Raw genomic sequence first — 72,089 nt, 5'->3', positions numbered from 1 at the left:
AAAATGTAATTTGCACAAGGACAGAGGCTAAGTCTTACTTGTTTATCATTATTCTCCTGTTGTCCAGCCCAGTGCTTCAGCCCAGGCCCAGCCCCAAAATCTATGGTACACAAAATAATGCGGGGTTCCTTGTTCAAATAGCAGAAGAGTGCTATTAAAATTACTGAAATATATGGGGCCGGCACTGTGGCATTGCGGGATAAGCCACCGCCTGCAGTGCCGGCATCCCTTATGGGCGCCAGTTCTAGTCCTGGCTGCTCCACTTCCAATCCAGCTCTCTGCTATGGCCTGGTAAAGCAGTTGAAGATGGCCTAAGTTCTTGGACCCCTGCACTGCATGGGAGACCCAGAAGAAGTTCCTGGCTCCTGGCTTCAGATCGGTGCAGCTCCGGCCGTTGCGGCTAATTGGGGAGTGAACCATCAGATGGAAGACCTCTCTCTCTCTCTCTCTCTCTCTCTCTCTCTCATGTGTGTGTGTAACTCTGACTTTCAACTAAATAAATATTTTAAAAAATTACTGAAATGTAAAGTGCTTTCTACCTTCTCTCTTTTTCAATTTATGATATTTTTATTTGCTACTATATTGTTCTAAGAGAATTTAAACTGTAAATAATTGACATGATTGTTTACCTCTCATCTTTATTTTGTATATGCCAGCCTTAAATGCAAATTTAAGTGTATTTAATTCATGTGGAATCATCAAATTACAGTTTGAATTTTGCCACTCACATATGAATATGTATATTCTTACCAGAATGGTAGAAGTGATACATACAACTAATTCAACTATTTTAGTTCATTTTTTTTAAGATTTATTTATTTGAAAGGAGAGAGGGAAAGGGAGAGGGAGGAAGAGAGAGAGAGAGAGAGAAAGAGAGAGAGAGAGAGATCTTTCATCCTCTGGTTCACTCCCTAAGTGGCCACAACAGCCAGGGCTGGACTAGGCTGAAGCCAGGAGACAGGAATTCCATCCAGGTCTCCAATGTGCGTAGAAGAGACTCAACTACTTGATTCATCATCCACTGGCACAACAGGGAACTGGCTTGTAAGAAGAGCAGCTGGAACTTAAACCAGCACACTGATGTGGGATGTGGGATGTGGGATGTGGGATGTGGGATGTGGGATGTGGGATGTGGGATGTGGGATGTGGGATGTAGGTGAAACAAGTGGTAGCTTAATTCACTGCACCACAATACCTACCCTTTTAGTTCATTGCTTCATATATGCTCTTCCTAGCAATGCTATTTCTTCTCATTTTACTAATTAGTACTGAACAATTGAAAGGGGGGAGGGGACTCATTGTCATCATTTGCCATGTAACAAAACTAACAAAGGATATGTTTTCTTAGGACGTCTAACAAAGTTTTGATTTGAAGGGAAAAAAGTGTGTCATATGGAACTGTCACTCCCCCTGAATACTTAATCCTAAACTGAATGGGCTCCATTGGTACTCAGTTTGAGTCTCACTGAGTTCTCATGCATTTGTACTCATGGGCATCACATATGCTCCATGGAAATGGAGCAGTGGGGAATGAGGTGGACACACACACATGCTGTTCATATCTCCTCTGCCCAGGCACATGAACATTGTGCCATTGGACTTCACCTACAAAAATGGCTTGATGTCAAGTTATGAAGAACTCCAAGATGTGACAGCATCTCGCCTGCCATCTCTCTGCTCACCTGAACAATCTTATGAAGGGACCCTTTCATCATGGGATACAGAAGGAGGCAGAAAGGGAGCCTTCTTCTCACCCATCATGCAATGCATGTGCATGGGAAACCTGGCACTAAATCATGCATAGATGACCCATGCCATGGTTTCCTCCTTCACTGCGGTCTAATGAATGCCAGCTCTCAACAGAAGGTTTGTAAAAAAACAAAGAAGAAAGAAAATAAAAAAAAAAAACAATAAAAGGAATAAAAGGAAAAAGAAAGAAAAGAAAAGAAAAAGAAAAAAGGGGACAATAACAAAGTATTAAACCAAGCATGGGGCCCTTCTGAGCATAGAACCTTCTATGATTACACAAGTCACACGTCCATGAAGCTGGGTTTGTTTGAACCCATCTAGGTATTCAATACATATTTCATATATGAATACATGAATATGTTTATTTGGTCTATTTTCTGATAACTTCCATACATTTCTGACATTTCCTCAGAATGAACTGCTCAGGTTATTAAAGCCTTTTGCAAATCATTATACTAAGTTCCGATGGAAAGCATACACAATCTTAGCAGTTTAAGAATCCAGAGATGACCTGGAGGAAGGGTGAAATGTTGGAAGAGTGGACCAAAGAGAATGTCTCTGGCCCTCAGGAATCAACAGTCTAAAGTACAGGATCAAAAGAAATGTAATGTATTAGTCAGGGTTCACTGGAGAAGCAGGGAATATACTCATTTTTATATATGAAGATTTATAATGGAAATTGACTCATACCATTCTGGAAGTTGAGAGTGTGACAGTCTGCCATCAGCAAGCTGCAGAATCAGGAAAATTAGTTGTATAATTCAGTCTGAGTCCAAAGACCTGAGAACCAGGGGGGCAAATGGTGTATCTCCCAGTTAAGAAAATTGCGGATTTGTGTGTGGGGAGGGGACAGATAGAAGGGAACAAGGAGTAGTGAATCATTCAATCATTAATGTAAGCCCCAGAATTTCAATGACTAAAAACCAGGAGGTCTGATGTCCAAGAATAGAAGATAATGTCGCAGCGCCCAGGTTGGCGATGTGGTACAGTGGATTAAGCCTCTGCTTGAGATGCTGGCATCCTCTATCAGAGTGCTCTGTTTCCAATCCACCTCCCTGCTAACGCACTTCAGAAAGCGGTGGAAGACGTCCCAAGTGCTTGTGTCTCTGCCACCCTTGTGGGAGACCCAGAAGGGGTTCTGGGCTCCTAGGTTTAGCCTGATCCAGCCCTGGACATTGCAGCCATTTGGGGAATGAACCAGGGGATGGAAGATTCCCCCTCTCTCTTTCTCTGACTCTTTTTCTGTCTCTCTCCCTGTCACTCTGCCTTTCAAATAAATAATTAAATGTGTTTTTCTTTAAAAAAAAAAAAAAAGAGAGAGAAAAATTTTCCCTTAGCCTTTTTGTTCTATTTGTTCCCTCAACAAATTGGATACTGGCCACCCACGTTGGTGAGGGTGATCTTTACTTAGTTCACTGATTCAAATGCTATTCTCTTCTGGAAACACCCCCTCTGACATACCCAGAAATAATATCTGGTACCAGCTATCTGGGCAGCCCTTATCCCAGTCAAGTTGACAAATAAATGAATTGTCACACTTGGCTTGGAGCATCTGTGGGGTTTTGGTCTCAGCACAATAGAAGACCCAAAGTGGAGCCAACCAGCTGCCCACCTTGGTGTCCACTGTGTCAATCACTGTGTGCAGAGTGCTCCCTGTGGTTGTGAGACAGTGGCCTGAGCTGGGCAGGGTGGTCTATGATCAGAACTGCAGAACTGACAGAGGACAAACAAAAATCTAACAAGCCTGGACACCAGCCAAGTGGGATAATGCTTAAGGTAGAGCTCCAATGCATCCCCAAATCTAAATATAAGGTTCAGGGGTCACTGTACAGCGATGACTCAGTAGGGACACAGATAGTACCTATAAAGCTACATATAGGGTCGGCGCCACGGCTCCATAGGCCAATCCTCCGCTTGCGACGCCGACACCCCGGGTTCTAGTCCCGGTTGGGGCGTCAGTTCTGTCCTGGTTGCTCCTCTTCCAGTCCAGCTCTCTGCTGTGGCCCGGGAGGGCAGTGGAGGATGGCCCAGGTCCTTGGGCCCTGCACCCGCATGGGAGACCAGGAGAGGACCTGGCTCCTGGCTTCGGATTGGCGCGGTGTGCCAGCTGTAGTGCACTGGCCAAAGCGGCCATTGCGGGGGTGAACCAATAGCAAAGGAAGACCTTTCTCTCTGTCTCTCTCTCACTGTCCACTCTGCCTGTCCAAAAAAAAAAAAAAAAAAAGTCTACATACTAACAAAAGAAGCGGTAGGTGTGTAAGTTCCTAACATTACATCCAGAGCAATCTGATCTTCTAGACAAGACTTCAAACTTCTCAAGGGCAAGAGATATTCTGTTCTGGCTTTTCAGACAGAGCCAGCTAGCTTTTCACACTGGATTTCCTATGCTGTCTTAGACAAGCCTTTCTTTTTATGCATAAAATATGAACCTACAAAATTAATATAATAGCTAAACGTGCCCACATATAATTCTCACAAAAATCAGTGTCCGTTATCATTACTTTAGTTTTCCAATTCTTTAAAACAGCTGTTGGCTTGGTCATTTCAGAAGCCTGTATTATGAAACACTTAGAGAAACATTATGCCAGAATATGTGTTTAGATATACAAGGGAAACAGTAAAGGCCATTACCTTTTTTTTTTTTTCTTTTCAAAAACTTCTAACTGTACCAAATTTTTGCAAAATTCAATTCTTGCCTTGGCTTTCGAGCCAACAGCAATATTGCTCAATTTATCTTCATATGCTTTCTTCCTAAGAGGGCTTGAGATGCATCACCCGTGCTCAGGGCTTCCTGCCATTGATTACATGACCTAAGTGTGTAAATTTCTCCCATTCACCGATTTCTAAGTGCTCTGTGATATCATCTTTACCTATATCTGCCTGTAATCCCTACACCTGCAATGAATCACTTTTGCCTTCCCAATTCTATATAGAAGATTTAAAAACATGTTCACTGTTTCAGTGGTTAAAACTGCATTTATTTGAAAGATAGAGGTGGGGAGCATCCCATCTCTATCTTTCCTAGTTCACTCCCCAAATATTCCCAAAAGCCAGTGCTGGGCCAGGCCAAACCCGGAGGCCTGAAACTAAATCTGGGTTTGCCATATGGGTGACAGGGACCCAAATACTTGAGCCATTATCTGTTGCTTCCAGGGTGCACATCTCAGGAAGCCGGAATCAGAAGCAGAGCCAGGATTGAAACCCAGACATTCTGATGTGGGATGCAGACATCTCAGGCAGCATCTACACTGCTGTTTCAAATATCTTCCCCACATGCTCACATGTTCATTTCTAAAAATCAGTAAGTTGGATTTTTAAGTGTCTTTTCCCAGGACTTGGATTGAATATTCCCCTAAGCATCTCTTTGTGAAAATATCTTCTTTTATTTTTAAGTCTCTGTAATTCTGCATTAATCTTTTAAAAGTGTTAGAATCTTTTATTCTTTATGTTTTCTGAATAAAAAAATTACTTTAGACTATGAATATCCAAGGCTCACCTCTGAAGTACAACACTCACAAGGCATATTTTGACTTCAGTATGTTTAGAATCAACAAACTCCAAATTTGAAAAGGAGTAACTAATTTCCACAAAAAATCCCTGATAATTGGCTAAAAGAGATCAAGCAGTATTTCGAACTTCTAAGTATTTCACAAAAGCTACCTTTCGATATGTTTTCCAAACACTGAATTTCATTGCATGCAGCTTTAAGCATACATATTCCTAATTTCCTGATTTAAAAAGAAATTATTGTGACTGCAAGTTTCTTAGAAGAGTAGTCTCTGGTCCTGACCTCCTCTTCCACATACCCACCCTACTCTGAACCTCCTTCTGCCCACACCACAACTCAGAGACCCTTTTACTATGATTTCCTTATTGTTGACTCCATCGGCCACTTCTCTGTGCTCTTTCAGTTGCCATCTACCAAGTTGATTGCTACACAACCTTCTTGATTTATCTCCTCTTGATGACATCAAGCCAGTATTATCCATTTCCATTTGTCCCTTCTGCTACATCCCTGGCGCCAGCCACCATTTCTCTTCATTTGGGTTTAGATCAGCAAGTTCCCTAGTAGCCTTTCTTCTTCCATCCTTGTACCTTGTTCTCCCAGGAAATGTTCTCCAGAATATTTTCTTTTAACAATGTGTTAGAAATGTCCTGCAAATCACATCAGAGCAACACAGATTCAAGTTCTCTCTGACTCCTGACTCCCACTTCCTCCTCATGTGTGCCCTGGGAGGCAGCAGCGTAGATCAAGGGATTGGTTCCCTGACACTCACATGGGAGACCTGGATTGAGTTCTCAGCTCTCAGCTTCAGCCCTAGCTCTGCCTTGGCAGATTTGGAGAGGGAACCAGCAGATGGGAGTTTCTCCCTTTCTCTTTCTCTCTCCATCTCCAAAAAATAAAAATTTTAATATGTGATCTTTTAAAAGTATATACCAGATCAAATCACTCCTAAACCTTATCCTACCTGAAAATCTTTGAGTAGCTTTCAATTATAGTCAAATAATAAAACCTGAACTCTTAACACTCATGTGCAATGCCCTCCAAAATTCGGCCTCCACTCAAACCATAGAAATAACCCTCAAGCACAGTGAGATTATTCCAACCTATGTGCCTTTGCACTAGCTATTCCCCTGCCTGGAATATTCTTACAATTGCTTTTTGCATAACCATGTATTACTTGTCACTTAACTCTCACCTTGAAATTTACCTCTTCCAGGTAAATTTACCTCTGCTGACCACTCAGTCTAAAGTAGCTCCTGCCCACAAATATCTTTCCATCTCATCACCCTGATACTTACATACCCAACGCGTCTTGCTTTTCATTCCTTCCTTCTTCTCTTTCATCCTTTCTCTCTCTGTATTCATTTTTTTTTTTTTTGGACAGGCAGAGTGGACAGTGAGAGAGAGAGAGAGAAAGGTCTTCCTTGGCCATTGGTTCACCCTCCAATGGCCGCCACGGCTGGCGCACCATGCTGATCCGATGGCAGCATGGTGCTTATCCTGGTCTCCCATGGGGTGCAGGGCCCAAGGACTTGGGCCATCCTCCACTGCACTCCCTGGCCACAGCAGAGAGCTGGCCTGGAAGAGGGGCAACCGGGACAGAATCTGGCGCCCCGACTGGGACTAGAACCCGGTGTCCTGGCGCTGCAAGGCGGAGGATTAGCCTAGTGAGCTGTGGCGCCAGCCTTCTCTGTATTCATTTTCTATGCTCTTAAATCCTGCCTCAGAACACAAGTTCCATGTAAATGCAACATTTGTCTGTCTTAATCACTGTTATATATGTGGCTGCTAAACTGTCCTGGTCACTCAGCAGAAAGTCAGTAATAGTACACTTATGCCCTTTTATGTGCACACACTTGTGCAAGCGTGTGCAGACACACACACACTCACACACTCGCTGTCCTGGACTATTGTGGTACCCATGATTCATGATTTGGCTATTGTGGGGGAGGAACAGACAAGTAAAATGCAAGCCTGTAGTAAGCAGCCTGATGGGCAAGCACCCTGAGCCATGCTATGTTCAAGTGGAACCCAGCAAGGGAAAGAAACACAATAATCTTCAGTCTTCAGGAATGTAGTGGGATGCTTCTTACCCAAACAGCCCCAGGGACTACCTTCCAAAGAAAGCAGGAAGTCCTCACAGTAAGGACATTCCACTCACTGGGTGGTGAGGCAAGTGTCTGAATTTCGCCTCCACCACTCCCCACCCCACCCAGGGCCTGCTTCTTCCCATGTTTTAAAGTCCACAGCTCTGACCACTGTCAACCTGCCTTGCATTCTTCCTTCTCCTCATGACTGTTTCTTCAACCACACATCAATAGAGCCATACAAAAGAAAAGGGATGTATTCCCAGTCAAGCAATGCCTGGAAAGAATCCAGAAATACCAAGAGACAAGTAGGCAGGCCATGGTAGCAAACATAAAACCAGGAAAAATGATGGAGGGAAATGTATTCACTCTGGATACAGATTTTTTCTTTTTAACTACTTCATACTGCATTAAACCTTAATTTTTTTTTTATAAAAACCTTCTCTTAGACTTGACCAGTATTGGAAGGACATCAATCAAATCTCTTTAACTCCTGAAGCAAAGAAACACATGGCTTCTATTAAAATAATCATTCAGGTTAAGGATTGAAATCTTTCAGAAAATATTAAGATGAGCCTCAGATCAGCATTTTTTTTTTATTCCAAATGACTCAGGGGGAAATTTCTGAAAAATTTCAATTATGCCACTTACTAAATACTCCAGGCAGGAAAAACAGACCCACATTAAACAGTATTAAATATTTGAAAACTAATTAAGTAATCTTGCCAGCTTCTCAATGTTTTTAAATTGATAAATAGAAAAATAAAAGCAACTACGAATATGTAAAATGTTATTTTCTGTAGTTGTTCTCTCATATAAAATGTACCCTGTCATTTTATTTGTATCTTCCCCATTAATTCATTGACTTAAAAATATGCTTATAGAAGCGGAGGAGGCAAGATGCCGGAATAGGAAGGGAGCACACTGATAGTCCGGGGAGAGATAGTTTAATAAAAGTGGAGATACTGCAGGTTCAAGGAAGAGTAGGGGAGGAAACAGCAGAAGAAACTCTTCCGGAACGCGTGATTCACAGCGGACCTGCGTGGAGAGCGTGGGAGCCCACGGTTCGGGACACCAGCGGCAGACTCAACACACCAGCCTGGAACGCGAGGTGAGCAGAACCTCAATAGCCCGAGACACCGGCAGGCAAGCGGAGAGAGGAGACTAGAGGGAACGACCCCCCCGGGGGGGGGGGGGAGTTCACCAGGCTAACTGGAAGAGAGAGAGAGAGAAAAAAAAAAAGGTGACTGGTACGGACACGGGTTTCTCTCTCTCCGCTCACCTCTCAAGGGCGAGCAAGACAAAGAGCAGGCGCCATCTTGGACATACGTCATAAGCAGAGCGACCTCAGGTCTGCACCGGCCCTGAGCCTAGCAGAAAAACCTGACTCTGGGCAGGGCGAATTAACAGGAGATTAGGACCTAGTAAATTTGTGGTGCTACTGAACTGAGACTGTGAAAAAAGAGACGGTGGCGGAGAGAACTCATGGAATTCACGTGAGCACTCTCCAGAGACGCTACAATTCCGTAACTTTGGCAACCCAGTGGGAGACTGAAGGAGAATTTGAGCCCACTCTGAGGGTAGAACAGATTCCCTGTGTGGTCCTTGGGAAAGAGCTTCTGATCTCTGGTTCCTGTGGGTATATCATTTGCCTGCTAACTACCTCCAACTTCGTTCAGCTGTGCAGAATTACTTCCCTTTTGAATCAAAAAAAAAGAAAGAGAGAGGGAGAGAGGTTTACCACGCCTAACCTGGGAGTGTCACCTTTGGCACACCAAACAGAGCTCTCAGGCCACACCCATCTCAAGCTCTAAGGCTCCATCAAAAACAGATAGCCCACTTAATCTACAGTCATAGTATAACAAGAAAAAGCACCACAGTGAAGAAACCAAATATCTCCAATATGCCAAATAACAAATGCAAAAACCGAGGTAATAAAAACAAGGAAGTCACCATGACGCCCTCAAATGAAAAAGACACCCCAATTCAAGATTATGAAGATGATGACATAGAAGAAATGCAAGAAGCAGATCTCAAAAAATTGATAAGAACATTAAGAAGTTCTCAAAACAAATTCTTGAACTACAGAAATCCTTAATGGACAAGATAGAAAATCTCTCTCATGAAAATGAAGTATTAAGGAGGAATCAAAATGAAACGAAACAACTAGTACAACAGGAAACTGGGATAGTGACTGAAGTGAAGAATTCAATAGATCAAATGAAAAACACAATAGAGAGCCTTACAAACAGAATGGGTGAAGCAGAAGAGAGAATATCGGACTTAGAAGACAGAGAACAGGAAAGGATACAGTCAGACCAAAGAAAAGAAGAGGAAATTAGAAATCTAAAACATATTGTCGGGAATCTTCAGGATACTATTAAAAAACCCAACATTCGGGTTCTAGGAGTTCCTGAAGGCATGGAGAGGGAGAAAGGATTAGAAGGCCTTTTTAGTGAGATATTAGCAGAAAATTTCCCAGGTTTGGAGAAGGACAGAGAAATCCTAGTACAGGAAGCTCACAGAACCCCTAATAAACACGACCAAAAGAGATCCTCACCACGACACGTTGTAATTAAACTCTCCACAGTGAAACATAAAGAAAAGATCCTAAAATGTGCAAGAGAGAAATGTCAGATTACTCTCAGAGGATCTCCAATCAGACTCACAGCTGACTTCTCATCAGAAACCCTACAAGCTAGGAGGGAATGGCGAGCTATAGCCCAGGTACTAAGAGAGAACAACTGCCAGCCCCGAATATTATATCCTGCAAAGCTACCATTTGTGAGTGAAGGTGAAATAAAGACTTTTCATAGCAAACAGAAATTGAAAGAATTTGTTGCCACTCGTCCAGCCCTGCAAAAGATGCTTAAAGATGTGTTACACACAGAAACACAGAAACACGGTCATCAATATGAAAGAAGGTAAAGGAAGGAAACCAAGGAAGGAAACATCACAGCAAAAGATCACAGGGAATTCAAAGCATATATTAGAACTTATCTTTGGCAAATGGCAGGGCAAAGTTACCACTTATCATTAGTCACATTGAACGTGAATGGCCTGAACTGTCCAGTTAAAAGACACCGATTGGCTGATTGGGTTAAGGAACAAAACCCATCTATTTGCTGCCTACAAGAAACACATCTTTCCAACAAAGATCCATACAGACTGAAAGTGAAAGGCTGGAAAAAGATATACCATGCCAACAGAAATGAAAAAAGAGCGGGCGTAGCCATCTTAATATCAGACACCATAAACTTTACCACAAAAACCATTAAGAGAGACAAAGAGGGACACTACATAATGATTAAGGGATCAATTCAACAGGAAGATATAACAATTATCAATGTATATGCACCTAACTACAGGGCACCGGTTTATCTAAAAGATTTGTTAATGGACTTAAAGGGAGACTTAGACCCCAATACAATAGTATTGGGGGACTTCAATACTCCACTCTCAGAAATAGACAGATCAACAGGACAGAAGATCAACAAGGATACAGTAGATTTAAACGACACTATAGCCCAAATGGATCTAACAGATATATACAGAACTTTCAATCCTACAGCTAAAGATTTTACATTCTTCTCAGCAGTACATGGAACCTTCTCTAGGATTGACCACATACTAGGCCATAAAGCAAGTCTCAGCAAATTCAAAAGAATTAGAATCATACCATGCAGCTTCTCAGACCATAAAGGAATGAAGTTGGAAATTAGCAACTCAGGAATCCCTAGAGCATATGCAAACACATGGAGATTGAACAACATGCTCCTGAATGAACAATGGGTCATAGAAGAAATTAAAAGAGAAATCAAAAACTTTCTGGAAGTAAATGAGGATAACAGCACAACATACCAAAACTTATGGGATGCAGCAAAAGCAGTGTTAAGAGGAAAGTTTATATCAATAGGTGCCTACATCAAGAAATTGGAAAGGCACCAAATAGATGAGCTTTCAATTCACCTCAAGGATCTAGAAAACCTACAGCAAACTAGACCCAAATCTAGTAGGAGAAGAGAAATAATTAAAATCGGAGAAGAAATCAACAGGATTGAATCAAGAAAAACATTCCAAAAAATCAGCCAAACGAGGAGCTGGTTTTTTGAAAAAATAAACAAAATTGACACCCCATTGGCCCAACTAACTAAAAAAAGAAGAGAAAAGACCCAAATCAATAAAATCAGAGATGAAAAAGGAAATGTAACAACAGACACCACAGAAATAAAAAGAATCATCAGAAATTACTACAAGGACTTGTATGCCAGCAAACAGGGAAACCTCTCAGAAATGGATAGATTCCTGGACACATGCAACCTACCTAAATTGAACCAGGAAGACATAGAAAACCTAAACAGACCCATAACTGAGACAGAAATTGAAACAGTAATAAAGGCCCTCCCAACAAAGAAAAGCCCAGGACCAGATGGATTCACTGCTGAATTCTACCAGACATTTAAAGAAGAACTAACTCCAATTCTTCTCAAACTATTCAGAACAATCGAAGAAGAGGGAATCCTCCCAAATTCTTTCTATGAAGCCAGCATCACCTTAATTCCTAAGCCGGAAAAAGATGCAGCACTGAAAGAGAATTACAGACCAATATCCCAGATGAACATAGATGCAAAAATCCTCAATAAAATTCTCACCAATAGAATGCAACAACACATCAGAAAGATCATCCACCCAGACCAAGTGGGATTTATCCCTGGTATGCAAGGATGGTTTAATGTGCGCAAAACAATCAATGTGATACACCACATTAACAGACTGCAGAAGAAAAACCATATGATTGTCTCAATAGATGCCGAGAAAGCATTTGATAAAATACAACACCCGTTCATGATGAAAACTCTAAGCAAACTGGGATTGGAAGGAACATTCCTCAATACAATCAAAGCAATCTATGAAAAACCCACAGCCAACATCCTATTGAATGGGGAAAAGTTGGAAGCATTTCCACTGAGATCTGGTACCAGACAGGGATGCCCACTCTCACCACTGCTATTCAATATAGTTCTGGAGGTTCTAGCCAGAGCTATTAGGCAAGAAAAAGAAATTAAAGGGATACAAATTGGGAAGGAAGAACTCAAACTATCCCTCTTTGCAGATGACATGATTCTTTATTTAGGGGACCCAAAGAACTCTACTAAGAGACTATTGGAACTCATAGAAGAGTTTGGCAAAGTAGCAGGGTATAAAATCAATGCACAAAAATCAACAGCCTTTGTATACACAGACAATGCCATGGCTGAGGAAGAACTTCTAAGATCAATCCCATTCACAATAGCTAGAAAAACAATCAAATACCTTGGAATAAACTTAACCAAGGACGTTAAAGATCTCTACGATGAAAATTACAAAACCTTAAAGAAAGAAATAGAAGAGGATACCAAGAAATGGAAAAATCTTCATTGCTCATGGATTGGAAGAATCAATATCATCAAAATGTCCATTCTCCCAAAAGCAATTTATAAATTCAATGCAATACCAATCAAGATACCGAAGACCTTCTTCTCAGATCTGGAAAAAATGGTGCTGAAATTCATATGGAGGCACAAGAGACCTCGAATAGCTAAAGCAATCTTGTACAACAAAAACAAAGCCGGAGGCATCACAATACCAGATTTCAGGACATACTACAGGGCAGTTGTAATCAAAACAGCATGGTACTGGTACAGAAACAGATGGATAGACCAATGGAACAGAACTGAAACACCAGAAATCAACCCAAACATCTACAGCCAACTTATATTTGATCAAGGATCTAAAACTAATTCCTGGAGCAAGGACAGTCTATTCAATAAATGGTGCTGGGAAAATTGGATTTCCACGTGCAGAATCATGAAGCAAGACCCCTACCTTACACCTTACACAAAAATCCACTCAACATGGATTAAAGACCTAAATCTATGACCTGACACCATCAAGTTACTAGAGAACATTGGAGAAACCCTTCAAGATATTGGCACAGGCAAAGAATTTCTGGAAAAGACCTGGGAGGCACAGGCAGTCAAAGCCAAAATCAACTATTGGGATTGCATCAAATTGAGAAGTTTCTGTACTGCAAAAGAAACAGTCAGGAGAGTGAAGAGACAACCGACAGAATGGGAAAGAATATTTGCAAACTATGCAACAGATAAAGGGTTAATAACCAGAATCTACAAAGAGATCAAGAAACTCCACAAAAACAAAACCAACAACCCACTTAAGAGATGGGCCAAGGACCTCAATAGACATTTTTCAAAAGAGGAAATCCAAATGGCCAACAGGCACATGAAAAAATGTTCAAGGTCATTAGCAATCAGGGAAATGCAAATCAAAACCACAATGAGGTTTCACCTCACCCCGGTTAGAATGGCTCACATGCAGAAATCTACCAACAACAGATGCTGGCGAGGATGTGGGGAAAAAGGGACACTAACCCACTGTTGGTGGGAATGCAAACTGGTCAAGCCACTATGGAAGTCAGTCTGGAGATTCCTCAGAAACCTGAAGATAACCCTACCATTCTACCCAGCCATCCCACTCCTTGGAATTTACCCAAAGGAATTTAAATTGGCAAACAAAAAAGCGGTCTGCAGCCTAATGTTTATTGCAGCTCAATTCACAATAGCTAAGACCTGGAACCAACCTAAATGCCCATCAACGGTAGACTGGATAAAGAAATTATGGGATATGTACTCTTTAGAATACTATACCGCAGTAAGAAACAACGAAATCCAGTCATTTGCAACAAAATGGAGGAATCTGGAACACATCATGCTGAGTGAAATAAGCCAGTCCCAAAGGGACAAATACCATATGTTCTCCCTGATCGGTGACAACTGACTAAACACCAAAAAGGAAACCTGTTGAAGTGAAATGGACACTATGGGAAACGGTGACTTGATCAGCATAGCCCTGACTGTTAATGAACAACTTAATACATTATCCCTCTTAGTAGTTTTTTTGTCTGTTCTACTTAATATGACTGGTTTAATTCTGTAATTAATACACAGTTATTCTTAAGTGTTGAAAATTAACTGAAATGTGATCCCTGTTAAACATAAGAGTGGGAATAAGAGAGGGAAGAGATGTATAATTTGGGACATGCTCAAGCTGACTTGCCCCAAATGGTAGAGTTAGAAACATACCAGGGGATTCCAATTCAATCCCATCAAGGTGGCATGTACCAATGCCATCTCACTATTCCAAGTGATCAATTTCAGTTCACAATTGATCATAATGAAAGGACTAAGAGTCAAAGGGAGCACATAAACAAGTCTAGTACCTGCTAACACTAACTGATAGAATAAATAAAGGGGAGAGTGATCCAACATGGGAAGTGAGATACTCAGCAGACTCATAGAATGGCAGATGTCCTAAATAGCACTCTGGCCTCAGAATCAGCCCTAAAGGCATTCGGATCTGGCTGAAAAGCCCATGAGAGTATTTCAGGCATGGAAAGCCAAGACACTCTGGCAAAAGATCTCTGTGAGTGAGATCCCAGTGGAAAGAACAGGTCATCAAAGAGGGAGGTACCTTTCTCTGAAGGGAGGAGAGAACCTCCACTTTGACTATGACCGTGTCTAAACAAGATAAGAATCGGAAAACTCAGAGGGCTTCCATAGCCTTGGAAACTCATGACTGGAGCATAGGGAGATTACTGATGCCATAGACAGGAGTGTCAATTGGTAAAGTCAACAACAGGAGTCACTGTGCACTTACTCCTCATGTAGGATCTCTGTCCTTAATGTGCTGTGCATTGAGATTTAATGCTATAACGAGTACTCAAACAATATATTTCACTTTGTGTTTCTATGGGGGTGCAAACTGTTGAAATCTTTACTTAATGCATACTAAACTGATCCTCTGTAAAAAAAAAAAAAAAAAAAAAAAAAAAAAAAAAAAAAAAAACAAGAAATTATCAACTCCCAACTTGACTCTCACTGGGATTAAACATGACAATAGGTCTGATCTGATTTCATCATCATTTAAAAAAAATCATCTATTATTTTTCACTTTATGTTTCTGTGTGGGAGCAAACTGTTGAAATCCTTACTTAATGTATACTAAGCTGATCTTCTGTATATTAAGATAATCGAAAATGAATCTTGATGTGAATGGAAGGGGAGAGGGAGTGGGAAAGGGGAGGGTTGTGGGTGGGAGGGACGGTATTGGGGGGAAGCCATTGTAATCCATAAATCGTACTTTGGAAATTTATATTCATTAAATAAAAGTTAAAAAAATATGCTTATAGAAAAAGATAGCATTTTATCAAAATGAGCAATAATAAAAACAATGTAGTATATTTATGGGTACACTTCTAAATTCCCATCCTCTGCAATTTAAGAGTCATTAAAATACACCACTAACATGAGAAATGGTGTTCAACTGCTTCACAAAAAGCACAAAAAAATCTCCATCGGTGGTACTAAACAGTCAGTTTGACAACAAGATTTCTCAGCACCTACTCACTGTGCTACATGGCTGTTCCTCTTGTAGCATTTATCTAAATTTCCATGATCTCTAATTAGATAACGGTGCCTCCTGTGGAAAGAAAGGCCAAATGGTTGAGTGGCAATATTAATATAATCATTATTTTGCCCAGAATGCTCACTATTCAAAATCTTAATTAGCAAAGTTACACTCTCCAAGGACAGAAAGAAATTTTTTTTGAAAAATTCTTATTTTTTTCTGTTTATTTTATGACAGTGATTTTTAACACAGATGGAATAAAAACAAGATTGCTGTTTATTAAAGATCATCTGCTCCTGGTTTATCTTCCTCACCTTTAAAGCACCATCCAATGTTGTGGCATCACAGCTTATTATTGTGGAAATATGAGTTCTGACGCAATCTCCTGCAACCATGCAACACTACACTTCCTGCTGCACTCACTATGTGAGTGTCCTAGGGTCCTATTTTAATCACCGTCTCCAGAATCTCTCAAGCATGTCCTATTGAGTGATCTGTAATCTTGCCCAGTTGGTAGCCAACACTGTTATCAGCATATAGCAAACAGAAAAGCTCACTATTAAAATTCCTAGCAAGTATTGTTCCTAAATTATTTTAGCCTCTATGCTTATCATTTACTAACACCAGTCTATTTCCTCACCTCTCTGTGAGTCAAAGCCAAGAGAATATTTTTCAACTATTCCCCCAAAGGGCAGGGATGTCATAATGACCAAGCCAAAAGTTAGAAAGGAAAATCAGAATGGTTTACACAGTTTTCACTTTAATTTTAGAATACTTTTGGATTTTCAGACAAGTTGCAAAGATAGTACAGAGTTCCTGTATAACTCACATCCAGTTTCCCCCGTTGTCAACATCCCTCATTAGGAAGGTATATTTGTCACAGCTAATAAGCCAGGATCAGTATACTACTGTTAAGTCAAGGCCATCCTTTATTCAGACTTCCTGAGTCCACCTAGTATATCACATTGTGTTCAGTCACTGTGTCTCTTTACGCTCCTCATGACGATTTCTCACTTTATTTTTAATGACCTTGACAGTTCTGAGCTGTTCTGGGTAAGCATTTTGGAAACCGTTCCTTTATTTGTATTCAGCAAATATTTTTTGTCATGACTAAACAGGGCTTATGGCTTTTCAGGAGAAAGACCACAGAGGTGAAATGTTATTTTCATCCCATCAGGTCAAGAAAACATTTCACCACCATGACTTCTGAGTGCAGAGGTCGGCACTGAATCACTGGCTGAGGTTTCCCCACTGGAAAGCTACCTTCACCCCCTCCTTTCCACATCACAGCTGTGCAGTGTACACTCCCTGAAGAGGAAGTCATCCTCTACCTCTCTGGGGGTTAATATCAACATAAATAGTTTGGCATTTTTCTACATAGGAGAGTTGTCTATTTTTACCTATAGTTATTCCATATTCAATGATTTATTCATATCATTATGGACTCAAAGGTATTTCTTTTATGCTTTGGGTTATCATCCAAAGCTATGTTATTTATTCTGCTCAAATTGACCCAATTATGTGCCTGATAACTCTTCTTGTTGGGTCCTATAGTCCTTTGATAGAATCCTCACTTTGTTTTTTGAGCAATTACTGGTGCTTCTACATGTTCCAGGTTCATGTTTTTTATTTCTTGCTTCAGTCCTAAAGTCAGCTGTTTCTCCAAGGAGCCCTGGTTCTTAGGTTTTAATAGAAAATTATACTAGAACCAAATTTTAAAGCAACCCAAAGCTTGATTTATTTTCAACAAACCTTGGGCAGAAGAATTGAATTCTATTTTTGTGGTTTATTAAGACTCATAAATCCCTAGATTAAATGCTAAACATTTGGACCTGGCTAAAACTATAAGGTCAAATTTGTTTTCAATCCTCAGTCTTCCTTCTCCCCTCTCAATATGGTATCCCATTCTTCCCCCACACCTTTTCTTTAATGTACTTTTTCTAAGAAATTCCTAATCCCACCTTCCACATCCAAAACTTTCCTAACATAACACTTCTGGCCCCTTTCTCATCCACACACATGACAAAGCCCTAGAGGGCTCCATGCATGTCCTCAGCTGTGCATCCCATCCGCTGTCTCTCAGAGCACTGGGAGCTAGGCAGGTATATGCTTAAGCAAAACAAAGCACATCCAAGTTTAGACGGTGAAGATTCCTGAGCAGAAAGAGAAAATTTGAGAGTCAAATATGCTAAAATCACAACACAGAGTAGTCAGTTTCTATCTACTGGACCACTCCTGTGAGTAAGGCGAAAGCATGAAGTCAAGAGTTATATTGGCCACTCTATAAACTGCTGCTCCTGAGGCCTCTGGTAGGGCAGCTTCAAGGGCATAGGACCTTTGCAACTATATAGGGTCCTATGCTTAGAAGTGCTTTGCACTTGATTTAATGCTTTAGAGCTGCTGTCTTGAAATTTTTCATAATTTTTTAGCAAAGGATCCATATTTTCATTTTGTACTTGGCCCAGCAAATTACATAGCTGGCTCTGGTCTCTGGTCACATTAGCCTTGGGTGCCTCATCACCCTGAGATCTTAGAGCTAGTCTTCAGGACAATAAGATATACTCAGATTCCACATGCAGTTCTGAAATTCACACCCTTCTGACTATGTGTTTATACCTATAACAGCATCAGTGATTACTCATGCAGTGCTTACTGGGTACCAACCACTGAACTGGGTGCCATGGTGGACCAAATTATATTCTTCCACTGATTCACTCTGCTCAGCTTGCTTCTGGGCCTTTGCCTGCTTCTCCAATAGAGAGCTCAGTCTCATACATTGACACAGCAAGCTGCCAACTTCCCCTGGCATAACACAGCACTGACATGACAATGGCAGCTCCAATGGCAGGATACAACATAACCACATCTGTGGAAGTGATGGCCTCATATTCCCCCCCGGGCTCAGAAAGTTCAGCAGAAGGCAGGGAATCTGGCTTGTCCAAGAGAAGCCGAGAGGAATCTGGTGGCACAATGTGAAATGTGGAGTTAACCCTTCATGGATTGGAGAGTAACTAATGAGAGGCAGAAGACCGGGGCATCAGTAAGTAAATCTCTCTCCCTTCCTTCCACTGATGGCCAGCTCTGCCCACCTTTAGACTCCCCACACAATCAGCTGTGTTGTTCTCTCAGTGTTCTGGCCAGATGGGTAACATACCACTTATATTCACTTGCCCTACTTTCCTCCCCCCTCTTTTCCTTTTCCGTACTTTGTCTGCCTAGGAATTGCATCACCCAACAAAATGTTAATATATAAGCTTTGTCTCAGCCTCTAATTTATAGGGAATTCAGGTAAGTACTTTATATATAAATTATTCTTTCTAATATGCATGTCCACCCTGGGAGGATAATACTATTATCCTCTGTCCTCAATGAGGAAATAGTCTCTAAGAGGAATTGTGGTTGACCAAATTCATGCAACTAGCAATGAAAGGTTGGAATGTGAATCCAGGTATTTCTGATTCCAAAGACTACGCTTATAACCATGGCATGCTCCTTGTTATGAGTGTCGGAAGTAGGTTTGTGGTTAGTAAGGGGAATCAGAATCCTGAAGGCCAAGTAATTAAACAGAATTATAATGGATAATAATTTCTAAACGCCTACAATGCATCAGATGTTATTCCAAAGTACCTCTGTGCACTGACTCATTGAGTCTTCACATTCATCCCAGGAAGGAATTATGATTATAGCTGCATTACACATGAAGCACAGAGAGGCTCCAGAAGTTGCCAAGGTTCTTTCAGTCCCCAAGTGAGATACCCAGGACTGCTCTCGGTCTGTCCACAGGGTCCCTGCTCGAGCCACTAGTCTATCATGTGCTCCACCAGAAAGAGTGAAGGGAGTTACAATGGCACATGGACAGCCACCTACTGAACGCACCCTTGCTTCTACCCCTGAACATTCTAGGACATGGGATAGCATTGCCACATTGGCTACTTAGATGGATGCCTAGGTGGATTTGTACAAGTAGTATGTAGCAGTAAGTGTTTTTGAAGAGTTCACCATGAATATAAGAAGGTTTGAGGGAAGAAAAGATTAATTTTGGAAGGAGAGGCATTATATCGATCCTGGTAAAAGGACAGAAGAGTGTCAAGCATTTGGTCTAGTAGTTAAGATGCCATTTGTGACACTTCACCCCATATCAGAGTGCATGGGTTCAAGCCTTGGCTCCACTCCTGATTCCAACTTCCTGCTGATGCATACTCTGGGATACAGCAGGTGATGACTCAAGTATTTGGTTCTTTCCCACACATATGGGAGACCCACCTGAGTTCCCAGCTCCTAGCTTTGGCCAGGCCCAGCTTCAGCTGCTGTGGGCATTTGGGAAGTGAACCAGTAGATGGGAGATCTCTGCTCTGCCTGTCTTTCTGTATCTCCATCTCTCTTTGTTTGTCTCTCTCTTTCTGTCTTTGTGTAGCTTTGTCTTATAAATAGATAAATATTAAAAGGAAAGAAAACATTGTAGATAGAAAAACGGTGCATGTAAGGTTGAGTTGTGTAAATCATTTGGAGAATACCATAAATTGTGCTAGATAAGAACTATGGAATCATAGGACAGACACATAAGAGCAGCATTAGGCATTAACTTATGGGGAGTTAATTGTAGACAATTCCAAACTAATTTTTGTTTTTAAAATAATTTCATGGAAAAGTTTCTCAAAAAGAAAGGGATCAAAAGGCTTTTTCAACACAAGAAAGTGTGGCGCTCTAAAATGTCAGGTACTGCAGAGCTGGAATAGACCATGGGAGTGAGTCACAGAAACTGCCAGGACGGTAGGTAAGGGTCCGTGCCCCGGCCTCAATTCAGAGAGGCTACATTTCAATCAGTATCCAACAATCTAAGCTCTGTGAACTCACCCAAAGTATTTGTCTCTCTTTCAGTCTCTTGTTCCTCTTTATATAAATGGCTAATTATACCTGTAACATAGGTAAAGTGTGTCATGTTTATAACATGCTCTGCAATACTGCCATCCAATAGGTATAGTCCAAAAATTTTAATTAATATTTAGCCATAAATGAAGGATATGAAGCCCAAAGGGAACATGAAATTTATCCAAGTTAGTGGTTAAAATTCAGGCTTGGGCCGGCGCTGCGGCTTAATAGGCTAATCCTCCGTCTTGCGGCGCCGGCAAACCGGGTTCTAGTCCTGGTCGGGGCGCCGGATTCTGTCCTGGTTGCCCCTCTTCCAGTCCAGCTCTCTGCTGTGGCTCAGGAGTACAGTGCATGGCCCAAGTCCTTGGGCCCTGCACCCCATGGAAGACCAGGAGAAGTACCTGGCTCCTGCCATCGGATCAGCGCGGTGTGCTGGCCGCAGCGCACCGGCAGCGGCGGCCATTGGAGGGTGAACCAACGGCAAAGGAAGACCTTTCTCTCTGTCTCTCCCTCTCTCACTGTCCACTCTGCCTGTCAAAAAAAAAAAAAAATTCAGGCTTGGATTCTGGGTTTTCATTTCTAGACTGTGGATATACAAAGAGGCATTAAGACATAGTCCATGATCTTAAAGAGCTGGAGAATGAGTATAATATATGGGGAAAAGGAAAGAATTTTGCTATAGAAACTAGGTTAAAAATTCCAGAACCGTTCCTTATGGCTATCTGATCTGGGCCAGGTATTTAGACTTCTTTTTTTTAATAGTTTCTTTATTCAGAAGTTCCCTTCAAAAGGTTGCTCTTATCTCATGTATATGTAATGCCAGGCACAGGGCAACTCTTCAGTAAGTGGTTTATATGAAGGAAAAAATAAAATTTGAGTTCAGGTGATGATAGTCATTTCTCATCCCTTCTCTGCCAAAAGGGGATGAAAGGAGAGTACTGTAAGACATAGGGCATGTTTAAAAAAGTAAGGTTAATTACATCTTGTTTGGAGACTATTTTGCAGGAGTGGGTAGCCCCTTGAAGTAACAAGAAGTACCCCCAGATATCACAAAAGCATGAGTGGAACACGCTGATCTCATACAAGAAAGCCTTTCTCAGTTAAAGGCAAGGGAAGCCAGCCTAGTGTGCTGAACAAACATTGCCTGGTAAGTAGTCACACTTTGGCACACCTACCTCGAAGAGCCTTTTATCATGAGCTTGACACAAATGGCAACAACTACATTTTAAGAAATCAGGGGCCGGCGCCGCGGCTCACTAGGCTAATCCTCTGCCTAGCGGCGCCGGCACACTGGGTTCTAGTCCCGGTCGGGGCGCCGGATTCTGTCCCAGTTGCCCCTCTTCCAGGCCAGCTCTCTGCTGTGGCCAGGGAGTGCAGTGGAGGATGGCCCAGGTGCTTGGGCCCTGCACCCCATGGGAGACCAGGAGAAGCACCTGGCTCCTGGCTCCTGCCATCGGATCAGCGCGGTGCGCCGGCCGCAGCGCGCCGGCCGCGGCGGCCATTGGAGGGTGAACCAATGGCAAAGGAAGACCTTTCTCTCTGTCTCTCTCTCTCACTGTCCACTCTGCCTGTCAAAAAATTAAAAAAAAAAAAATCAGGTAGCAAATAGCTTTTACACATAGACATTCAAATATAAAATCTGAAAGTATTATCTAATGATGTTCCGCTAGTTTGCAATTACCCCTGGAAATTGGGAAAACACCTTGACAAAAGATATTCAGAGATAATTGCAGAAACTTTATTTTAGTTGTTATTTCTGCCTTCTCCCCAAACATTTGTAAGTGCTTTCAACTAGTATTGAAATGGACTACTTTTGACGTCCTCCTCTGTATACTTCTGCTTCTTTCCTCTTATGAAATGTTCATAAGCAAAACAGCAGCTGCACCCAACAGGAAATAACAAAACATGAAACAGAGCTTGAGTAGCCAGACCATAGACCTAGAAACCAGAAAAACGTGCTGTGGACAGCAACACCAAGAGCTCAGTGATGCTAACGTTGTAGGGGTCAACTGTCCTTGACATTTTCACTCATGGAGCATGTGTGGCCTCTCTCCCCTCTCTCCATCTCTTTCTCTCTCCCTCCCCTCTATGCCTTCTGAGGGACTTCTTAGAGCTACCTATCACATGATTCTCCTTATTGTCATAATAGTAGCCCAGAAAAACTGAAAAAAAAAAAATCCAACCATAGTTGCTTTTCTAGCAATTCTGATGAGCTCACCCTTTAACCATCTGTCTCTAGTTCTCACCGGGAAGAGAATTAAACCAATGCCTGTGGCACTTGACCCATTTCCTATTATTATTTGAAGGACATTTCCAACCACTTCTTCATCTCCACAAAAACAATCTCCATTTCTAACATACCTGACTGGGAACTATTTCTTTAACCTCTTAGCAAGTCTGTCTCTTGATATGCCTGATACTCACCCCCAAAGCAATTTTTAATTTACTAAGAGAAAGATTTCCAAAAAGAGGAAGACACTTTGTGAAAGGGAACTCATAAAACCATGGGACAAGTCACAAGTGACATGCTGGCTTTCTTGGACATCAGGTCATCAAAGACACTGAAAACCAGTGACCCCTACCACATGATGTGTGACTGACAGTGGAGTGAACCTCAAAGCCCTTTCAGTTGGAAACAGCTGATGGACATGGTTTCTAGGGTTTTTTTTGGTGGATTTAGAATTCTAGTGTGTGTGTGTGTGTGTGTGTGTGAGTGGTGTGTCTGTGTGTATGTGTCCTTGAATTCTATATGTGTCATTTGTGATGGATTATTCTAAAATTGCAGAGTCTTTATCTTTGAAAAGTAAGTATAGCCAGAGGCTTAACAAGCAAAGGCTTTTAATTTATAGTACTTTTTTTAAAAGAAGTGTGTGTAAAGTAGGTTATTTTGGGAACACAGTCTGAGCAATCTTAATGACTAAGTTGTGCCAATGAAAAAAATCATGTGAAAAAATGTAAAGTTACTATTTCCTATTTTTAAATATTCTCTGGTTTTTTAACTTCAACCATTACTTTTAACGTGTATCTTCATGCTAACAAAACCATCTCTAAGGATCATATTGCTTTGTTTTCCCAACACAATAAATTTATATAATTATGCAGGTGTGCACACACGTTTGTGTGTGTGTTGACATATAAATAGTAGTCCTTCCTACACTAAACTTGAGTTTGTTTCCCTAAATGTTACACCTGTCCATAGGATCCTGAAAGGTACGAATGCTCTCCGTTTCTTCTTTTAGATCTTCCTGCCGGCACTATTATCATTGTTGGATAAATGTTTTCTGAAATAATGAAAGCTGAGCAAGTGATGAAAAGTCTATAGATGTCCATGACTTTGAGAGATCTACTTTTGCATGTTGCCTTCACTTACAGAGAAACTTCCTGCTTCCAGCAGATAAAAAAAGTTACCATGTTTGTCAGGATGCTGTTTTCCAGGTGTGATCAACTGGATTGTCTTGCTTCAAGCTGTATCTCACTGAATGTCTAGATTTCATCTTAAAATTATTTCTCTCCTTGGCTTCTTGGTTTCCTTACTTTTGTTTTGTTTTATTTTGGACAGGCAAAGTTAGAGAGAGAGAGAGAGACAGAGAGAAAGGTCTTCCTTTCCCATTGGTTCACCCCCCAAATGGCAACTACAGCCAGTGTGCTGCGCCGATCCAAAGCCAGGAGCCAGGTGCTTCCTCCTGGTCTCAAATGCAGGTGCAGGGCCCAAGCACCTGGGCCATCCTCCACTGCCTTCCCGGGCCACAGCAAAGAGCTAGACTGGAAGAGGAGCAACTGGGACAGAATCCGGAGCCCCAACTGGAACTAGAACCTGCGGTATCAGCGCCACAGGCGGAGGATTAACCTAGTGAGCCGTGGCGCTGGCCTCTCCTTGGCTTTCAGTGCTTTAACTTAGTGGCGAGACTAATGGGAAAGAAATTTGGAAACGAATCATACTAATGGATGGTTGTGTGCCCCTAGTTCAGGATCTGAAATAGACAACTTCAAAGAGAATATGAGGGTACTCCCAGAAGTTCATGGAAAAATTGGAATTAAAACATGTTTACTTGGGTGCAAAAAACATTTGAAATCTGTGCCTATGTGGAGTATTCAAAGTTTCACGAAAAAAATCATATCTTGAAAAATCATACAGACAAGGAGGAAAAGTATAGCAGTCAAAAATGCAAAGAAATGGGGGGGCATAAGAAAACTTGGGGTTCATATGACTCCTAAGGTGGAACTGGCACATTAAATCTAACAAAAAAAAATCCCTAAAGCACTTTCACAGACACTATTTCACAGCAACTGGATGGAGTAGAGAATATCTGGATGTGAGAGATGAGGAAAATGGCTCAGATAGGCTGAGCAACCTTCTCAGGGTCTTGAAGCTACTATACAAGTAGTAGAATTGGTGTATGACCTCTAACAACAACATCATCACCATCACCACCACCACCACCATCACCATCACCATCATCATCTTGCCAGATCATCAGTATTTTGTCTGAGTAGAAATCAGCTTCTAGACCATTCTTGTGCCCCGTGTTTAAAGACACAACCATTAAATAAATCTACTCAATAAAGAGCAATTGTCATCAGAGAGGAAGGGGAACTTTTCTAGATACTAGGCAAATTATCATTACTTATTTTTCCCAGTTACAAATTGCATGAACCATAAGCTCTAATGGATAACAAGGCATTCATATTTTGTAAATGTGGATGCAGATCGCTTGAAATATAAAATAACAGCAACGTGATGTAGCAGTGCCATGTGCTTGGTCTTCCCTACATGCTTTACACTCCATGAAGCAAGAACTCTGGCCCTCTTGGTTTCACAGAGGAGGAAAGTGAGGCACACGGAGCTCGCTGCCGTGCTCAAAAGGAGGCAGCTAGTGAGCAGTGGCATCCCAGAGCATCTGTCTCTGAGTCTTCTCTGGACCAGCACACCAGAGTTGCCTGTGTCAGTTTCAAAAGAAGGTTATTCTATCAGTTCAGTTGCTTTAGCTATATGTATCTGTTTTGTTATAAAGTCATTTTTTCTTACTAGTAAATTCTTAAAAATGACTTAAGGTCATTTTTCTTATGATACATAAAAATATTTGTTGTATATCTTTTTAAAATGTTTATTTATTTATTTGAAGGGCAGAAGGACAAAAAGAAAGAATAGAGACACAAAAAGAGGAAGAGAAAGAGATTACATCTTCCGGTTTACTCCCCAATTGGCTACAAAGACAAGGCTGGGCCAAGCTGAAACCAGGCGGCAGGAACTCCTTCAGGGTCTCCCATGTGGGTAACAGGGCCCCAGGTACTTGGGCTGTCTTCCACTACCTTCCCAGGAGTAGTAGCAGGGAGATGGAAGTGGAACAGCTGGGACTCCAAGCAGTGCTCCAACATTGGATGTGGGTGTTGGTTTAGCTCTCTGCATCACAATGCCAGTCCACTGCTTTATATCTTTGCTGTCACTAAAATAATAACTCTGGTACAAGAAAATATAAAAATTAGAGAAGCATAGAAAAGAGATATTCTTGTAATATCAGCTTCCCTGTAGTAGGTATTTCCAGGTAACACCATCTCAGTGATCATCACCTCTCTTAAAACTTGAGTCCTGCACGTTCAGCAATGCACATTGACAGAGCTCAGCTAACTGCACCCCTGCAAGGCTGTTCCAGCATGACACAAGAAGGCTGCTCCCAGATGAATTGCATCCATATGAACAGTGCTTCATCAAAGGCCTGATTTACCTTCGTCCCTGAGCCTACCCTGCAGTCCCCCCCCCAGTGTCCAGATCAGCCAGCATCAGCACAGCTGTGCCAGAGGACATCCTTCGGTTGCTTCAACCATACTGGGAGGAAAGGGAAAGGGAGCCAACTGAGTTGAGCTGCAGGAAGAAAGGGAAAAGAAAGAGGAAAGAAAGCAGTGAGGAGACCAAGAGAGAATGCCTGCCTGGTCCTCGACGCAAATCAAGAGAGCTGACTTACGTTGCTGGGAAACTGACTCTGAAAACAATTCCAAAAGGAGAAACTCTAGAAATATTTGGGTAAGGTTAAATCCATCCAACCCATATTAATTATCATCTACTCTATGCCAGACACTGTGCTAGCTGCAAGGAATATATAAGAGGATTCAACTAGACACATTTCCTGACTCACTATGCTTACAATCGAATAAGAGAAACACATTAAATACTCACATGAATATAATGCAAAATTAAACAGTGGTAATTGTGCTCAAACAGTGATATTTTGAAAAGATCTCATAAAGATAATTAAGTTGTTGTGTGCTATGTGCAAGAGTAAAGTCATTCATTATGTTAAAGACAAACATCCAATCCTTGACATGACATAGTAAATAAAGGGGAGAGGGCTGGCATTGTGGCACAGTGGGTTAAGTCACCGCATGTTAAACTGGAACACCATATTGGAACAGCAGTTCAAACCTTGGCTGTTCCTCTTCCAATCCAGCTCCCTGCTAATGTGCCAGAGAAGATAGCCGAAGAAGACCCAAGTGCTTGGGCACCTGCCTTTCATGTGGGAGGAATTTCTGGCTCCTGGCTTTGACCTGGCCCAATCCTGGCTATTGCAGGAATATGGGGAGTGAAGCAGCAGATGGAATCAATCTCAATCTCTCTCTCTCTCTCTCTCTCTCTCTCTCTCTTTCTCAATCTGCCTTTCAAATAGATAAATCTTAAAGGGGGGGGTACTCTTCTGACGCATGCAGTGCAGTTAGAAAACATCATGCCAGTCTGTGACACACTTGATTTTCTGAATCTTTGGACGAAAACAATGCTGGGTACATTTGAATTTGCCCACCTTTCAGCTGCAGCTTTTTGATACTGATAATAGCAATACCTAGAGGGATCAAAGGGTAGAAACTTCATGGCAAATAAGGTTTGGATCAAGCAATTTAGAAGGCTGATATGCCTTGCATAATATCAGTGAACAAGACGAAACTGCTGGTACAGAAATGACAGTTTAAGAAGCATTCCCTGCAATCAAAAACAGAAGTCTAATAATCTGGTTTCCAGAGCTTAGATCTGATACAGGGAAATTTACAGAAAAGGGACCAGCAAAAGAGTTAGCAAATAAACTTCTCAAAAATACCATCAAGCTGGCGCCGCGGCTCAATAGGCTAATCCTCCGCCTTGCGGTGCTGGCACACCGGGTTCTAGTCCCGGTCGGGGCACTGGATTCTGTCCCGGTTGCTCCTCTTCCAGTCCAGCTCTCTGCTGTGGCCTGGGAGTGCAGTGGAGGATGGTCCAAGTGCTTGGGCCCTGCACCCCATGGGAGACCAGGAGAAGTACCTGGCTCCTGGCTTCAGATCAGATCTCTGTCTCTCTCACTGTCCACTCTGCCTGTCAAAAAAAAAAAAAAAAAAAAAAAAAAAAAAAAACACCATCAAATGGTATCTTCTCTCTCCCATGAAGAAAAACATTTCCAACAGTAGCTAAGAGTTCATCCATGATAGCTCATCTGGTTTTCTACAAGAAACAACAAGATTTACATGGTCTACTGATTTTAATAGATAATGATATGATATTTAAGTACATCTGTGAGAGATTCATTTATTGACCTATTTACATTCATTCTAATTCACTACAGTGAACTTTAAATTGTACAGGATATACAAAGGTAATTCCAAAAGATTTATTTTGAGACAAAGAAGGGCATTATGTAATGATGAAGGAATTAATTCAATAGGAAGATGGGACCACACTGAATGCATATTTACAAATGCTAGGGCACCTGGCTACTTGTGCCTTAGGTTTCCTTTTTTTTTTTTTTGACAGGCAGAGTGGACAGTGAGAGAGAGAGACAGAGAGAAAGGTCTTCCTTTGCCGGTGGTTTACCCTCCAATGGCCGCCGCGGCCGGCGCACCTCACTGATCCGAAGCCAGGAGCCAGGTACTTATCCTGGTCTCCCATGGGGTGCAGGGCCCAAGAACTTGGACCATCCTCCACTGTACTCCCTGGCCACAGCAGAGAGATGGCCTGGAAGAGAGGCAACCGGGACAGAATCCGGCGCCCTGACCGGGACTAGAACCCGGTGTCCTGGCGCCGCAAGGCGAAGGATTAGCCTAGTGAGCCACAGCACCTGCCTATGCCTTAGGTTTCCAATCTGAGAAACACGGGTGGACTTTAAGGACTCTATAGACCTTCCAAAATTTCACATCATTGGGCGTTTTCTTGGGAAAGCTCTCACAGCTATCAAATGGGTCCACAACACAAAATATGTGGAATCATCACCAATAGAATAATTTATATCTTTTGGAACTTTTCTTACAGATATAATTTCTCATAAAATTTTGGTTTGTACAGGTATGTAGAAATGAATGTTTTCCCATACTTATATATGTATAAATGCATATGAACAGTAGAGTATTATAAATATATGACCATATGGCTTGGTGAATGTATACAAATATATACAGAAATTAGATGACTAAAATTAAGTGTAGCTGTGTATGTCATGTAAAAGTTATAATGTAGCATATTTGGTTTTGTAACTTCTAATGGGTACCTGCAATAATTATAAACATCTTGAGTGGAAATTCTTCCATGTATGTGCTATTATAAACACCTTGACCAACATACAGTAGATGCTCAATAAAATAATTCATTAAAAAGGCAAATTATCCCGTAGCCCCAGTCTAAATTCATATATCTAAGAAGGAAATGTTCTTGATTCATGCTGCTTTGAAACAGAAACAGGTGAGAAGTCAGGTGACAGTCTTGGTTTTCTTTCAGAGGAGGCCTCTCATTGAACTTTATTGAAATATGTTTATAATAAATATGTTTATATACCCTGGGACTTTTGTTTAAACTTCCTTTTTTTTACAGGCAGAGTTAGACAGTGAGAGAGAGAAACAGAGAGAAAGGTCTTCCTTTTTCCATTGGTTCACTCCCCAAATGGCCGCTATGGCCGGCACTGCACCGATCTGAAGCCAGGAGCCAGGTGCTTCTCCTGGTCTCCCATGGGGGTGCAGGGTCCAAGCACTTGGGCCATCCTCCACTGCCTTCCCGGGCCACAGCAGAGAGCTGGACTGGAAGAGGAGTGACCGGGACTAGAACCCGGGGTGCTGGCGCCGCAGGTGGAAGATTAGCCTAGTGAGCCGCGGTGCCGGCCTTGTTGAAACTTCTTTGATTCAATTGTCTGAGAAATATAATGGGAGAATGGGGTCAGTCATGCAATTCCCACCTCATAATCCAACTACTGCTTTTCAATTTTGATTCCACACATAGATTTTTCACAGATTTGACTAGGAAGTGAGAGGAAAGAAGTGCTGCAAGGCCAGTTTCTTTGCAAAGGAAGATTCTACCCTAACAGAAGGATCCAGCCTTCTTTCTGGTGGAGCTCTTGCTTTTCCTCCTTTTCTTCTTCCTCTGCTTCCTTCTCTTTTTTTTAAGATTTTATTTATTTATTTGAGAGGTACAGTTTCAGAGAGAGGGAGAGACAGAGAGAGGTCTCCCATCCACTGGTCATTCCCCAAATGGCCGCAATGGACGGAGCTGGGCTGATCCAAAGTTAGGAGCCAAGAGTTGCTTCCAGGTCTCCCATGCGGCTGCAGGGGCCCAAGGAGTTGGGCCATCCTCCACTGCCTTCCCGGGCCACAGCAGAGAGCTGGACTAGAAGAGGAGCAGCTGAGTCTTGAACCAGCACGCATATGGGATGCCAGCACTGCAGGCGGAAGCCTCACCCACTACACCACAGCGCCGGCCCCTCTTCTGCTTCCTTCTTCCTTCCCTTCCTTGGCCTTCTTCCCTTTCAACTAGAGATCCATGAACATTACAAAAATGGAAATAAATTCAACCTAGTTTATTAAATCCATACCAAAGTTTTGTATTTTTGAAAAACATAATTGTGTACTTGAAGAACTTAAATTTCTGTATCATTCTGCTCAGTTAACAGATGATGAAGTCTGAGGCTAAAAGGCATTACCCAATATCACTCAAGTAAAGGGATAAGAGCAGAAGCTTAGAAACATTAGAAAATATTTATTTTCCCATAGCATTTGCGTTACTATAGATAAACTAATAAACCAGTAAATACTGATTGATTCTCCAATGACTGTATAAATCGACCTGTGGGAGACATCCACCATGATGTCAACAAACTGTGTTGCATGAGTGAATTGATGAATCAATTTCTAGTACAGAATGCTCACAAAAATAGTCCACCTTGGATTTTCACCTTGAAGGCAATGGGTAATCAACTAAAATGTTTAAGTAGATGCCTAATAAGATCTAAATGGTGAGGACCAAGATGCTCACGTCAAAGCATGAATACAAGTTGAAAAGCTGGAGTGAGTATAGTTGGCATGATCAGAAAAGGACCTGCAAATGTGGGACACAGTATGCAATCCCAAATGGGCATTTAAATGCATAGCATGCTCCGAAATCCACCAACAATCTTGTTCTATTGATCCTTGTCCAGCTATTACTTACATTATTAAAATGTCCCTACACATTCTGAGTTCAAAATATTCTTGGCTCCACCTTTCACCGTCTAGACCATCTACTCTCCAGAGTACTATTATCTAGGGTCTATTACACCATGCCCCATCATATCTTTGAAATCTAACAAGTGTACTACAATGTATTCAGAGGAAACAAGGAAAGAATTCTGCCACTTAACCTGACAATTTCCATTACTTATGTCAACAAAAGAAACAATAGGAAAAGCGATCAAATCAGGTCAACAGAGCTGGTTCTTGGACAGGAAAACAGAATGTCTCAACATTAACTTCCCTTAAAATTTTGATATAGAAGAAAAATAATGCTATTTTATAGTAGTAAATAGACACAGATTGTGAATTTTTAAGAGGACCATAACTGAAATGAGTTTTTAAAAAGCTGCACAATAACTTCTTTGTCCTTTACAAGAAGAATTTCCATGGATACAACAATCACCCGGCTCTAAATCTGACCAAATCTAAACACAATTATTAAGGTTTAGAAAACAGAAATTATGTAAACCCACCAATTTCGCTTTAGATATTTCTATTTCCAAGGTGAACATGCTCTTAGTGAGCCTAGTCCTTTCAAGTTCTGAGAATAGCTTTTCTAGAGACTCTATCAATCATAAAGTTCCTATTTACTGAGCCTTTATTATATGCCAAGGACAAACTTTTTATGGAATTATATTCAATGCTCTGAAAATTTTGTGAGTCGTCATTGTTCCCATCTTGTAGGCAGGTGAAGCTCAACAAATCGAGCGACTTGCCCAAGCTCACACCCTGTGACTTGTGGAGGAAGCATGGATACTGAGGAAGGGTACGGACCTTGTGGTTCAAAACCTAAACTCGAGTAGTAGCTTTCCTCATCAACAGCAGCAGATGCCTGAATTCGCTTACTTCCTGAATCTTGGCTTCCTCATTAAAATCCAGTAGGCAGTGTGGTACAATGGTTAGATGGCGAACTCTGGAGCCAGACTGTCTGGGTCTGAAATCAACTGCTAGCACTTCCTGGCTGTGGGAACTTCCACAAGCTGCCGAACTCTGTACTTGAATTTCCTCACCAGGAAACTGTGGGTGATGACGAAATTAATACGAACTACCTCACAGCAATGTTACATGGAGCATTTGAACTAAGAAAACGCTTGGGACTGTGCCTGGCACATAGCTAAGTGTGATTTAGATATGTTCATTATTAAAATAATTATGATTTACCTCCCAAGACTGTTACCAGAAAAAAAGAAAGAAACATAGGAAAGCACCAAGTCCATAGCAATAAGGAGTCATTGAATCAGAACCACAAAAGTTAACAGTTGGTTTAAAATTCAATGACAGGGATGGGGCCGGCGCTGTGGCCTGAAACACCGGCATCCCATATGGGCGCCGGTTCTAGTCCTGGTTGCTCCTCTTCCGATCCAGCTCTCTGCTATGGCCTGGGAAAGCAGTGGAAGATGGCCCAAGTCCTTGGGCCCCTGCACCCACGTGGGAGACCCAGAAGAAGCTCCTGGCTCTGGCTTCGGATTGGCACAGCTCCAGCCATTGCAGCCAATTGGGGAGTGAACCAACAGATGGAAGACCTCTCTCTCTCTCTCTGCCTCTCCTTTCTCTGTGTAACTATTTCAAATAAATAAATCTGTTTGTTGTGGCTATAACTGTGTGATTCAGAAGAAGCATCAGCCTACATAGTACAGAGATGCCCAAAGCCCCACACTGGTGTGGATGGCCCACGATGAGCACCTGGTTCCTCCTGAGCTTCCAGGATCAAAATGGTGCTTCACTTGCAAAGACACATCTCCCATAAGGGAGAGCTCAGCTCAGCTCAGCTCAGCTCAGCTCCATGGTGCTACCACAGGAGAATTAAGACCAGGACGCCAGTTGTATGCACCTCAGAGATAGGATTTGTGCTTAGAGTCTGGTAATAGAGGTTCATAAAACAGTGGCTTTGAAAGGTTCCTGCTAAGAAGTCCAGAGGGAATCACACAGGGCTGGTACCCCAGGGTCACTATTTGATCAGGAACTAATGCACTCACCCATGCTAAGTGAACAGACAAGCACTATGAATATGTTGAGACTCCAGGCCCAGGATCCCACCGCCTCCAGTCCCTAGCTCAGGTGAGGTCATGCATGTTCATCTCAATTGTGGCTTTGAGTCTCTCCTGGATTTGTTCCACTGGGTCGGTTTCTTCCAGTCTAACCCCTGAATATTCAACAAAAGCAAGCCTGTACAACCACAAGGCCTGCCAGAATTAACAGAGGGCAGCTTCCTTTACTGTAGTTCTTTGGAATTCTGCTTAAATTTAGCAACAAGTTTCCAGTAGTGGCCGAGCTAGGGACTAAACCCCCAGATTTAACAGTGAGGGGTCCCCAGGTGTGTTTTGTAAATACCTAATGCTTACCTAAACCCTGTAAGAAATGAATTGTTCATCCTATTTTCAAGATGAAGAAATTGAGGCTCAGAGACGTTCCATGATGTGTCCCAAAATCACAATGCTAATAAAAGCTAGAATTTGTATTCCAATCTAGTCATTGTCTAGTTTGCATAAAATGTATATTAGGAAAGGAACAAATTTATTGGCAGTTTAACAGGATGTGACTCCTTGCCTTCCCAGATAAGCCTCTGCTCTCAGAAGGCTAATTTGACCTCTAAATTCTAGTTGATGTCCTAACCTAAAGGATGGATCTAGGACAAGACCCAGTATTGTGACAGGCATTTTGTTTGTCATTTTTTTTCTGTTTACCTACCTATCACACAACATTTATGAAAGCAGTTCTTGTTGGCACCACATCCATATGCTTTTCTCAGCTCCACATATTTTGCAAATCACTCTATTTAGTTCAGATTCAAGTACAGAGGAACCCTTCAGTCAAATGAGAAGCTTGCATACTGCAGAAAAATCAATAATACAAGGGTTCCAATGTCAGAAAAGCTGGTGCACTCCACTGGCAAGCACAAATGCGGGCTGGCCTCTCCAGAAGGAAAAGCAACGGAGCCAGGCAGCTGCTGGAGGAGTGGGGCTGAGCCAGGAAACTGGCCTGGACAGTGTCCTGGGCCTCGCAAGCCAGTCCAGGACCAGCCTAAACAGGAGCACTAGGAGGATGTCAGGGCTTGGGCAGGAGTCACCACTGAAAAACTGGGTGAGAAGAGAAAGCCATTCAATGTCAAGTCTCAATAATTGAATGTCAGGGAAGAAACAGGATGAAAGCAGGGTCAGGAACCCCTCTGCGGTGAGGACAGTCTAAACAGAGGACCTATGTTTAAAAAATACAGATTCAAAAACTACAGAGAAAGTATTAACCTGTTGTAGCCAACTGCATCATTTCTCAAAGCTTGAATTGTGCCAACTGTAGTTTATCACCAGGCACTGCCTTATAATATCTCACCATGGTTTGCTTAGTCTCATACTTGGAGGATGGACTTTCTGTTGAGTTGTTTTGCAGTCAATTTGGTCAAGTTAGCAATCACATCTTAAAGACTTTCTTGCACTGTGAGTATGTAGAAACAGTAGCAGCTATCATTCTCCAAAGGTCTTTGCCATCGGATGGCGTAAGAGTCTGATGCAGATGTTCCCAGCAGGTTCCAGCTGCCATCACTCTCTTACGCTCCATATTCAATTCTTCTTCCCACCTACTTGCCCTGTTGCTTAACAGAAGTCCAAAGCCTATCACCAGAAGCCTGGCTACAGGCCCACAGAATCAACAACTTCCCCTAGACTTGCCCATGAACTTCCCCTTTGTGTTCCCACTTCAAGGACAGGAAGCCCTTAACTTCTCATCTTCTCCACACGTTCTCTCTGGTCTACCTGCACCAGTGCCTTGGGAAGTCTGATTACTACCTCTTATTCTGACCTTCAACTCCTTCTTCTGGACCTGTGCTTCTGCAGCTCTTCTCACAACTGTCTAGGGTCTTTTATTCCACATACTCAGGTCTGTTGTGCTTCCTCAAATAGTAAAGTCTCTCTCTTTCTCACTCTGCCTTTCAAATAAATATTTTTTTTTAAAAATAAAGAACTGAATCCTGCACTGGACTTAGTAAAGATACACTTTCATAGCAAAGAAATTTAAAAATAACTCGATGGCTTCAGGAACTGAAGGCCTGAGGTGATATTCCACATCCCCCTGGGCACTTGCTTCATGGAGACTTACAGGAATCTGGGTCTCCTACATTCTTGTTTCCTTACCAGCCCTTGCAGATTGTAGGGTTGAACCCAAGTGAAAGTGTATTCCTGTTGCAGCTTTTGAGAATGGTATACAATATCTGCTGTCTTAGGACCTCAGCCCAGAACTACCGTACAGCATTGGTACAATCTAAGTCACATGGCCAATGCTAAACGCAAAGGAATTAAAGAAATGTAGCCCAGTTCCATGCCCAGAAACATAGGGACTATACGCAATTACACTCTCCACAACATGGAAGGAGGAAGAGATGAAAAATGTCACATCCATCTCAAGTAGAATGATTTCCCTATGGAGAGGAGGATGCTGATGAAATGGAACAGACAATGTTCAGGCAAAAAGCAGATCATTATTAGAATGTTACATTCAAGGACGTGCTCAAGTGCAGCATGGTTAAATGAGCAGGTCTCAGAATCAAGCATTGTCCAGACAGCTAGAATGGTATTTCTGAAGCTGTGTGCTGCAATACAGTTGAGTGGTATGTCATATAACAGAGGAAAAGCATTTTCTCTCTGCCCTTTTTGGTTCCTTGTTGGAATGGATACCTGGAGCAAAAGACAGATTAATAAGAGAAAACTAAACCAAACTTTAATAACATGCATACTCATGTGTACATGGAAGATAATCCAGAGAAATGAGGCCATTTCAAAGAGATGGCTTTGAGTTCAGGCTTAAATGCCACCGTCTGCTGAAACAAAGAATAAAGCATATGGGGAAGACTGGTTACGGGGAGATGCCCAGGAAAAACAAAGTAAACAGGTGTAAGATTTATTCTGCAGATTCAAATGGGTGCTTTCTCCGTTGATGAACCTCTAGTGACTTAGAAGTCTTTCTCTACTTAGTAAAGAGAAGTATCACTGAACAAGTGAGGTCCATTGTCTGATGAGCCCAAAACTCAATCTGTGACTTCAGTCCTTTGAGAAGAGAAGGGCTCCCTAACCCCGGCCAGGGTCAATGAAGGAAGAAAACGATATGACTAAACTTGGAAAGGAATTGGTATGGTAACTTTGGAGGTGAAGGAAGGAGGAAAGATTATGAGGCGAGTCTTAACTGGTGGAAAATGAAGCAAGTACAGTTCATCTTCCTTTTGTGTCTGTCTGCAACAGCAAAACCGGGTATCTCTTGCACTGGAATATCTTCCACTTGGCTAGGGTCATCAAAAGTTGTGGGCATTCTATATTCCATACCAGTGAGACAAAATCCCTGAGTAACTCTCCTAAGAAGACAAGGATTTTAAAAGATGTGATCAGATCCTTACGGCCAGAACCTATTGTTAGAGTATACAGTGGGGGCCAGGAAACACAGCAGACGGTTTTTCAATTCAGGATGGAGGGTGTCAAGAGGAAACCCAGTAAAGGCAGCAACCCAGTCTCAAGGAAACACCATCACAAATGAAGTTTCCCTTAAAAAAAAAAGTATTTATTTATTTTGAAATAAATAAATCAAGAGACAGAAAGAGAGAGAGAGATCTTCCATCCATGTGTTTCACTCCCCAGATGGCCACAGTGATCAGGCTGGGCCAGATGGAAGCTAGAAACCAGGAGATTCATCTAGGTCTCCCATGTGAATGGCAGAGGCCCAAGTACCTGCTTTTCCCAGGCCATTAGCAGGAAGCTACATTGGATGTGGAAAAGTCAGACACAAACTGGCACCCATATGGGATGCCAGCATTGCAGGTGGCAGCTTTACCAAAGTTTTCATTTACAGACATAAATTTCCCTTACAAAAGGATAACTTCTACTCTGTTTTCAGAGTATCTCCTATATCTACAGTTTCTCAAATTAATCATCTCAAAATAATCTTTACCCCAAAGAGGTATATTTGGGGGTGGCATATTTTTGATCTCCTGCAGTAAACTGATGTTACATATAAAAGAGTCTTGTGATCAACTAAGTTTGGAAAACACTGAGTTAACCAAATACAGCAAGAACCTTTGCAACAGTAGTTTTGAGAATCTTTAATATGCTAATCTCCAAATTTGCAAGATTGCTAATCTTCAAGTTTGCCAAGTTTACTTCAGGTCATGAGGAATGTCACCGGACAACGACCCACAGAACAAAACTACAGGAAAGTCCACATCAGAGCAAGACAGACAAGTATCTGGGCCACAGAGCCCCAGGCAAAGCCACTGCTACTAGGTTGGTCTCCAAAGGCTACAGCAGGGTGGCTAGGGCCAGAGACCAGGGAGAGACCAGCTGGGTCATTGTCAATTGTGAAGGGCCAGAGGCAGAATTCTGAGTGATCCTTGGGGAGCAGCAAGGTGGAAGACAATTCATGATAAAATTTCCTCTTCAGTTAAGCTCCACCATAAACTAAGATGTCTAGTGTCACGAATGCCACCCTCTGAAGCTGTGCTGTCCAAAACAGCAGCCACAACTCACTGTCCCTGTGAGATTATGTAACAGGAGATCATGTGGCTAGTGAGCACTTGCAACAGAACCAATGCATAATGATTGATTTTTTTTTTTATTTGACAGGTAGAGTTATAAACAGTGAGAGAGAGAGAGAGAGAGAGAGAGAGAGAAAGGTCTTCCTTCCGTTGGTTCACTCCCCAAATGGCCGCTACCGCCGGCGCTGTGCGGATCCGAAGCCAGGAACCAGGTGCTTCCTCTTGGTCTCCCATGTGGGTGCAGGGGCCCAAGGACTTGGGCCATCCTCCACTGCCCTCCTGGGCCACAGCAGAGAGCGGGACTGGAAGAGGAGCAACCGGCACTAGAACCTGGCGCCCATATGGGATGCCGGCAACACAGGCAGAGGATTAGCCAAATGAGCCAAGGCGCTGGCCCCAATGATTGATTTTTAAATTTAATTTAATTTTCATTAATTTAACATTTTTTAAAATTAAGGTAAAATATTTTTCCACTCAGTACTCACCACATTGGAAGATGAACATCTGTACTGAGTTTTGATCTAAGTGTAAAACACACACATTGAATTTCTTTCTTTCTTTCTTTCTTTCTTTCTTTCTTTCTTTTTTTTTTTTTTTTTTTTTTTTGACAGGCAGAGTGGACAGGGAAAGAGAGAGAGACAGAGAGAAAGGTCTTCCTTTGCCGTTGGTTCACCCTCCAATGGCTGCCACAGCAGGCACACTGCGGCCGGCACACCGCGCTGATCCGAAGCCAGGAGCCAGGTGCTTCTCCTGGTCTCCCATGGGGTGCAGGGCCCAAGGACTTGGGCCACCCTCCACTGCACTCCTGAGCCACAGCAGAGAGCTGGCCTGGAAGGGGGGCAACAGGGACAGAATCTGGTGCCTCAAATGGGACTAGAACCCGGTGTGCCGGCGCCACAGGCGGAAGATTAGCCTATTGAGCTGTGGCGCCAACCTATACATTGGATTTCAAAGACATAGTACCCAGAAGAATGTAAAACATCGCATTAGTGACTTTTGTATTGATTTTATTCTAAATAGCAATATCTGGATATGTGTTTAAATATTGTTAGAATTAATTTTACTTATTTTTTGAAGTATTTTTTTCCTTTTATTGTAACATTTCCATATTGGTTTTAGTTTTGTATTTAAAACTTTTTAACTAAGAAACATCTTTATTCACAAACATGTGGCTACTAAGAAAGTTAAACTTAAATATGTGACCCACTTTACATTTCCATTGGATAGTGGTGCTTTACATCTTGTAAGATCCAGTTTCCAAATAAGGACCTACTTCCCTGGGTGGGCGATTTTGTCCTCAGATGCCCTCCAGAATCTTGAAACAAAACAATTATGACTAATCACCAGACACTGGTAAACATTTAAGGAAAAAAAAGGAAAACAGAAAACCAATTAAAAATTCACTAATTAGCATACTTTTGAACTTAAATCATTTGTTTGAACCCATTTTTCCTTTGCTTTCCTGGTATAAATTAATACCTGTCAACAAAAGTAATGTGTTTGAACTTTACAAGAATGCATAAAATTTGCATGATGTGCTTATTCTAATGGTAAGACAAGATCAAACACATTCCCACTCAGAAAAAGACAGCTAAATCAAGATCTAAGAAACTGATTAAGAAAAAAAGTGACTGCCTTCAAGTTAAGGCTCCAAACAGCATTTCAGTTATTTCTACTTTCAGACACCAGTCACATTTAAAAAATTTTTATTATTCGAGAGGCAGACAGAGAGACAAAGAGAGCTCCAGTCCACTAATTCACTCTCTAAATGCCCACAGTGGCCAGAGTTGAACCAAGGCCAAGGACAGGAGCCAGGAACTCAATCCAGGTGGCCCACACGGATGTCAGGAATTCAATTACTTGAACCATCACTGTGCCTCCCAGGAGCCAGAGTTAGGACTCAAACCAAGCTACTCCAGTGAGGGATGCAAGCATTGTAACGGTTAGGCTAAATAGCTCTCTTCAGTCAAGTTCTGAAACAAAGAAATCGGGGAGATTGGGAAGGCCTATTTGGTATAAACTTTATGACCCTGCCATTAAAATTATCAAGTATGTATTGTGGGACTATTCTGGGCCAAGATTTAAGGACTTTTCTCTGGTAAATGCCTCACCAGTGCCCACCCCCATATTTATAGCTATCTATAAAGCATATACCTGTGCCCCTTACTAACCCTTGCTGACTGGACAAGGGGTTTGTCTTTCACCAAAGCTGGCCAATCAGATTCTCTGCTTGGAATTTAGCAGCAGGACACAGAAAGTGGACTGCACACGTTTTTCCTGAAGAGTGTTTCAGGGAAGAGATCAGAAAAGCAGAAGCTAGGACTCATGTGTGAGGACCAGAGCACGGTAAAGTGATCAACAATTAGATCAAGGGGAAATGAAAGGTCACGGGCCAAAAGAAGCAAAGCCAGGGGCTGGCGCTGTGGGGCAGTAGGTGAATCCTCTGCCTGTGGCACCAGCATCCCATATGGGCACAAGTTTGAGTCCCAGCTACCCCTCTTCCAATCCAGCTCTCTGCTATGGCCTGGAAAAGCAGTAGAAGATGACTCAAGTCCTTGGGCCCCTGCATCTGTGTGGGAGACCCGGAGGAAGCTCCTGGCTCCTGGCTTCGGATTGGCCCAGCTCCGGCCATTGCAGACATTTGGGGAGTGAACCAGTGGATGGAAGACCTTTCTTTCTGTCAATTCCTCTCACTGTGTAACTCTACCTCTCAAATAAATCAATAAAATCTTCAAAAAAAAAAAAAAAAAAAAAGGCAGCAGGAGCAAAGCCAGAGGTCAGGCATCCTAGGAAAAATAGAGGAAGTAATGTTGGATTCAGATTTTCTATCCTGGTTCCAGCATCTGAAGACACATTTCTATAATTAATACTCTATGGTTATGAGGGATACCTTCAGACATTCAATAAGTTCCTACCTGTTTCTGTTTCTGGCCTAAGCCCCTTTCAATGAATTTGTGTTCTGACAAAAAAGTTGTGCCTGCTTTAGTCAACCAGCCACTGGCACTGCTTGTCCATTATGAGATCAATTAATGGGAAATTAGTTATAGGAAATGAATTAATAATAAATTAATAAAGTGATAAAATGCAGTACTCTGAAGGGCAAATTATCTAGATGGATAGTTTACATTACAGACAAACGTATGTGATAGTCATACAACTTCTAACATTAAAACATTTAAAAAAAGATAAGGAAGGGCAGGCATTTGGCCCATAGGAGAAGTCATTGCTTGGGATGCCTGAATCCCATATCATATTGGCTGGCTCAAGACTTGGCTACTCAGTGTCCAGCACAGCTTTCTGCTAATGCATACCCTGGAAGCAGCAGATGATGGATGGTTCAAGTACTTGGTTCCTGTCACTTATGGTGGAGATTCAGACTGAGTTCCAGGCTCCTGATTTCAACTGACCTAGCACTGGCTGTTGTGGGCATGTGGGTAGTGAACCAATGGATGAAGTATGTCTCTCTGTCATTCTCTCTGACTCTTTCAATAGATTTTTTAAGTAGGAAGAGGAGATAACAAACAGAGGGAAGAAAATAAAAGGAAAAAAAAAAAAAAAAACAACAGGGGTTCCTGACTTTCAAGTACTTTCTCTAGCAATGATTACATTTCCTCCTTCTGTTTTTATAAGATCCTCAACAAAGGTGAGCTAGGTGAAGACTGGAAAAATGGGATGTGTACATTATCAAATAGCTTGTAAACATCTAATAAGAGTTCAACATTATATAAGGTTATTGGAGAACTCAGCAGAAAAAAATCATTGATCACGATACAGAGAGAACTACAATCTAGTTGACAAGATAACACCAACACCAGGATCAGTATCTAAACAGAAAACTAAGGTTACTTCCTTGGACCTTAGTCCCCAAAAATGATGAACCCCATGCTATTCAACTCCAGGAGAGCAAGAAGAATGTACTCAAGGCAAACTCCGATCCATAACCAAGTAGAATACCAAGATACCACTCCAAAAGGGGGACAAACTCAGAGCCAGGGATATGAGTAATGCTAAATATTACATCTGAATAGTAAGTTAGGCTAGAAAAAAACAGAAAGAATAATCAAATTTAAAGCTGAGAGGATGCATATCATGATATGTATGAAGGAAGAGCGGGCGCAAGTCTGTTCAGAATAAATATATAACTACCAAGAGCCAGTTCAGGTGTTCTGTTTGGGGGGGCACTCAGATAGTGGATGGTAGCTCAAAGTGATGGTGAATAGTTCTGACAACAGAGAGTATCTGAAGGATGCAAAGTTCAAAGCTGACTCCAAATAACATAGTCTCCTCAGAGGCAAAAATCTGTCCCCAAACAACCTTCTTCCTTCCTTCAATCACAGCTGAATGCCTGCTGTTTAGGCATAAAATCTTCCATACTCCAGTGGTTTGCTCTGATGTTTGGCATCCCCTTCTAGAAGCACACACACATGCTTTTTCTTTCTCTTTGGGGTTACAGTGTCTCTCCATTCATCTTAGCAGAAGGAAACCAGACATTCTCTGCTCTTCCTTTTCAAAAATGCTTGTTTTATCAAATTAATATGTGCACATAATTTTAATTCCCAAGTGGTAACATGGGACCCATAACAATAAATAGCAATCCCCTATCTCACTCCTTCCCACGCTGGCATCCTAGATCACTCTAAGTGTCCTAACTTCTCGTTTGTGAAGCATGGAATCAGAACTTGCACACATTACCACCAAAACCCTACCTACTAGAGTCTGCTCTTACTATGGATGAGTATACACGAAGCCAGACCCCATGTGTGCACTAAGTCTTATCCTGTTCCGTCTGCTCAGTGGTGTGCCCAACGGGCCTTCTTCCTTTCTTGGCCAGCATCCACTCTTTCCCTCTCTCCTGAATCACTCGCCGTAGTACACAAACATGCAATTAATTCTCCCACATAAGAAAGTTCTATTGGCTCCCGTGGCCCCTGAGTCCCATTGCTTTTCTCTCCCTGTACCACACTCTCCCACAAGAGCCACCTGAAAGAGTAGTGATACTCAGTGTCTCCCATTTCCTCCCCTCTGGCGGGAACCACTGCAGTCAGTCCTTGATCCCCACTACTCCACTGAAACTGTGCCTTTCAAGGTAATAATGACCCACTGCTGCCAAGCTCCTTTCCTAACGACTGGGCCACAGGTACTGGAACAGTAGACCACTCTCCTCCTGGAAACATTGACTTCCCATGGCTTCCAGGACACTCCCTGATTGTTCTCTTCCCTCCCCGACCATTCCTCTGAATCTTGCTGCTTCCTCCCCATCACTCTGAACTCTAATGCTGGAATTCTTCCAGATATAGTCCTTAGACATCTCCTTCTAGCTGTACTCATCAAACCCTTTTTCTCACACAGTCCATCTTGAATTCATCAGTATCTCCTGTTAGATTTAGCTTCAAATTACACCCAGAATGTAGCCACTTCTCACCAGTCTTGCTGATACCACCATCATCTCTTGCCTAGATTAGTTCAATAGTTTCTTGCCTAGTCTCCCTAATTTTGCCCTTCAGGTTTTCCAAATGGTCCTAACACAGGCCTTTTAAAACATCAATCGGATCACATTCTTCCAGTGTTTGCAATCTTCCAAGGACTTCCTTCCTCACTAAGAGTACAAGCCAAATCACTTAATGAATCCAACAAAACTCTTTCACTTGCTGCCTGCTATCTCTTTGGGCTCATCTCCTCCCCCTTGCCACTGACTTTTGCAAACTTACTTGAACATTTCTGGCATGAGCCTGTCTAAGCACCTTTGTAGGTTTTTTTTTTTTTTTTTTTTTTTTTTTTTTTTTTTTTTTTTTTTTTTTTTTTTGACAGGCAGAGTGGACAGTGAGAGAGAGAGACAGAGAGAAAGGTCTTCCTTTGCCGTTGGTTCACCCTCCAATGGCCGCCGCGGCTGGCGCACTGCGCTGATCTGAAGGCAGGAGCCAGGTGCTTCTCCTGGTCTCCCATGGGGTGCAGGGCCCAAGCACTTAGGCCATCCTCCACTGCACTCCCTGGCCACAGCAGAGAGCTGGCCTGGAAAAGGGGCAACCAGGACAGAATCCGTCACCCCGACTAGGACTAGAACCCGGTGTGCCGGCGCCGCAAGGCAGAGGATTAGCCTAGTGAGCCGCGGCGCTGGCCACCTTTGTAGTTAATGCTCCCTCAGCCTGGACCATTCATCCCCAGATACTTGCGTGGCCAGTTCCTTTGCTTCTTTCAGGTTTAGTGAACGTGCTTTCACTGAGTGTCATTTTTTAAGATTTATTTGTTTATTTGAAAGGTAGAGTTGCAGCGAGAGAGGGAGAGACACAAAGAGCAAGCGGGAGAGAGTTTCCATAAGCTGGCTCACTCCCCAGATGGCTGTAATGACCATGGCTGGGCCAGGCCAAAGCCAGGAGCCAATAATTCCAATCAGGTCGCCCACATGGGTGGCAGGGGCCCAGATACCTGGGCAATCTTTGCTGTTTTCCCACTCATATTAGCAAGGAGCTGAATCAGAAGCAGAGCAGCTGGGACTGGAGCTGTGTCCATATGGGATGCCAGCATTGCAGGCAGCATCTTAATCCTCTGCACCTCAATGCCACCCCCTCAGTGAAGCTATTTTCCATGTATTTTTCCCTGGCTTTCATTGCTATCTATCATAATCAATATTTTACTTAGTTATCATGCTTACTGTTGATCTTTCTCATAAAAATGTAGATTCTATAAAGAATTATTGTCTGTTTGGGGTTACTGCAGTTTCCCTACTCCTAGGACAGTCATTGCTCTTTGGAACTCATATTGATTGATTGAAATTCTGTATTACAATGTTGTATTTTATGAACTGATAAACATACACACAAAAACACACAAATACATGTATATGTGTATATAAATATATATATATATACATACATACACATATACTAAAGCTGTCCATGTTAAATGGTGTGGCCTAAACCAGAATGTGGGTTCTTTGACTCTCAAGATGCAGTTCTTTCCACAATACCAGGATATTAGATTTAGAATTTGCTACATGAATGTCTTCCTACAATAGAAGAAATCATCTGTAACTAGCAAATAAGAAGATTTTCCATCAATGTAGCTCTATTTGTTTAAATTATTGTTTCATGTGGGAGGAAGAGGGTATTGCTTATGCAAATACTGGAGTGATTGTGATGAGAAGTTATTTTCATGCATCATGATACAAAATATTCTTTTACCCATGAGCGATTGTGCTAACTATAAATCGTATCTGTACACTAAAGCAGATTCCCTTAATTAGGCAACACTGGTTACCCAAGCCCAAGTTTATTGTTTGTACTTGTAATAAAACTTCATTTCCTTAACAATAAAAAATATTGTTTCATATTTGTAAACATACAGTACATTTAAAGCATGAGGATGATCACTGTAGCATTATGTATAAGAAATTGGAAATTCCTAAATGATCATTAATAGAACACAAGTTTAAATGAATTTTGTTCCATCCAAATAATGGAATATTTCTTCTTACATCAAAGACTGAGGTAGATCCATAACTACTGATTGGGAAGTCATATCTTCAAGATATATTATACATTTTAAATTTTTATCCATAATTCCAAAATACAAAAAGTCTAGAAATTAATGGGTGGTAGTTTTTAAAAACATAATTTTTTACAAATCCTGATGGATCATAAGCATACTTGGCAGCAAATATCTACCTGAATCTGTAAAGTCTTAATTTATCTCACTTAGTATGACTAAAATATTCATATTTTCCAGTAAAAAAATTTATGTGTTTAATTATAGGGCACTACCACAGATCGCACTAATAATGTTGTATGATGTTTACTGTGTACATGAATTAATGCACTAAAACCCAAAATATTCTGAACTCTTAACAGGAAATTACAGCCTATACAGTAAGCAAACAAGATATAGAATAGTATCTTTGGGATGATCCAACTGACATAGTTCTAAAAGCACACACACTGCTTTGTGCCTGGAAATTCTGAAAGCTGTATATATTTTTTTACAAAGAGAGAAATTTATGGTGGTTCTTTCTAAGGAAGAGAATAGGAGGAAGCACAGAACAACTCATTTATTACAGGAAGTAGTTTTTTCCCTGGGGCCTCACAGCTGCCAAGGGAAGTTCACCAGTCTTTCTCTGCAATGATTCAGCCCCAAGAACCTTGCATCCCTGTGTGTCTCAGCTCATGGTTGCATATGCTAGAGGGAGAAGCTGATCAACCATCTTAAGTCTGGTCTCCTGTGCTGGGGAGCAGGGGACAGAGATGCAGTGCAGATGACACTGCCCTCAAAGGAAGCAATGCTGAGGTTGTTACAGATGGGGGTGACAACAACAGATGGCACCAGCATATGGGACGGGGTGTGATCTGACTATCTGCTACCAACCCCTTATTTGTTTCTGGGCAAAGCTTTTAACCCTTACAGGGCTTGCTTTCTATCTAGGGAGAGAGAAGGAACTCTTAGCTCCCAAAGCTCCAACAGTTCTCACACTGTATGAACAACATGGGAAGCACCTAGCAATCTTAAAAATGCAGGTTCTGATTCAACAGATCTGGGGCAGATCGCCCAAGCAGCCAGAAAAAGTTAAAGCTTCTGGTCAACCAGAAGAGACTCTAGCAAAGTCCTAGAGTACTGTGTTATGGTTAGCAGGTGATAAATCCACTTAGCCAAAGTTAACAAAGTTTGGGCTTTGAATGATTTACCTTGTTCAAAACTTCCTTGCCGACCCAATCTATTGCATATTGCGTCTGTATTGAAAGTGTAGATATAGCCATTAATGGAAATTTTTAAAAGGCAAGCAATTTTGATCTAATCGTTAATCTGATCACTGATCAATAAACCAACTGAATTTATCTGCAAGTGAATACACTGAGGTATTACCAAAGAGCATTGCCATCAACCTCGTTTGGTACTTTTAAAATAAATTATTCTAATTTTGGCTAAGGCAATCATTTTTCATTGTTTTCATGATTAATGTAAGCTTCAGATAATTGTTTTAGCTGTAGACTAAAAATTCTATTGTCCAATAACATCAGGACATTAACCAACCGAATTTAGCATGGAAGGCCCCTCGAGGAAGAGCTAGGTTTTCATTTATGGCTATTCAGAGTTAAGTACACAGATGGATTTCAATAAATAATTAATTATAATGGAGTTGGGGTCCTCTAAAGTGAGTTCAGGATAGCACTAAAAGTACCACAGCGAATCTGTGTATGTAAGGCTGTGCCTACATTAGGGAGTCAAATCTCCCTCAATAAGTTGGTCGTGTTTCTACATCAGGTGTGATTTTAGAAGTCAAGTACTCTCATGTTAGCCAGTTCCATATCACACTTTCAGACAGAAAGCTGAGTTGAGATAGGAATATCCACAAACATTCGCCTCCTTTGCCATGGCACTGGCACATTTTGGGAACACAGAACATGGGGACATTTTGAATCATCGTTCACCTTAAAGACATGAAGCAGTCAAACTGTTTTGAAATCGCAAAAGGCAGCATGTTGTCCCAGGTGGGCAACTTAGTGTCTCAGGTACCACGCCACAGTAGAGAATGAGAGTTAAAAGTATCTACAGAGAAAGGGTTCTTGTATAATAAGGCACAAAAATAAACAAAGGGATAAATATTTAATATGGTAGGTGATAACAAGGAAAATCTGGAAACAGCCTGGAAAGCAAGCTGTTCCCAGTTAAAAGACCAGAAGGAGAAGGAGGCTAACCCTCTGCATCTGGCCATGGCAGCCATTCCCCAAAGGCCAGTAAAGGCACCTATGGCAGCACGGCAGGTTAGGGGTGGAAGGGGGAGTAGGCCTTGACCCAGCAGTTAAGCACGCCCCCTCAACATAGAAGGCATGGGTTCAATACCCATCCCTGGCTCAACACTCCAGCATTCCTGCAAGTAGCTGGCTTTCTGCCACTTTCCAGCTTCCTGCTAATGCACATTGTGGGAGGCAGCAGGTGAGGGCTCAAGTATTTGGGTTCCTGCCTCCCACGAAGGAGAACTGGACTGGGTTCCTCGCTCCTAGCATTGTAGGCATTGAGGAGTGTACCAGCACATCAGATCTCTCTGTCTGTCTTCTCCACCTCAATAATAAATGAAGAGTTAAAATTTATTTTTTTAAAAAAGACAGAGTGGAGGGAAATGTGGGGTTTTTAAAATGTGAAATGTTTACATATTTTTAGCAAAAAATCATGTGACAATATAAACAATTTCAAACAAATACCTTTCAAAAGGCTTTTGCCATTGGATGCATTTCTTCTCTAAATCACTTACTTGGTTACATTTAGATTTGAACAAATCAACTGTTGAAAAAAACATGTATTTTGAAGCAGCTAGGGAAAACTGACTAAAGTCAGGTGGTTAGATAAAAAGAAGGAACTGTTACTATTGTTAGCTGTGATAATGGCAGTGTGGTTATAAGAAAATGCCCATTGTAAAATATCTCAGGTAAAACACCATGGAATTGGCTTAAATTGTCTCATCAACAAAGAACAAGAAAAAGGGAAAGCTGAAATAATGTGGTAAAATCCTAACAACGCCATTTCCTGATGACAGATACAGGGTTTGTTCTGCTCTTCTCTCTACTTTCCTGTGTGTTTACACTTTTCAGAGTAAAAAGTTCAGTTTTCACCAATTGTTAAGACACCCATTTTATCCTGAATAAAGGATAATTAAGCACATAGCTAAGGAAGCTTTAATTAGAAATCATTTTCAAAATGGACTTGTGATTTTCAGTGAGGCTCAGAAATCACCACTCCACCCCGACAAGTTTCACACTGATCAATGCCTCATGTGAATCACAGGGCAAGCTGCTGCCCTGAGCACTGGAGACACAGACAGGCAAGTGCAGAGCATCACCACTCACCAGAGGACAGATCCATAAGCAGAAACCTCTGAAGGAGCCAGCTCAGGGCAAGGAAACATAAGCTGTAATTGTCAAACCACTGGAGGCTAATGTTCAAGTCAGACAGTTTACAGCTCCAGTCTATGGGGGAGGCATATTTTTATGAGTTTTGCCCACACGACCTCTACCACATGTTCACAATAAATATTGCAGAAAAATCTCTCATGCTCCCAACATAAGAAGGGGAAAGTACTACTTTGAAGCACAAGCCATCATTCTGTTCTCAACAAGGTCTGACCTCAGAAGAAACTGTCTAACCAGAGCCTAACTTACCAGGCTTTCATCTGAGTCTATAGGACCTGGGAGAAAAAGAGATACCCGAGTCCAGCTGACTCAAGCCGTCCTGCACCACAGAAGGGAGAAAAAGAACAGAAAAGCTGCAAAGCACTTGTGAAGGTCACAGTCCAGAGACACAGGCTGAGTAACAATCTAAGACCTAATCACAGGACTGCAGAACACACCCCCTCATGGCACTGTATCTCCATATTGCTAATGGCTTTTTTTACAGCAGTTCCATCTACTAAGTACATCATGTTCGGCTATGAAGAAAACACTACAAAACACACTAAAAGGCAAAAAACAGAGGTTGAAGGAAACAACAAGCATCCAAACTGGACCAAAATATAAAGGATGTTGAAATTATCAGACAGGGAATTTAAAGCAATCATGATTAATATGCTAAGGACTCTAATGCTCTAACGGATAAAATAGACAGTATGCAAGAACAGATAAACAATAGAAGCAGAGAGAAAGAAATCCTAAAGAAGAATTTTCCTTTTAATGCTAAGCATCAAAAACACTGTTACAGAAATGAAAAATGTCTTTGATAGGCTCATTAGTACACTAGACACAGCTGAGAAAAAGAGTCTCTGAGGTTGAGAATATTTCAATAGAAACTTTGAAAACCAAAAAGTAGAGAAAAAAGGCTAACAAATAAAACAGAACACTCAAGAATTGTGGATCAGTTACAAAAGTGTAACTGACACATAGTAGGAATACTAGAAAGAAAGAAAGGAATAATATCAACAAATATTAAATAGAACAAGTATGATAGCTATTAATGCAACTATATCAATAACCAGTTAAACATCAATGATCTAATTACAGCACAATTACACAGTGATTATTGGAGTAAGAAGACATGTAAGGAAGAAACATGCCAATTCTATAATTCTTCCAGAAGATAGAAGCAGAAGGAATAATTCCTAACTCATTCTAAGAGGATACCATTACTGTACCACCAAAACCATACAAACACATTGCAAGAAAACTACAGACTAATATATCCCATGAACCCAAGATACAAAAAGTCATCAATAAAATATTAGCAGAGAGAATTCAACAACATAAAAGAGAAATAAACACCATGACCAAGTGGGATTTATTCCAGGGTTGCAAGGTTGGTTCAACATTCAGAAACCAATTAATGTAATCTATCACATCTCGGGTCTCTATGTTCCCTCGGGAATACAGAGGCCTCCAAGATCAGGCAGCATGACAGAGTACAAGGAGGAAAATGAGAAGGAAGAGATCTCCTAGAAAATGACCAATGAATTTTTGAGAAAACTGGCCTACATTCAGTTTGAGGGTGTCTCCTATTTGCTGTGTTAATTGTTGTCTACTATCCTTAAACATTCAATAAAATTATATTCACCTACATCCATGTGTGTAAGTTACGCTGCAGGAACTGGAGGATGAGGCTGTGGGACTAAGAATGGGAAAAACGGAGTGAAGAGCAAATAGCAGCCAAGGAAGCAAGATGACTACCAACAACTAGGAACTGAATTGGAAGTAGAAATTCAGAGGTTACAAAAGAACACGATCATTGAAAAGCACAAATCCATATGGTATTCAAAAGAGGAAAGATTAGCCCAGCGCCGCAGATCAATAGGTTAATCCTCTGCCTGCGGCGCCTGTACCCCGGGTTCTAGTCCCGGTCGGGGTGTCGGTCCGTCCTGTCCCGGTTGCTCCTCTTCCAGTCCAGCTCTCTGCTGTGGCCCAGGAGTACAGTGGAGGATGGCCCAAGTGCTTGGACCCTGCACCAGCATGGGAGACCAGGAGAAGCACCTGGCTCCAGGATTCAGATCAGCGTAGTGCACCGGCTGCAGCGACCATTGAGGGGTGAACCAACGGAAAAGGAAGACTTTTCTCTCTGTCTCTCTCTCTCTCTCTCACTGTCCACTCTGCCTGCCCAAAAAAAAAAAAAAAAAAAAAAAAAGGAAAGATTAACATAAAGTAGTTGTAACAATAAAAAGGGGAAATTTAAATTTTTCTTAACAGCGAAATGTTGAATGGGGCATATAAAGCCACTGCCTAGGGTGTCAGCATCCCATATGAGAGCCAGTTTGAGTCCCCGATGCTCCACTTCCTATCCAGCTCTCTGTTATGGCCTGGGAAAGCAGTAGAAGATGGCCCAAGTCCTTGGGTCCCTGCACCTGCATGGGAAGACTCAGAGGAAGCTCCTGGCTCCTGGCTTTGGATTGGCGCAGCTCCGGCTGTGGCAGCCATTTAGGGAGTGAACCAGTGGATGGAAGACTCTCTCTCTCTGCCTCTCTGTAACTCTGCCTTTCAAATAAATCTTACAAAAAAAAAAAAGTTGAAGAAAACTGAGATGTGGGTCTCTTTTTTTTTTTTTTTTCTTTTGACAGGCAGAGTGGACAGTGAGAGAGAGAGACAGAGAGAAAGGTCTTCCTTTTTGCCGTTGGTTCACCCTCCAATGGCCGCCACGGTCACTGCGGCCGGCGCACCGCACTGATCCGATGGCAGGAGCCAGGAGCCAGGTGCTTTTCCTGGTCTCCCATGGGGTGCAGGGCCCAAGCACTTGGGCCATCCTCCACTGCACTCCCTGGCCACAGCAGAGAGCTGGCCTGGAAGAGGGGCAACCGGGATAGAATCCGGCGCCCCGACTGGGACTAGAACCGGTGTGCCGGCGCCGCTAGGCAGAGGATTAGCCTAGTGAGCCGCGGCGCCAGCCTGGGTCTCTTTCTGCCATTAGGTAGAAGTAGCTTTTTTTTTTCTATCTGTCTAAGTTAGCAGATGGACAAAGGCAAACAGAACTCCCTCAACTCTGAATAAAGCAGAAACTATGGAGGACAAGAAGGACTGTGAGGAGTGCTCATCCAGTAATGATCCACCATGTCTTATAGTCAAGACTATAACACAGCCAAATGTTTAAAAAGAAAATCTAACTCTTCACAAATTGTTCATCTTCTGGAAAATGAAAATTCTGAATGACTCTACTAATTATAATATTTTAACAAGGCCTACAAAAGAGAATGATCAATGAAAAAAATTACAATGCAGACTTGAATGAAACAAATTCAAAAGAAACACCAAATTGCCAAAACCCCAAACCTATGTAAAAGCTATGGGCTTAAAAAAACCTCTTTTTTACATATAAAAGTGTAAATATTGTGTAGCTTGGTATTTAACCCAGTTTTGCTGGGTAATGTTTTATCATGCTAGGTAACCAAAAACCCTTAGAGGTTAACAATAACAGAGGATTATTTTGCACATTTTATATCAGCATCAGCTGGCTGTGGGTAACCTCAGATCTGCTCCTCTTCCCTACTGTAATTTCAGTGTCCAAACTGCAGGAGCAACTCCCATTTGATGTATCCATTCTCATTGCACAGAGAAAACAGCATAAGATGTAATGGCTCTTAAAGCTTCTGTTCATACCTGTCATATATCACTTCTGTTCATGCTCCACTGGCCAAAGGAAATCACACAGTGAAGTCCAACATTAATGGAATAGAAAAATAGAGTCTTTTCTTGCGATATGTGATAAAGGATGGAAAATATATGCTTCTCTCTCAGGAAAAGGAAGTCAATACTTGAAAGCAATAATACAATTTGACAAGTTGGTGAAAATCTGGTCTCTGGCCGGTGCTGCGGCTCACTAGGCTAATCCTCCACCTTGCGGCGCCGGCACATCGGGTTCTAGTCCCGGTCGGGGTGCCGGATTCTGTCCCGGTTGCACCTCTTCCAGGCCAGCTCTCTGCTGTGGCCAGGGAGTGCAGTGGAGGATGGCCCAAGTGCTTGGGCCTTGCACCCCATGGGAGACCAGGATAAGCACCTGGCTCCTGCCATTGGGTAAGTGCGGTGCGCAGGCCGCACCACGCCGGCCGCGGTGGCCATTGGAGGGTGAACCAACAGCAAAAGAAGACCTTTCTCTCTGTCTCTCTCTCTCACTGTCCACTCTGCCTGTCAAAAAAAAAAAAAAAAAAAATCTGGTTTCTTAGCATGATCAAGAATTAATCACAGGCCCAGTAGTTATAACATATTATCTAAAATGGAGAGAGCATATGACACAGCAGTTAAGCTATCATTTAGGAGGAAATTTTTATCCCAGTTCCACTTCTAATTCCAGCTTCCTATTAATGTGCACCCTGAGAGATGGCAGGTGATGATCCAAGGGCTTGAGTCCCTGCCACCCACATGGGAGACTCACACTCACACTGAGTTCTAGACTCCAAGTTTTAGCCTGACTTAGCCCCAGTTGTTACAGTTATTTGAGGAGTGAAGATCTCTCTCTTTGTCACTCTGCCTTTTAAAAACAAATAAATAAACTTTAAAAAATTGAATTCTCAACCAAAAGTAATGTCAAATATTCAAAGAAACAATACTTTATCCACATTTATGAGAAAAGTATTCAATAGAAATTGTCTCAGATATTGGACATCATATCCAATGTTGGATATTGAAGACAAAGTTTTAAAGCATCCATTATCTATACTTTCAAATAATTAAAAAAATTTAAAGAGTTGAGAGAAAATATGAAAATGATTCAAAATAAACTCAATAAACATAAATTATGAAAAATAATCAAAGTTTGCCCCTGACTTAAATGAAAAAATCCCTAAAGGGTCTCAAAAGGAGGTTTCAGATGACGTAAATGAAAGAACCAGTGAGTCTGAGGGCAGATCTATGGAAATGACTCAATAAGAAGAACGGAGAAAAAAACAAGAGTGAAAGGAAATAAGTGAACGCTCAGAAAACTACAAAAAACAAATGGCTGAAAACATCCTAAATTATAATTATTCTAAAAATTAGTCTGTACATCCAAGAAGCTAAATAAAACCAAAGTAGGCTAAAGACACAGAGATACCTAAGTAGACACAGAATAGTCAAACTACAAACAAAGAGAAGATAAAAGGCAACAAATTTAATCATAAAGAGGGTAAGGAGAGAAAATACAATTTCCAGCTGACTTCTCATCTCAAACAATGACATATTCAAAGTGTTGGAGGTGAGGGTATGGAAATGTCAGCCAAAAATCCCAACAAACTCTTTCAAAAAGGAAGGTAAAATAAAGACATTCCCAGAAAACAAGCAAACAAACAAAGAAACAAAACACTTCAGAGAATTCACTGCTAGCAGGACTCTCTTAGAAGAAACACTAAAGAAAATCCTTTAGGCTAAAAGAAAACGACACCAGATGGTAACCCAAATCACTATGGAGAATGAAAATGGAAAATATAAGGGTAAATGTACAGCCTGGGCAAATATAATTTTCTTTCTTAACTACATTAAAAGATCTAACAGTGTATAAAACAATAAATTTAACACTGTACTGCTGGTTTATTCCACATACAGGTGTACTATGTAGAACAATCACGAGACAGCAAGAGAAGCAAACCTAGAATTTGTTGGGTTTCAGACCTCGAGACTTTTCCCAATTAACCCACAAAAGACAGACACAGATGCAAAAACAAGAGTTCTATTTCCAGCTAGCTGGGGCTCCCAAGGCACATACAACGCAGTGCAGTGCTGAGGCGAGCAGCCCCGTCGGTCCCTCTCCCTCCCTGCACTTTTATGCACCTGGGTAAACAAGTACATAAGTCACTACACACGTATGCGAGTTCCTTATTCTTTATATGGCAATTACCTAAATTTATGTATTTCATTGGTGCATTTTAGCAACTCAGGGGCTACGTGTCACATAGGAAGGCGGAGGAATCTAAATTCCAGGAATAGTTGCACGCCCCTAACCTTAGGCCTTTTTCAGGCTCAAAATGAAGCCTGTCATGGAGCGACGGCGGTTTTCTCAACGGGTCCTAAAAACTCCTGGGACCAACATTTAGCTTGACTTTAATATGTTGCCCCATATTTTATATCATTTAATCTTAATATATTACATCTTATTACATCTTAACTCCAAATGTATTTCACCTAAATTAACTTATAGTTTGGATTAATCATTTAAAACTTAATTCCACAAACTAAACTTTCCGGGCCCAGTGCGCCGGGCAGACTGTCGGCCGCCGCACCCTCAGGCTCCAGCTCGGGCTCCGGCTCGGGCTCCGGCTCGGACTCCGGCTCGGACTCCGGCTCGCCACGGCTGCACCTGCGCCTGCGCCTGCGCCTGCGCCGTGAGAAGCCTGCTGCCTCCAGGCGGCCCCTGAACACCAGCCCCCTCTCTATCTGCCTCTCACTCCGCCTCAACCCGTCTCAAGATGGCGGCCAGTGCGGAATCGATGGTTCAATACTGGAAGCACTTTGATTTACAGCAGCTGCAGAGAACTGGGTGCTACTGCAACGGTGTTGGTGAACCGGCAAGATGAAAGCGAGCAGTCCAGAAAACGGCTCATGGAGCAGAGCCGAGAGTTGAAGAGCACTCCAGAGATGGATGCGCTAAGAGAAGCAGAGAAGCTGAGGCAGCCTCCCTGAATGTCTACAAGAGAATGACCGATGCTCCAGGCCCCGTGCCAGCCCTGGACCTCGGGCAGCAGCTGCAGCAAAAAGCACAGCGCCCGCATGATACTGAAACAGAGAACCAGAAGCTTGGGGAAACGCTGGAACACTACAACAAGGAATTTGCCGAAGTGAAAAATCAAGAGGTTCTGATCAAAACACTCAAAATCCGAGCCTACGAGCAGACGCTGAAGAACCAGGCCGAGGTCAGCGCTCTGGAGAAGCAGCAGAAGTCACAAAATGACTTCGCAGAAGAGGAGAGAGAGAGAGCTGCAGGAGACACAGATGCCAACCACGTCGAAGCTGGAGGCAGCAGAACATAAAGTTCAGCCTCTCAAACGGCCCTGGAGAAAACTCCAGACTCATTTGACCTGAAAACCAAAGACAATGAAGAAACTACTGTAAAGGTCGACTAAATCGAAATGTTCGTGACTGACCTTGAAAGAGCCAACCACAGGGCAACGGCGGCTGAGAGGTGGAGACCCTGAAGGTGCAGCCGGCATCGCAGACCCAGGAGGCACCGGATGTGGAGCAGGCCCTAGAGGCGCGGAGCCGCTCCAGCCTGGAAGCCGAGTCGGCGGCCCAAGAGCTGGGAGACGGCCCAGCTGGCGGAGGGCACGCAGAGACTCCAGGCCAGCCTCTCCAAGCTGCACGGGAACTCGGCCAGCCAGATCTCCCAGCCCGAGCAGCAGCTGAGCGCCAAGAACAGCACACTCGACCACCGGAAGAAAAACCCAAAGGCCAGGCTGACTATGAAGAGGTGAAGAAAGAGCTGACCATCCTCAAGTCCACGGAGTTTGCACCCCCGGAGGGAGCTGGGACTCGGCCAGGCCCCTGGAGCCGCTGTTGATGGAGAAGAAGCGGTCTTCGCTGCGGTCGCAGAACACCGCCCTGCGCGACTCCAACAGCGACCTCCGTGGGCTCTATGCGGAGCTGCAGAGCCAGGTCACCGAGGCCGTGGCCACCGCCGCTGAGCAGAGGGAGCGGATCGCCCGCATCCAGCGCCTGGACGCCGAGGGCACAGCTGAGAGTGGCCCGGAGAAGATTTGGAGCCCATCAAAGAGGCCACAGCTGTGTTCTAAGGGCCCTCAGCACCAGCCAGCCCGCCCTCCCAGAGGGCCAGGAGACTCCCTGCCATCATCTCCAGCCAGAGGCTGCATCCACGAGCTGAAGGCGGAGAGCCACCTGGCCCACCCAGTGCGCCATCCACACACTGCAGGACGGGCTGGACAGCCTGCACGCCGACATCAAATTCTCTGAGAAGATCGTGTTTCTGTGGAGCTATCCCGGCCCGGGGTTGGGTGGGGGGCAGCAGCGACGACACACGGAGATGCCGACACAGGGAGATGCACTCCTCCTCCTCCTCCCGGTACGAGGAGCGTCTGGACCCCTTCTCCTTCAGCAAGCAGGAGCGCCAGAGAAGTACCTGCCCCTCGGCCCCTGGACTAGGCCACGCTCAGAATGTGGTTCTCTCCAACAAGATGGCCCGCACCATCGGCTTCTTCTACACGCTTTTCCTGCACTGCCTGGTCTTCCTGGTGCTCTACAAGCTGGCATGGAGAGCCTGGAGCGGGACCGTGCCGCCACCTGCGCCAAGAAGTTCGCAGACAACCTACATGGGGCGGTGGCCAGCGACCTGCGGCAGTGACAGCTGGGCCTCACCCTGCGACACTGATGGCTGCGTCCCCCACCCCTGCTTGCTCAGCTGCTACGGATGGCACAGGCTTCCCTAGAGAGTCCCCCAAAAAACTGCCCTCGTCCTCGACCCAACAGCTGCCAGAGGTCCCAGGTCCCCCTGGGGAGCTCCTTGGAAGAATGTGTCAGTCACATGAGGGCTCCGGGACCCAACCCTGCCCCCGGGGTCCCTCCCCGATCTGGAGAACAGGCCTGGACTCCAGCCACAGCCTGACCTCCAGCCCTGGTGGCAGAGATCCCCTGGCTGTGACACTGATTGAGCCACCACCCTTTCTGGCCTCCTTCAATCCAGTTTGGGTCACCTGGGCCCTGCTGCCTCCAGACCCAGGCGCCCCCTGTGGCTTCCCTCAGGGCCCCTCTTCCCCACAAGCAGTGGGCCAGGCTGCCAGGCCAACAGGCTTTGGGCCCAACCCCGCGCCAGGACTGCCTAGAGAGCTGCTGGGTGCCAGGGTCTCTCCCACCACCCCTACCTGGCACATTTTCCTAATTAGATCTGCACTCAAGTGTTCATCTTTGCACACTTGGAATAAACCACGGTTGCAACCACACCAAAAAAGAATCCATATTTTATAAAAATTGAATTAATGTTTATATATGAAGTAAAATGTTGTAAATTAAGATGGCAATTACTAGGAAAATAACTAAAAATAGAGATTAAAACCCAACAAAGAAATTAAAGTAATACATTAAAAATGCATATAATGCAAATGAAGGCAATAAAGAGAAAAAATATGAGACATAGGAAAAAAAGCACAATGGCAGACACGGAGTCAACCTTATCAATAATTACATTAAATGTCAATGACTAAAATACTCCAAAAGGCAGGGATGGTCATATTGAATTTTTAAAAACAAAAACAAGGGGAAGTTATTTGGCCTAGCAGGTTAAGATGCTGGAAGGATTTCTACATCCCATTGGAGTGAGTGGGTTTGAGTCCCGGCTCCATCCCCAATTCCCCTAGTGATGCAGAGTCTGGGAGGCAACAGGTGCTTGAATGAATCCCTGCCATCCATATAGGAGGCCTGGATTGAGTTCCCAGTTGGGATTGTTGTAGGCATTTTGGCAGTGAGCCAGTGAATGGTAAATCCCTTTGCCCCTTTGTCTTTCTGCCCCTTGGATAATAAATTTTTAAGTCTGAATAGAAAAAGATCCTTATAAATATTCTCTCAAGATGCACACTCTGGATGCAAAAACACAAACGGGTTGCAAACAAAAATATGGAAAAGAGACAAGCCATGTAAATAGTGATCATAAGAGAACAAGAGTGGCAATATTAATATCAGACAAAATATACTTTAAGATAAAATAAATTAGAGACAAAAAGTAACATTCTAGAGTGATAGAAGTATCAGTTTAAAACAAAGATGATGGCCGGCGCCTCAGCTCACTAGGCTAATCCTCCACCTGCGGCGCCGGCACACCAGGTTCTAGTCCCAGTCGAGGCGCCGGATTCTGTCCCGATTGCCCCTCTTCCAGGCCAGCTCTCTGCTGTGGCCAGGGAGTGCAGTGGAGGATGGCTCAAGTCCTTGGGCCCTGCACCCCATGGGAGACCAGGAGAAGCACCTGGATCCTGCCTTCGGATCAGCGCGGTGCACTGGCTGCAGCGCACGGGCCACAGTGGCCATTGGAGGGTCTTTCTCTCTGTCTCTCTCTCTCACTGTCCACTCTGCCTGTCAAAAAAAAAAATGCTAATAATTACAACAGAGCCACAAAGTACATGAAACAAAAATTGAAAGATAAGGCCGGCGCCGCGGCTCACTGGGCTAATCCTCCGCCTAGCGGCGCCGGCACACCAGGTTCTAGTCCCGGTTGGGGCACCAGATTCTGTCCCGGTTGCCCCTCTTCCAGGCCAGCTCTCTGCTGTGGCCAGGGAGTGCAGTGGAGGATGGCCCAGGTGCTTGGGCCCTGCACCCCATGGGAGACCAGGAAAAGCACCTGGCTCCTGGCTCCTGCCATCGGATCAGCGCGGTGCGCCGGCCACAGCGCGCCGGCCGCGGCGGCCATTGGAGGGTGAACCAACGGCAAAGGAAGACCTTTCTCTCTGTCTCTCTCTCTCACTGTCCACTCTGCCTGTCAAAAAATAAAAAAGAAAAAAAAGAAAATTCTTTAAAAAAAAATTGAAAGATAAATTTTTGGAGATTCTTAATATCCCTTTTTAATAGTTGGTGAAATAACTAGATGGAGATGTCACAAAGATATAGAAGACTTGAAAAACACTATCAACAGATTTAGCAGACATTTACAGAACACTATATCTAACAATAGATACTAATAATAGGGAAAACTAATACACAGATATAAAAACATCCCATTGTGCACGTTCTTTATATATATAATTACTATTTGTCAATTACAAATAAAATATGACTTTTAAAAGGGGGAGAACTAGATATGAAGGCATATGGGACTTTTTTGTATTGTCTTCATTTTTTTTCAGTAGACCTAAAAAGGCATGATTCATAGAAGAAAAACATTGATGTTGGGCTTGAACTTCTGAACTTCAAGAACAAAAATAGTGAAATGAAAAAATAAGTTAAAGACTGTGTGAAAATGTCTTTTTCTAACTTTATAAATACTTTATTTTTTAAGATTATTTATTTGAAAAGAAGAGTGACAGAAAGAGGGAGACACACAAAAAGAGAGATCTTCCACTCCCCCAAATGGATGAAATATCCAGGCCTGGCCAGACCAAAGCCAGGAACCAGGAACTCCATCCTAATCTTACACAGAAGAACAGGGACCCGAGCACTTGGACCATCTTCCACTACCTTCCCAGGCACATTAACAGGGAGCTGGATGGGAAGTGGAGCAACCAGTACTCAAACTTGCACTCTAATGTGGGATGTTGGTGTCACAAATTGTTATTTGAACCCACTGTACCAGAATGCTGACTTATATTCTAATTTTAAAATTGGCAAAATATTTTAATAGACATTTCACCAAAAAAAGTACAAATGTTAACTAAGCTCAGAAAACATTCATGCTATTAGTAATCATTAAAGAAATGCAAAGTAAAACTACAATAGGGGCCAGCGCTGTGGCACAGAGGGTTAATACCCCAGCCTGCAGTGGCCAGCATCCCATATGGGTGCCCATTTGAGTCCCAGCTGCTCCACTTCAATCCAGATCCCTGCTAATGTGCCTGGGAAAGCAGCTGAGGATGGCTCAAGTTCTTGGGCCCCTGTACTTGCATGAGAGACCCGAAAAAAGCTCCTGGCTTCAGATCGGCTTGGCTCCAGCTGTTGTGGCAATTTGGGGAGTGAATCAACAGATGGAAGACCTCTCTCCCTCTGTCTTTATCTCTCTATATAACTGTCTTTCAAATAAATAAAAATAAATCATTAACAAAAAAACTACAATAAAAGGTCACTTAAATGGATATATATTAAAAACAGATAATAACAAGTGTTGGAGAGGATGTGGAGAAACTAGTATACTCATATGTTGATGGTGGTAATATAAAATGGTACAGCCACATTAGAAAAATAGTTTGATAGTTTCTGTCTATCAGCCCATCAATTGGTAAGTAGGTAAACAGAATCTGGTATATCTATAAAGTAGAATACTATTCAGCCAAAAAAAGATGAATGGAAAGCTGATGCCTGCATGGATGAACCTCAAAAACATTATGTAAAATGAAAGAAACCAGATAAAAAGCCTGAATATTGTATGATTCCATTTATATTAAATGTTCATAAAAGGCTCTTCTATGGAAACAGAAAGTAAATTAGTGTCTGCCTGGGGATGCTTGGGATGAGAATTGCAATCAACTGCTAAAAGTCTTGGCACCACCACATCTTTTAACATGCTGAAATATTGTAAAACTGTATTGTGGTAGTTTCTGCATAACTCTGTTATTTGTCTTCTACAAATGCTTGAATTACATAAAAACTCAGTGGATAAGTTCTGTAGTATGTAAATTACACCTCAATAAATCTCTAAAGGATAGAACAATCAGTGGATAGAGGGTTGGAGGTATAGATGAAACCAAATTAGCCATCTACCAACCAGTATTGAAGCTGAACGATGAGTAACAGGAGTTCACCACATTTTTTCTTCTATTTTTGCTTATGTTTTAAAATATCATTATAAAAATTGGGCCGGCGCCGCGGCTCACTAGGCTAATCCTCTGCCTAGCGGCGCCGGCACACCGGGTTCTAGTCCCGGTCGGGGCGCCGGATTCTGTCCCGGTTGCCCCTCTTCCAGGCCAGCCCTCTGCTGTGGCCTGGGAGTGCAGTGGAGGATGGCCCAGGTGCTTGGGCCCTGCGCCCCATGGGAGACCAGGAAAAGCACCTGGCTCCTGGCTCCTGCCATCGGATCAGCGCGGTGCGCCGGCCACAGCGCGCCGGCCGCGGCGGCCATTGGAGGGTGAACCAACGGCAAAGGAAGACCTTTCTCTCTGTCTCTCTCTCTCACTGTCCACTCTGCCTGTCAAAAAAAAAAAAAAATCATTATAAAAATTGGAAAAAGGAATTAATTGGTCCAGTAATCAATAAGCTGTAACCAGTGCTGGCTTGAGGCAATATCCCCTTTTTAAAAATATCTGGTAATAAAATATATCCTTGGGAAAACAAGAAATATGTATTGCTATAACCCTAGGACAAAAGAGATTCATGAATAAATGAATCAGAACCACAGAATCAATGCTTTTGAAGGTATAAAATAGTTTTACATTGATAGAAATGAAAATTATGGTGTTTTGTCAGTTTTTAAGTGCTTATAGCATATGAGAGGAGCTGTTTTAGGCTGGTGATATTAAAATGTTTAGGAGAATTAAGTGAACATTTAAATGCCTAGATAATTTGGTTCATCTAAATTATGCTTTAGTTAATCAGCTAGTAGTGTTTCACTGCTGACGCACAGTTTGCTTAACAGATTTTTAGGATTAAGACATGGAGCATTAAACCGAGAAGGGAGCTTATGAGCATTTTGCTCATACGCAGATGCTCCACATGCTTATACATAAAGGCACACATTCCTTCTTCCTTCTTTCTCCCCCTGTGATTTCATCTATTCCATTGCCTCTAATTATCACTGGTGTGCAAGTGATTTCCAAATCTTCAGACTCATATTGCCAACAGCTATATAAACGTATATCTCTCCTTTGCCACCACAAAGCCAGCATTCCCCGAACCCAATTCATCATCTTTTCTATCCAATCCTTTTCCTTAATCCTGTCTACCTGTTTAACTCTCCCCCGCCATGTCTAATTATGTCTTCTTCCCTTCCGTTTCCATTGCTACTCTCTCTCTCTAACTCTCACTTTTTGGCCTTGACTTTTAGAACAGGCATCTCACTGATCTCCCAGTAACATTGTGTTTGCCATCGGACACTAACAGAAACTTCAAGAAAAATATGTTTTATGATCAATTAAGTTTGGAGAAAGTTTTGAACTATAGCTCAGTCTTAGAGAGTTAAAATGTTAGATTGCAAGAACACAGGATTTCTGCATTCAACAACCCTCCAAAAAATCACTTAACAGCATTCACAAAGACAACATGCATTAGTTTACAGTGCAACATGTTTTTAGGAGACATTGTTCTCAGACAATTGCATTATTCCCTGCTGGAAATATCTTCAGTGGAGTCCTGTTGATTTAGAGGTAAAAACTCTTTGGTCTAACATATTCAATTCCCCACAGACTGTCCCTGAACTATCTATTAATTTGCCCATGGTATTAATATGTAATATGAATAGTTGTTGAAGCTATCCAGTCTGTGGGATTTGTTTCAGCAGCTATGTCTAAACCCATTATAGCTTCTTTTCCTCTATGGTTATCCTGTAACCATAGAGGAAATCTCACTCTTTTTTATGTTCTTACTTTGGATCTCATCCTGTCCACCACACACCATACCATAAACTTTTCTCACAAAACTTTCAAATAACACCTCTTTCTTTTACAGTCAATATATATCCCAATGAGGCTTTTTCAGTTGCCTTGTAAAATTGTGATGATCTCTCCCATTCAAATATAATAATAACCTCTTTCAACTTCATGTCTCTCTCCAGCTTCTACACTATCCTCTTTCTTTACAGCCAAACACAAACAAACAAAGCAAAAACTAAGTTTTATCCTAACTTCCCTACATACTGGTTGAGTCAACCCACCAGTCCAATTTGGTTTTTGTCACCCAACAGACAAAGAATATCAATGATTTGTATATAATAAATCCAGTAAATATATTTTAAGCCTCATTTAGCCTAGCTTTTATGTTGACCACCCACTCAAAAAAATGTTCTTCCTCTTGGTTTTCTTTCTTTCTTTTTTTTTTTTTCAAAAGGGCTCACATATTTATTACTGAACTAGCCCACTGGTCACAGCCCTAATCAAACATGTCCAGCTGTCCAGATGATGGTGACATCTTCAGCTTGATGTGGTGATAGTGACATTGAGACAGAAGAAATGAGCACGCCATTCAAGTGCAATTCCTTATAGACCCAGCTTGGTTCTTCTCCAATGTCTCCTCTTGGAGTTATACCTGATTTTATTACCAGTTTTCATCCAAATCCATTGCGGAATGGGGCGGTTTTGTTTTTGTTTTTTGGCCAGGAACCTCTTGATTCTGAAGGTCTTGTGAGAAGACATGGTGAGGAAGAATCAGGGACACCCACCACGATGGAGGGGAAAGGAGAAAGCCTCTTGGTTTTCAATGCCTGATTGCATCCTGGTTTTTTTCTTACCTTTTTGGCTGCTTCTTTTCTTGATGTTTATGCTCAGTCTCTTCTACCCATTGAAACGTTGAGTTTCCCAAAGTTATATCTTTGGGATTTCTTCTTCAATAGTTTTGGTCACATTTCTTCTTACATCGAACTTATAAAGTTTCCCCATTGTCCACACTAGGAGTTATTAAATACCTATCACTTTCCCCTTCATATAATAAAGTCACTTTTCCCTATGTACCCTATAATTTAATGCCTTGATGTCTCCCTTTAGAATTTCTCTACTCTATCTATAAATACCCTTCTATTTGCTCCAATTTCCAATTTGTCCTTATGTCTAAATCCTACCCATCATTTAAATCCAAATTCAGTTAGCACCTTCCTGAGATCTTTTGCATCCTTCCCACAGAAGCACTCACATCTTCCATGAATCACTTATTTTGTTTTGAATTCTGTGGTTCCCTTGTTACATCATTTTTTGGGTACAAGCCCATAAAGAGCAGGATCCCTTTAATTCTTATCCTGAAAATCACCCTGCAAAATGCCTGACACATAATAAGAGCTAAATGACTACCAAGCTCTTCGTATCAAGCTATTGTGAATGCTCTTCATTATGGACATTTGTAGCATTTGTCTTATGACATCAATCATAGCAGCTATTTATAATTGCTCATGGATTCGTGGATGCTGGCTGCTCCCTAGTCAACATGAAGGCTTCTCTAAGACAAGATATTCAGGGGCTGGAGTTGTGGTACAATAGGTTAAGCTGCTGCCTGCTATACCAGCATTTCTTATGGGAGCGCCAGTCCGAGTCCCAGCTATTCCACTTCCAATCCAGCTTCTTGCTAATGCTCCTGGAAAGGTAGCTGAAGTTGATCAAGTACTTGGGGGCCCCTGCCACCCGTGTGAGAGACCCAGATGGAGTTGTTGGCTCCTGGCTTTGGCCTTGCCCAGAGCTGGCCACTGGCCATTTGGGGAATGAAATAGCGGATGGAAGATCTCTGACTCTCCGTCTTTCTGTGTGCTATGTCACTGTGCCTTTCAAATAAATCAATCAAAAAAGATACTCTTTCTTTTACTATTTTTGTTAAAGATTTATTTATTTATTTGAGAGGTAGAGTTACAGAGAGAGAGAGAGAGACACACACACACACACACACACACACACACACAAAGGTCTTCCATCCAATAGTTCATGCCTCAAATGGCTGCAATGGCTGGAACTGAGCTGATCTTAAGCCAGGAGCTTCTTCCAAGTCTCCCACATGGGTGCAGGGGACCAAGCACTTGGGTCATCTTCCACTGCTTTCCCAGGCCATAAGCAGAGAGCTGGATCAGAAGGGGAGCAGCTGGGACACGAACCAGCAGTCATACGGAATGCCAGCACTGTAGGCAGAAGCTCAGCCTACTACACCACAGCACTGGCCCCAAAAGATACTCTTTCACACATCTCCATACCCTGACACACATGCTCTTCACCCAAAGAGCCTTTCTTTTTGTGGTTTCCATGCAGCATATCCAAATGAAAGACTTGTGGAAGAATCCGTATTAATTTACCATAAAGCCAAGTGAGACTGAATAAATCAAAAGTGCTTGTAATTAAAGTGTTTCATAAAATGTTGTTTAAACCAAATTAACTCTTAGGGTTACTTTTACCTCTTTAAAAAAATTTTTGCCATGTTTCTGTATAATACGGATGTCCTTGAAGCAAGTAAAATCCCAAATGGAGCAATGCTAAGATCAAAGTGAACTATTTTAACAAAAATTATCTTATGAATAAAGCAACAAAGCTCCCACCTCATTTTTTTTTTTCATTTTTTACAGTTTTCAAGATCTGCTGTAATAACATTGCAAACTTGTTATTACAAGCTCTGGGCACCTATTTGTACTGACGGTGCCTTAAGTAACTGATCTTTTTTTGTTTTTCATGTGGTTATGAAAACTGAAAGTTAGTCACAGTGGGAGAATATTTAAAGCAAAGGAGAAAGAGTGGGCAGAAGTCAGGGAATGCAAATACATGAAAAATCCCACATCAGAGGAACTTTCCATAGAATTAGGCCAGATGTCACAAATCTGCCTCTAGGGAGATTTTCAGGTCACACTGAGAATGTCCAAACCCATTGGAATCTAAGATAAGAACCAGGAAAAGCTTCTGCATTGTAACATACTTTATTTAGCAACCTAGGCATTAAAAGTGTATTAAAGTGAGAGAAGAAGAGCTAAAATACAAAATGCTGGGGCCAGCGCTGGGGCATAGCAGGTGAGCTGCCGCTTGCAGTGCCGGCATCCCACAGGGGCACTGCTTCCAGACCCGGCTGCTCCACTTCAGAACCAGCTCTCTGTTATGGCCTGGGAAAGCAGTACAAAATGGCTCAAGTCTTTGGGCCCCTGAACCCGCATGGGAGACCTGGAAGAAGCTCCTGGTTCCTGGCTTCGGAAAAGTGCAGCTCTGGCTGCTGCAGTCATCTGGAGAGTGAACCAGCAGATAGAAGACCTCTCTCTCTCTCTCTCTCTCTCTCTGCCTTTCCTTCTCTCTCTCTGTAACTCTGACTTTCAAATAAATAAATAAATAATTTTAAAAAAAGATAGCTCTTCCATATATTTAAAAATAAAATACAAAATGCTGAAGGAATGCATACCAGGTCTGGTATTCCCAGGTTTGTATGTGTGTTTTGTATATTTAAACAAAACTATCCATATATAGTTTTTATATAACCAGCTTCTAGCTTTATAGTGAATAAATGGAGCTGTTTTAATTTTCCTTGTTCCTAGTACATTAACAAACATAGGGTGTTTGCATTTGGGTTTAATAACAGCAGTAGTATTAAGTCCATGGGTCTCTTGCAAGGACCATGCTAGTGACTCACACTAAAAAGAGAGAAAATTGCAGTTTGAAGTCAGACAGATTCAAGTCTCAACTCTACTACCTACTGGTTGTAATAACCTTGGTCCAACCTATTAATTTCTCTTAGTCATTGCTTCACATGTATTTTCAAGGCATGTTTCATTAGCTGATCATCCTTGTAGGATTAAACAAGATAATTCTAAAAGATGCCCAGTGCATGGGGTAATATCCATGCTTAATAAAAGGAAAATATTCTTGTTATTATCAACAAAGGAACAGATGTTAAAACTCCTCTAAGGGGTAGGGGCTGGTGCTGTGGCACAGCGGGCTAAAGCACTGGCCTGGGGTGCCGGCATCTCATATGGGAGCCGGTTCTAGTCCTGGCTGCTCCTTTTCCAATCCAGCTCTCTGCTATGGCCTGGGATAGCAGTTGAGGATGGCCCAGGTCCTTGGGCCCCTGCAATCATGTGGGAGACCTGCAGGATGCTCCTGGCTCTTGCTTCGGATCAGCGTGGCTCCAGCCGTTGCGGCCATCTGGGGAGTGAACAAGCGGATGGAAGACCTCTCTCTCTGTCTCTACCTCTCTCTGTAACTCTGTCTTTCAAGTAAATGGAATAAATCTTAAAAAAAATAAAAAAAAAAAAAACTCCTCTAAGGGGGCCTGTGTTGTGGTTTAACGGCTAAGGCTGCCACCTGCAGTGCCGGCATCCCATCTGGACTCCGGTTCCAGTCTAAGCTGCTCCACTTCTGATCCAGCTCTCTACTATGGCCTGGGAAAGTAGCAGAAGATGGCCCAAGTCCTTGGGCCCCTGCACCTGCATGGAAGACCCAGAAGATGCTCCTGGCCCCTGGCTTCAGATCGGCCCAGCCCTGGCTGTTGTGGTCATTTGGGAAGTAAACCAGCGGATGAAAGACTTCTCTCTCTGCCTCTGCTTCTCTGTAACTCTCTGCCTTTCAAATAAAATAGATGAATCCTTTTTTAAAAAAACTCCTCTTAAATATCCTCTTAAATATCACACAATATTACAAGTATTGGAAAACAAAAACCAGTCAAATGTTTAATTTGGGTCACGCAAAACTAGTCCAACTACATTTTTATTGGATTGCTTAATTTGTATAGAATTTATTGATTTTGTTTCATTGTTGAATAGGAAGTGCCTATGCCCTTGGATATACCAAAATCAGCCTGATTATAAATTCACTGAAAGCACATCTCATATTTTGCTGCTTCCTAAGAAAGTTTAATAAATATTTGCAAAACTATTCTCAATGTCAAGACAAAGCTCAAAATCATAGTTCTAGCAAAACCGCCAAACTATTATGGAGTCTAAAAACTGGGCAGTAGAGGTGGGAGTTTAGCCTAGTGGTGAAGATGCCCTTATTGGGGTATCTGGGTTCAATTCCTGGCTCTGGCCCCTGGTTCTAGCTTCCTGCTAATGCAAACTCTAGGAAGCAGCAGTGATCGCTCAAGTAATTGGGTTTCTGCTGTCACAATGTACACTTGGATTCAGTTCCCAGCTCCTGGCTTTAGCCTCAGCCCAGCAGTAGCTGTTGAGGCATTTGGAAATGGAACCAGTAGACGGCATTCCCCCTCCCCGCCCCCCATCTCTCTCCCTCCCCCTCTCCTTCCCTCTTTCTTCTTTATCGAACACAAAGACAAGACTTGGAATCTAGGATTTCCTTTCTTAAAAAATTAGCAGCAAACATTTACTTAGTCCTCAGAGGGTTTGTGGTATTTTACTAAGAATTTCAGAGAGCTGTTAAAGAAAAATCATGGTTTCAACCTTCAAGGAACTTAAAATTCCTTTTACTGGCTTTCTGAGGAATAATTGTTATGCTGTAAATTGCTCCTATTTACAATGTACAATCTGATGATTTTAAACACTTGCGAAACCATCTCTAATATCAAGACAATGAACATAGTTTCACCATCAAGGGTGCTTTCTCCTGTCCCTTCATAATTCCTCTATCCCCCTCCAGTCCTCTGGCAACTATTACTCTGTTTTCTGTTACTGTAGTTTACATTTTCTGAAATTTTATATAAGCGGAATTACATAAGATGTAATTTTTTTACCAGACTTCTTTTGAGAGTCATTCATATTGCTGCATGTAACAGTTCACTTTTTATTGCTGAGTAGCACCACGTTGTGTGACTATGCCATTTGCTTTTTTCATTGACCTGTTGATGTCATATGAGCTGTATCCACTTCTGAATTAGGAGCATATGCTTTCATTTATCTTTAATAAATATCTAGGAGTAGTCACTAGATCATAGGGTAAGTATATGTTTAACCTTTAACGAAATTGCCAAGCTATTTTTCCAAAGTGGTTTTATAGTTTTGCATTTCCAGGGGCAATATATGAAAGCTGCAATTCTTCTATATCCTCACCAGCACCTACATGGTCACTCTTCTTAACTCTGAGAGATACACAGTTGTAGCTCCTCTTGATTTTAATTTTCATCTCAAGTTCCTAAAACATCATGAAGGTGAATATATGAAAATATATACACTAAGTCTTAGACCATTAAGAAAGGTAAGTCACACATATTTTAAAGTACAGGAAGTCGCCAACGGAAAGGAAAGAAAATGCTGTATGTTAATTTAAAAATAATTGACCTGGAGAAAAGAAGAAAGAAATTATTTTAATAAACTAAGTCATGTCTGTAGGCCTAGAAGTCACCAGAAAGCGTGGTGAGCTGAAGCAGAAGACAGAAAGGAAGTGCGCCTAGATAATGCTTCCAAGGTAGGATCCACTCCAGGAGCAGGGCGTCTAACTTGAAAAGCCACAGATCTGTCATGCTCCCAAAATTGAGGGAAGCTGTGAGGTACAGTGGAGCAAATGTAATCTTGGTTTGTAGGCCTAATTTTAACTGAAAAGTCACATACATGTGCACTGGAATAAATCACTTAGTTTCACTGTTCTTCAGTTTCTTCATTTGTAAAATAACAAAGTGTCTTCCTGTCCCAAACTTCTATGTATATTAAAATTTGTTATATTTACAGTAAATTGACATACTCAGTTTCTTTAGTATATCTAGAATCAGACTTTTTTGATTTTTTTTTATTTGACAAGTAGAGTTATAGACAGTGAGAGAGAGAGACAGACAGAGAGAAAGGTCTTCCTTCTGTTGGTTCACCCCCCCAAATGGCTGCTATGGCCGGCACTGTGCGGATCCAAAGCCAGGAGCCAGGTGCTTCTTCCTGGTCTCCCATGCAGGTACAGGGGCCCAAGGACTTGGGCCATCCTCCACTGCCTTCTCGGGCCACAGCAGAGAGCTGGACTGGAAGAGGAGCAACCAGGACTAGAACCCGGTGCCCATATCTGATGCCAGCACAGCAGACGAAGGATTAGCCAAGTGAGCCATGGCACTGGCCCTAGAATCAGATTTTTTTAAAAAGGTACCACACAGTTTAGTTTGAGCTATTGATACATCTATATAGAAAGGCAAACGTGTCAGTAGGAAAGAAATTATTGCAAAAATTTGTCGATAGTAAACTTTAAACCTAGATATCACACTTCACTTTGAGAGGAATAAATCTTTTTATGCTTCTTTCCTAATAGTTTTTTATTCATTTTCAAAGGTAGTTAAGCTACATGCTGAGCTCTTACCTGGTGGACAAAAAAAATCTATAAAATTTATATTTATTAACTTGTAGAATGTCAGGGCAGAAATACAGCTTTTGGCTATTGATTCATCCACATCAGACCTGTTGTGAATGAACTATGTTCCAGAAAGTTACTGTTCTAGGGTGAACATACAGCATGTATAGCAAAGAATAATATACAATCTCAATTTCAATGAAACTTACACTGGAGTAGTAGAAAACATACTGTTAACAAGTACATAAATAGGTACATGATCTATCAGCTCCGGCTGTTGTGGCCATTTGGGGAGTGAACCAGCAGGTGGAAGACCTCTCTCTCTCTGTCTCTCTCTCCGTCTCTCTCTCTCTCTCTCGCTCTCTGCCTCTCCTCTCTCTGTGTAACTCTGACTTTCAAATAAATAAAGTCTTTAAAAAAAAAAGATTGATCCATTTGAGGAACTACAACTGGAAAATTCTACATGTGAAACCACCTTGAAACTGTCTCTTCCATGACCGCTGATTCCCAAAACTCTCTCCCACCCTCAGTGTCTCTTAGGTTCTATCTGCAAACAATGCCTGAATCCAACACTATGAAGACCCTAACTTACAGCTCTTCTTTGGTTCCAAAACAACCCTCCTTCACACAAAACCTTCTCACTCTGAACGTGTTTTCCTGCAGATTGGGGTGAATTGTAGAGAGGCTCACACAGTGCCCTGAACAGCCTTCCTCCAACTCAATGGCTTTTTTTCCCTCTGATTTGTCCGTCTCTGCTTCTCTTTTCTCATCCTCTACCATCAAACCAGGAGCTTCATTTTCTGTCCGCTGTGCTTAGCAGCTGCACCCTCCTTTGAGACCTGGACGGCAGCTGACACCCCAGTTATCACAGAACCCACCCTTTACTCAAAGCACATATCAAAACATTACAGGGGCAATTTCCTCCATAGGAGGACTCTTGGTGCTGGTTGTTAAGCTCATTACAAGCTTGTTTGGAATTGCAAAAGGTGATGTAAGAAAACACTAGGTTTGTTCAAGTTGAAGAAGGTAAAGTGTAGGGAAGATTTTCTTGAGGTCAGGTGTTCTCTAAGCACATTACAATGTGTCCTGCCTGGAGCATTCTGAGTTAATCGCTATTTCCATACCTTTCTCTCCTACCAGGACCAGGCAAAAGGGCAGAGAACTCAGGAATGTCACTTTTAGCACGGCCTTCCCAATCACATGCCCCCTTCAGCTTCACGGAAAATATATGACTTTAACTTTTTTAAGTGGTCAGGGGTTAATTAATCTAAAGTGAGTCTAGAAAGACAAATATCAGAAAGCAGTTCTGGAATTTGACAGTTGGCCAATGTGTAAATGGAAGTCGTGTGGAAATCCACACTGAGATCAAGCCCGGGGTGGGGGTGGGGGGCCAGGGACCAGGGGCAGTTGAGCCAATCAAGGATGTCTAGGAGGTCAAGGGTTAAGAAAGTTGGACAACAGGATTTAGAAGTAAGGGATTCAGGGAGAGGGATGTAGTCACTAATAAACTAAGGGGTAAGGCATGGGCACATGTTAATGGAAACTGGTACACAATGTTGGTACTGAGTAACCTCAAAACACATAGGAAATGAATAACTCAATGCCTCCCTATCTCATACAACATAAGGGTTAAGAAGCCCAACCTATGGAGATAGATAGATAACCCTGGGTTCAAGTCCCAGCTCTTCTACTTACCTGTGAAATGATCTAGAGTTAATATCTCTGTGGGCTTCTGCTTCATCATCTGTAAAATGTAGATAATAATATAACACCCTTGTGAAAAGGATGAATTGAGGTTAATAAATCTGTGAGTCATTCTTGACTTTACTCTTTATCACACACATTTCCAGCTAACACTCTTGTTCAGACTACAGGCAGTATCTGACCAATTCTCACTAACTGCACTGCTATTGTTTGACCTAAGCCCCTCTCTTCACTTGCTTGCGATATTATAGAGGATAGTAGCAATCATGTTCTAACTAATTACTCTGCCACTATGGTTTAAACAAGAAGTGGCTGCCTAATCCATGTGGATATTTAAATTCCATAAATCAT

The 72,089-nt window shown here is 42.3% G+C and overlaps 1 protein-coding gene and 1 pseudogene across 1 annotated transcript; one reads left to right on the top strand and one right to left on the bottom strand.

Annotated features, from left to right (window-relative positions):
* The first annotated feature begins 54,914 nt into the window (after window positions 1-54,914).
* LOC100344646 (protein CASP-like) lies at window positions 54,915-58,106 on the top strand (annotated as a pseudogene).
* Window positions 58,107-63,290: 5,184 nt separating this feature from the next.
* LOC108176708 (large ribosomal subunit protein eL39-like) lies at window positions 63,291-63,547 on the bottom strand. Its single transcript, XM_051846395.2, has one exon. The coding sequence runs from the start codon at window positions 63,510-63,512 to the stop codon at window positions 63,357-63,359; it is 156 nt and encodes a 51-aa protein (XP_051702355.1). The 5' UTR covers window positions 63,513-63,547; the 3' UTR covers window positions 63,291-63,356.
* Between the last annotated feature and the right edge of the window lie 8,542 nt (window positions 63,548-72,089).

Source organism: Oryctolagus cuniculus, chromosome 11, assembly GCF_964237555.1.
Source record: "Oryctolagus cuniculus chromosome 11, mOryCun1.1, whole genome shotgun sequence".
NCBI classification, from domain to species: Eukaryota; Metazoa; Chordata; class Mammalia; order Lagomorpha; family Leporidae; genus Oryctolagus; species Oryctolagus cuniculus.
Note: the sequence above shows the minus strand (reverse complement) of the source record. Positions and strands in the feature narration are given on the sequence as shown.

What these genes read in the sequence shown, in the direction of transcription:
- LOC108176708 (XM_051846395.2), bottom strand. Translation starts at nt 63,512, where the DNA reads ATGTCTTCTCACAAGACCTTCAGAATCAAGAGGTTCCTGGCCAAAAAA.